This window comes from Miscanthus floridulus, chromosome 3, assembly GCF_019320115.1.
Source record: "Miscanthus floridulus cultivar M001 chromosome 3, ASM1932011v1, whole genome shotgun sequence".
Taxonomy (NCBI): domain Eukaryota; kingdom Viridiplantae; phylum Streptophyta; class Magnoliopsida; order Poales; family Poaceae; genus Miscanthus; species Miscanthus floridulus.
Genome location: NC_089582.1, coordinates 86,717,037 through 86,769,357, shown reverse-complemented (window position 1 = coordinate 86,769,357; position 52,321 = coordinate 86,717,037). Strand labels below are relative to the sequence as shown.

General features: G+C 47.5%; 1 protein-coding gene across 2 annotated transcripts; it reads right to left on the bottom strand.

Annotated features, from left to right (window-relative positions):
* Positions 1-10,860: 10,860 nt before the first annotated feature.
* On the bottom strand, positions 10,861-28,514 carry LOC136541858 (probable LRR receptor-like serine/threonine-protein kinase At1g07650). 2 transcript variants are annotated; one of them, XM_066534019.1, is made up of 11 exons: positions 28,102-28,514; positions 26,370-27,509; positions 17,327-18,577; positions 17,133-17,202; positions 15,037-15,132; positions 14,844-14,950; positions 14,246-14,309; positions 14,087-14,155; positions 13,753-13,984; positions 13,518-13,668; positions 10,861-11,359 (listed from the first exon to the last, which is right to left on the bottom strand). In XM_066534019.1, exons 1-11 carry the CDS (start codon positions 28,411-28,413, stop codon positions 11,021-11,023), a joined length of 3,831 nt encoding a protein of 1,276 aa, XP_066390116.1. In that variant the 5' UTR covers positions 28,414-28,514; the 3' UTR covers positions 10,861-11,020. The 2 variants fall into 2 exon arrangements, with proteins under 2 accessions (XP_066390116.1, XP_066390115.1); XM_066534018.1 differs by having other exon boundaries at positions 14,087-14,309.
* Positions 28,515-52,321: the final 23,807 nt, after the last annotated feature.

Genomic DNA, 52,321 nt, shown 5'->3' with positions numbered 1-52,321 from the left:
AGCCTAATAAAATTTCTACAACAACACTTAACAAAATGGTTAGACAATTATGAGGTGAGGCAAGTGTTGCGCTAGCCTACTCAAAAAGCAAGTCACCTACCACAATTCTAGTTTAGATAGTATCTATTCACACAATAGCTAAGATACTACTCTATGTTAGTGTGCTCTCAAAGGCTAACTAAAGAGCCACACCAACCAAGCAAGCAAGCTCTCACAATTAGGTACACTAAAGAGCTTGACAACTAATTTGCGGTAATGTAATGAGAGTGATCAAGAAGGTTATACCGCAGTGTAGTTGAAGGAACCAATCAATCACAATGATGAATAACAATAAAGACCAATCACCTTGGAATCAATGATGAACACAATGATTTTTACCGAGGTTCACTTGCTTGCCAGCAAGCTAGTCCTCGTTGTGGCGATACACTCACTTGGAGGTTCACGCGCTAATTGGCTTCACACACCAAACCCTCAATAGGGTGCCGCACAACCAACACAAGATGAGGATCACACAAGCCACGAGCAATCCACTAGAGTACCTTTTGGCTCTCCACTGGAGAAAGGTCAAGAACCCCTCACAATCACCACGATCAGAGCCAAAGACAATCACCAACCTTCGCTCGACGATCTTCGCTGCTCCAAGCCATCTAGGTGGTGGCAACCACCAAGAGTAACAAGTGAAATCCACAGCAAAACATGAACACAAAGTGCCTCCAGATGCAATCACTCAAGCAATGCACTTGGATTCACTCCCAATCTCACAAAGTTGATGAATCAATGATAGAGATGAGAGGGAGGGCTTTGGCTAAGCTCACAAGGTTGCTATGTCAATGTAAATGGCCAAAGGTGTGAGCTTCAACCAGCCATGGGGCTTAAATAGATGCTCTCATGAAATAGAGCTGTTGTACCCCTTTACTTGGCACAACATGGGCTGGCCGGACGCTCCGGTCATGTTGACCGGACGCTCGACCTTAGCGTCTGGTCGCCCGACGACAGCCACATGTCCCGACTTCAACGGTCACTTGAGTTGACCAGACACTACGCACAATACTGACCGGATGCTGAGCCACCAGCATCTGGTCATTTCCAGTAAGGTTCTAGAAACGCCTTTTGTCCAACAGACGTGTCTGGTCAATCATGACCGGACCCTGCCTGTGTCCGGTCAGAAACCCTAGCTACTGAGCACTGTCCGACAATAGGACCGGACACACTTCACCAGCATCTGGTCAGTTCATGACCCAGCGTCCGGTCGATTGACCGACACTGGCGTCTATGCTGCCACACTTGACCGAACGCGCCGGTCTTTCTGAGACCAGCGTCCGGTCACTTAGTGACCAGCAAGACTAACTCCTTTTCACCTCTAACTACTTCATCCTTGCTCAAATGTGCCAACCACCAAGTGTGTCACCTTGTGCACATGTGTTAGCATATTTTCACAAACATTTTCAAGGGTGTTAGCATTCCACTAGATCCTAAATACATATGCAATGAGTTAGAGCATCTAGTGGTACTTTGATAACCGCATTTCGATATGAGTTTCACCCCTTTTAATAGTATGACTATCAAACCTAAATGTGATCACACTCTCTAAGTGTCTTGATCACCAAAATAAAATAGCTCCTATGGTTTATACCTTTGCCTTGAGCTTTTTGTTTTTCTCTTTCTTCTTTCCAAGTCCAAGCACTTGATCATCATCATGGCATCATCATCATGTTATGATCTTCATTTGCTTCATCACTTGGAGTGTGCTACCTATCTCATGATCACTTGATAAACTAGGTTAGCACTTAGGGTTTCATCAATTCACTAAAACCAAACGAGAGCTTTCAACGCCCCCGCGCTCGGCCACGACTACGGCGTGACTCCGCCGCCTAAGCATGGCCACAGTACTAGAGGAGAGCGGCGCGAAGACGTGGGCCACGGCCCTTGCGCTAGAGGAGTGGAGGAGATGGCATCGAGTTCTCACCTGCATTCACTGCTGCAACCGATCCACACTCATCTCGCACTGCTCTCATCCACTTGATCTAGCCACTGGACTTGAAGGAAATTAATCCACGACATCCATGACGAACCGATGATGGTTGCTCCTCACCTTACCGATGCTCCTGGCATCCCGTTCCCTCCCCTCCCCGCGCATGTCTCCAGCTGCTAGTTGATACATGCAGGCAATGAAGGGCGTGCCACACTATGAGATACGTCTCCTGCTACCCACCTCTGTCTATTCAAAGCACATATGCACAACAAGTGTTCGATTATTTGCCTCTATGAGATGATTGTTGAGTTTGAACCTAAAATATGTGTGCAGATAGATGACTGCTATTCTGTTAGTCACCTACCAATAGACTATTGCCGTGACGGCACTTGATGCCATCTACGAGGACCTGGATGACTTTTGCCATGGTCTACTGAATCCATGCCGCTGTCTGGTCCACCTCCAGTGCTCATACTGCTGCATTACATTAAGATTATTTAAAATTTGGAAATTTAGAATGGGACAAACTATTGGTTTGTAGGCTTTGATATATGCTACCATTGTTTTGTTTGTGGGATGGCAGACTAAATTTTCTTTGGACAAAGGCATATGAATGTACATACGTAAAACATTCTGCAATTTGGTTGCTCAGGAACATATTTACAGTAGCATGTTAGGGCTATAGTCTATGGAAATGCAGATTATTTAGCTATTGTTACGTTATCGGGCCATATGACATGGAAAATACATGTGTAGGTAACTAGGTTCTTTGTTTTGTTTTTGCCCTTGAGATGGGATCAAGGATAAAAAAGGCGACGCCTCCTCCCCGCCTAGGCGCACCTAATCGCTGGGTGATGGGGTCCCGCCTGGCCTATGGGGGTAGGCAGACCCCTAGGCGCTCCCATCCCCGCCGGACGAGCTCCTCCCACTGGGCGCTCGCATCCCCGCCGAACGCCCTCCTCCCCACCGGGCGCCCGCCTCCCCGTTGGGCGTGCTCCTCCCTGTCGGACGCCCGCCTCCCCGTCGGGCGCGCTCCTCCTCGCCGGACGCCCGCCTCCCGATCGGGCGCGCTCCTCCCCGCCGGACGCCCCTCCCGTCGGGCGCTCCCCTCCCCACCGAACGTGCTCCTCCAGCCGGACGCGCCCCTCCCGCCGGTCAGTCCCCTCCCCGCCGGTCTCCTCCCTAAGTGGCAGCAGCCAGCAGGTCAGTCTGTCCTCCCCTGCTCCTCTCCTCTGTTTTCTTTGAACTTTGAAGTGGTCTGAATGACTGAATCTAAAGCCTCTGAATGACTAAATCTGAAGCCTGCTCCTCTCCTCTGTTATTTGACTGAATCCTTTGATGGCTGCATGTATGTATCTATGATTGCCTGAATGTATAGCTGATTGACTGAATGACTAATGGACTGAATGTATAGCTTAGCTAGTTAGCTGATTGGCTGAATGCATAGCTCAGCTAGTTAGCTGTCACTTACTTGTTAGTTTACACGCTGAATGCAAAATTAGGAAAACGCCTTGAAACGCCTAGGCTAGCCTAGGCTCGCTTAGGCTCTAGGCCGTGGGTCGTCGCCTAGAAACCGCCTAGCGCCTTCTTGAACATTGGATGGGATTGGACCATCCTTTGTCAATTCAAAATAAAAAAACAAAAGAGACCGTCTTGATTTATACAAAGCCTGAGCTCTCCAAATATTTAGTAAAGATTTGATTATTGAGGTATCTGATGGCTTTGCAGTTCATTTGAATTCAACGTCCTTTCTTAGCAGAAGGCCAATGACAAATAAGCATTTCTCAAACAAATATGCTTTGTTTATGATAGGTGAGAACTTGCACACAGACAACCTTTTTTGACTGAATGTTTCTCGGAGTTATTTCTATTTTGCTTTTCATAAACCAAATTTCTGATGAAAGGAAATATTCATATACTCACACTGCTTTTTCTAGATCTATATTATTGATTACTTTATGACAAATCTTATGAACTTCATTCCATTATGTCTTATGCTTAGACACTTTTGGCTTTTTAAAAGCTCAAGAGCACAAGCGCCTAAATTCAGAGTTGACAAATGCTTGTGCAGGCCCTATTGTTTTGTTGCATGCTGTCAGTAGTCGAGCGCAATGTTTCCCTCCAGGCCACAGTTTCTTTTCTTTGGATTTCAGAAAATAGCAAAAACAAGCCTCCTACTATCTCAGGTTGCCTCTACAGCTTAAATGCCAACTCCATAATACTTTGTTACATTTCTTCTTAACTCTTAAGGCTGATGAGGCCTATGTACAGACAACACTGCACCCACTAAACTCAGTAATAAAATTTCTCATGAAAACATTGATATTTGTTCATCAAACATAAGGGTTACCTTACAGATCTAATGATATTGGAAAAACAACTGTAGGATTTGTACCCTTACATAAAAAATTTGATCAGTTAACAACTTAACATCTAAAGCTGTTGAACCCTGGCAGGGGACACAACTGAATTAGCTCACGAACATGACCTGGTTATCCAAGTTGAGGTCCAAGAAAACTGCTATATTGGACAAATGCATTTATCAGAAAACAACGGAACATGACTTTTTCAGACAGTATCTACTGTGAACAAAAGTACCCGTATGCATCTCTTGCTTTTATTTCTACCAGTCTTATCATTGTGATCTCCACACTAAGCATGTCTTTTTCTTTCCTTTTGAATTTTAAATTATCCCTGCTATATTGAGTGTTTACCAATCACTCGAGACGGGTCAACAACTAGCCGTAAATCATCGTAGTGACGGATTAGTATTTGGAATTTGAAATTCTAGAGCATGGTGAATTTTTTTTACTTATTCAGACGCACTCCCGTTCCTGCTTTATAAACACCGACAGTAAACCTCCCCTTTGTGTCAGCACCATAACACGAAATGAGACCCTAGCTCTAAATGAGACCTCTGCTTATGTAGTAGTTTCCTGTGTTTTAGTTGCTCCCTGTGCTCCATGTTTTAAATGTCTTCCCTATCTAAATTTGACCAGATGTGTATACTGAAAAATACAATTTTCAAGGATACTAAATAGGCTCCATTGTTCAGTTCTTTTTTAGTATACATTATTTACATGATTGTACTTAGCTCCCATGTTTTGCCATACTCTGATAGCTTCTTCTATAGAAGTCAACAGCAACTTCTACTAGGGTTAAGATACTAGATCAGGAGGGACACTATAGTGGTTGCATGCATATGCTGGTGGTGGCATGCGACGGAAGGCTGGAAGTTCCAGTTTGTGCCGAAGCAACCTCAACTCTCCAAACATTTGAGGTCTGCATATGCTTAAGTGTGACATGCTTGAGCAAGCATCATTTTGTTATAAACTAACCTTCAACTGTTTGAGATATGGGTTGCAGATATGAGATGCATATAGAACTGCTGTTACCATTTGCTGCAGATCTATTATCCAAATATACTTCCCATTATCTTGTACAAATATATTTTTCCAGACAATTAAAAATTCTATATTGCCTCTTTTTGTGAGGACTGTTGTTGAAAATTAAGACTCGATGACAAATTTTGAGTCTGGCTCTGCCACATCATTATATCCTGTGGTACAATCTGTGTACATCAACCTTCAATATGGCCAGATTCACAAATGTGCATTTGCATCTTTGAAAGTATAGTCATCAAAATTTTCATCATTAGCTTATGCTCTTCCATGTGCTTGCACGGATACGCTTTCTGCAGCAGCATCACTAACACTGGACAAGAATTGCTACAGGGTTCTCTGAAACATTTCTTATATAATTCAGGTTCTCACCTTAGCAGATAAGATTAATGTGCATTTGAGCCTTCTGAAAAAACTATATGTAACTCTTGATTCTTATCGTCCTCACGTATCTCCCTGTCTCTAATGATTCACGTGATTATTATTGTATGAGTGTTTAAGTCTGCTTGCACCCATGTACTAAGCCATATCCAGTGTATAACACTCAGAAATTGTGAACATTTAAGCATGGTTCCTTTTCTCCGGCCAATTGATGATTTGTTAAAGACATACTTAATCAGTGTAGCATGGTCGTCCGTTGTCTCCACAATAACACTGCTTCTGCTACCTCATGGTATTTCTTGGTTTCATATAACTAGCAAAAAAAACGCCACCGTGCTAACATCTGTGCAAAATACTCCCCTGTCCTAAAATATACCGCTTTCGCTTCCCGAGAAACAACTTTGATACAATATATATTAAAAAATATTAATATTTATGGTACATAATTGGTATCATTAGAAAGATCTTTGAATCTAGTTTTTTAATAAATTTATTTGGAGATATAAATATTGCATGCATTTTTTACAAATCGAGTCAAACTTGCGGCACGAAAACCAAAAGCGACAGATAATTTGGGACGAAGAGAGTATGAACCTATGTTGTACAGGAAGATTAATACCTATTTCATAACAATCCCTTGAGAGGCAAACATAAATTAAACACCGGCCCAATCCACTATATGCATGTTGGCGCGGCAACGCCGCGCCCCTTTTTCTAGTATTTGATATAAGAGGTGGCTGATGAGAGTCAATTCCCTCATTTGTTTAATCATCTCTTCACGTGTATACATATTGCTACCTATGTGAATACACAGTGCGGCACTTTGTGCCATGTGATTCAACGGTACTTCGTGACTTACCCACACAGCAAGAATTCACAACAGCACGTGCCTTCTGGCATATGTACTACTACTACCTTCGCATTCTCGGCCTAGTTGACGGTTCCTTCTGCAAGCACTACATCGCCATGCACGTGAACCTCTCCACGCCCTCAAATATCTCCTAACGCCTTATAACATTTCTAGCAGTACTATGTAAAACACATCATATACTTCTCTATTTAAGTAGCCATCCATTTTTATACTACCCATATTTCGTCGTTTTCTCCATCACCGGTACCTAAAATAAACCTCCCAAATCAGAATGACACGTGAAACCCATATTTTGATGGTGCTTTAACTCCTACTTTTACCATCAACAGTCGTGCATAAAATCAACTCAAACCAACAACCACATAGAGATAGAACTTTAAACTAATAAAATCCACAAAGTGTTGATGATTATTTGTATGCAGGTAAATTATCATGAAAACATAAAGATCACTTGAGCAAAATGATGAAGAAATCCAAAGTTGATCATTCAATGACCCCATAGGTGCACCACTGCTTTTACATTAGGGGCTTGTAGTCCTGTGAGATCCTCCAACGTGTGGAGAGGCCGCCGAGTGTGTACTCAAGGGAATGTGTGACCCGGGGCATTTTTATCGAAAACACGATAGTGAAAACGATAGGGAGTGGTCCAGGAGATGGCCATCACGAAGACCCACTTGCTCGTGGGGAAGGACTATTGACTATCCATGGCGTTACCTCACCAAGAGCTTGGCTGTCACGTGAGCATCCTTGCAAGGGGCTCCAATGAGGATTAGGGGAAGCATGAGCTTCTCGATACCTTTGAAAAAAATCACCATCGTCAACGGAAGTTCGCATCTCTAACTCATTTAAGTTTCCGCATTTACGTTGCTTACCTAGTTTGTGTGCTTACTTTTCTAGTTTATCTTGCTAGGTGTGCTTACCTTTTTTGTGTTAGAAATAGCAACACTTAGCAAAACGTTATTTGCACTTTTAGATAGAATTCATGCATATGTTTTGTTATGTAGAAAATGGAGGCCAAGTTTAGTTTTTAGAGAATCTCGATAGTTCCCAAAATAATAATAGGTAAATCAATGTGTTTTTCAAGTGGCTAAAAAATGTTCGGAGCTCATTTGTTGGGTTCCTTCAGCATTTTCTAAAATATCGCTGCTAAATTATAGAAGATAATTTTGTATCAGGAATTTTGAACGATTTATTATCACCGTAATCATTTTTATACTTTCTCTCTCTTGTATATTTGTATTGAGAACCCTATCCAGCTCTTTATTCTTTCCACGTCCTTCCACCTCTGGATTGGCGAGAGGTGGATCGATAGGCGCGCGATATTTTCGCGTGATTGAATCGTTTTCCCCAAGTGTGGAAAGATTGCGAGTGGGTTTTGGAGAGCAATTTTTTTAGTCTTGCCAAAAATCTAGATTGGGAATGAATTTTGGAAACTCTTGGATATGCTCTTAGAATGCCTAATTCAAACCCCCGTCCCCCACCCTCCCCTTTATATGTTACGGTCCCAACATATAAAACAAGATCTGGCGCGGAGCCGGAGGAGCCTGGGAAAGGTAGCTTCGCTGGCTCCGCCTGTTTCATAGGCAAAAACAGAAGGAGCCGGAGCCCAGTTTGCTAGTGTTAAGTAGCATACAGTAGCGCACAATACACTTGGAGCCAGAGCCGTCCAGGCAGGAGGAGCTCTATCAACAACAACCTAGTTTGTTATGGACTCCGGTGGGCCTCAACCTAGGAGACACCGGCTCGTAGGCCGCACTCAATTTGGTGCGCACTGCCTGGGGTCCCGCTCGTGGTGGAGCGAGCGACCGCAAAACAGAAGCACCATTAAAAACGCAGAAGGTAACGCGCGTGGGGTCGCACTCGTGGTGGAGCGAGCGACCGCACGCGGCCTGGCCTGCGCAACATACATGGGGCCCTCGCGAGCCTGCCGCACGCGGCCTGCGCGCATGCGGCCTGTGTTTTTTTTATTCTTTATAATTTTATTTAGTTTTTGTTTTATGTGAGTTTTTAGTTTTCTTTTCACATTTTATAGTTTTCTTTTATTTTTTTATTTCTTTCCGTTTTCATTGTTTTTTCTTTAGTTTTCATTTTCTATCTATCAATTTCAGTTTAATTTTCTTGTTGTCAATTTTAGTTTTGTTCCAATGTTTCTGTTTTTATTTTTTTTATTGTGTCTTCTTTAGTTTACAGTATGCATTTGCCATTAATAGTTCAATTTTCTGGTTGTTAATTTCAGTTTTATTTTCCGGTTTTAGTTTCAGTTTTTTTTATTTTCATTTTTGTATACTTTAGTTTTTAGTTGTGTCGATTTTCTGGTCGTCAATTTCAGTTTTAGTATCTGGTAATTTCAGTTTCAGTATTATGTTTCTATTTTTTGTTTTTATGTTTCAGTTTTTTATTTTTCATTGTGTCTACTTTAGTTTTCAGTTTGTATTTATCAATTTCAATTCAATTTTCTGGTTTCATTTTCAGTTTGTGGTAGCTACTTCAGTTTTTCTTTCAGGTTCGAATGCCTTCCTAAATCCTTCATATTACCTGTTTTTCAATATTTCCTGCTTCTAAATATTTCATTTTTTGTTTCATTGTTTATTTTAGTTTTGGTTTAATGAGTTATGAGTTCCATTGTTTCATTTTCCCTTTCAGGTTCGAATGCATTCATAAATTCTACATATTAGTTGTATAATAACTTACCCTCATAAGTTGATAGCTTATGCAATGCTTCCTCTAATAATTTGTCTCTCACAGGTGCACCTTGTTTTATTTTGAGCCGCTACTCTTGCTTTTCTAATAAATGTCCCTCCAATTGGCAGCTTATGCAATATTTGTTCTGATAATTTGCCCCTAGGTTGCAGCTTCTCTTGTTTTGTGTCGCTACCCTTGTTTTTTTTAATAAATGCCCCTAGATGATAGCAAGTCATGTTTACTGGCTTTTGTAATGTGTTTATAATAACTTGTCCCTAGTTGGCAGCTTACGCAATGCTTATTTTAATAATTTGCACCTTCAGGTTGCAAACTATCTTGTTTTGGGCCGCTATTCTCCTTAAGGGTTAGTATTTTTATGTAAAATTACATAACAATTTTATTATATTCCCATGGTAACAATCGATGTGCATGCTATGTAACAACTTCAGTATATTTTTCAATAACAACTTTAGTATTACATGGTGGTAACTCATTTGATAAATCTTCTAGAACATATTTGCACATATATTGTTAGTAAAATAAAATTCTTCGAAATATGTGGAATCTAATTTTGTTCGTCTCGTCACGTACAACTGTAGGAATTGAAAACAGAAACACCTTAAGGCCGCATTTAGTTCCGGCCAAAGCTGACGCCGCCGGAAAGGCAGATGCACTGTAGCGCACTGTAGCATTTCGTTTATATTTGGTAATAATTGTCCAAACATTGACTAATTAGGCTCAAAACGTTCGTCTCGCAAAGTACAATTAAACTGTGCAATTAATTTTTGATTTCGTCTACATTTAGTACTTCATGCGTGTACCATAAATTTGATGTGACGGAGAATCTTCTTTTTGCATAGCGCCAAATTTAGGAAATTGGAGGAACTAAACATGGCCTAAAAAATGTTTGATTTTTGGAAAGCGTGCAAGGGAAGGCTGGAGCATCAGCGCATCATCATCATCATCCTGCGCTGGGGCTGGGGCTGGGGCTGCGCGCGGGGCTGGGGTAATCATCGCGTAATCAGCAATTCAAATAAAATAGTCTTGTCCTAACGCTATATGATGACTGCGCAGAGGCTGCGCGCGGGCCTAGGGTCGTGCACTTCCGTTCTACGCGACCCGTGGCGCCATAGCCTTGTCCCTTTAAAAAATAATAAATCCTAAAAGTTCCCATAATAAATCAGAAACATCTTTCATTTAATTTGATAAACTCTAATCATCATCAACGGTCTCCATTGTCCGCGAACACTCCAATTAACTAAGCTAGACTAAGTTTTTGTCATATGACCAACTCAGTTTAACCTAATTAATCCGACGTACCGTCCCTGGAATTGCACCGTGATTTAATTTCGTAGACTAAGAATCAGCAACAGTATCCATTATCCAAGGACCCTTCAATTAACTATGCTAAGCCCAGTTTTGGTCCTGACATTCTCAGATCCCACCGTCCCCAGAATTGTACCATCCGCTCTATCCATAATTTAAAAATCTTATGCCCGGAGAAGGCAACGAAGGTTATCAGAGAACAGGAAGTCCGACTTGGCTTAGTCAAATTTGGTAGTCTAACAACCATTTTTCCCCTGAGTAATACAGAATGCTCCGTTGAGACATGTTGGATATAATATACACACTTGTTATCATCTATTCATCTCTTGGTGTTCGCTACAACATTCAACACACACACACACATAGCAAAAATTAGAAATTCTTAAATCAGAGATGACTCTGTCTGGCTTCTGAAGATGTTAATATTTCGGTCGTGGCAAAGGATTTTGTTGTGGAAGATTGTGCACCGGCTGGTCTATGCGGCTCAAAGTTTAATTTGAGGTAGTCAGACATCATGGCTGATCTTGTCACCTTGTCCACGGAGACTGCTGTCTCCCCGGTCAGCATCTTGACAATGTTGCTCATGTTGGGACGCTGCTTCGCCATCTCTTGAGTACATAGTAGACCAACCTTCAAGAATCGGCATGCCTCCTCAACATCCAAGTCCTCCCCTATATTTATATCTATGATCTCCTCCAGATTTCCTTGCTCATAGGATCTCCACGTCTGCAAGTTCAGTAACACCTAGCTAGCTAATGATATTCATATCACAATAGCAAAGCTATTTTTAGTTCAATTCTACTGCGAAAATCCCTTTACTCTATGGGGTTTTCTACAAATAAACTCAAAATTCTCGAGTAGGATTTTCTCCAAAACTTTAGAGGTGTGCACGAATTTTAAGTTCTTCGAGGAATTTTCTTGAAGTTACTGTTTTCTTCTAGCCTCCATTTAAAAAATAAAATAAAATAAACATGAGACCAAACTAAGAGAGTCTAGGTGGTATTTTATTAAAAAAATGGACACCTAAATTCTGAGTTAAGATGGAGTTAAGGAAGAGTCCAACCTAGATGTTTGGGTGTCATTCCCACCCAATGAACTTTTTTTTGACTTTATCTTCCACGGGCTTCATCTCCATTAGAAGTTGATGGGCCATACTATGAAGCTATGGGAGAGAGTTATCGAGCATCGCTTGAGAGCAATAACACGGGTCTCTATGAACCAATTTGGTTTCATGCCCGGAAGGTCAACCATGGAAGTCATTTTCTTAATAAGACAAGTTATGGAGCGGTATAGGGAGAAGGACCTACACATGGTTTTTATCGACTTGGAGAAGGCTTATGATAAAATACCAAGAAATATTACGTGGTGAGCTTTAGACAAACATAAAGTCCCAACAAAATATGTCGGGCTCATTAAGGACATGTACAACAATGATGTGACTATTGTTCGAACAAGTGATGGAGACACGGATGACTTCCCGATTAGGATATGACTACATCAAGGGTCAGCTTTGAGCCCTTATCTGTTTGCCTTAGTGATGGATGAGGTCACAAGGGACATACAAGGGGACATCCCTTGGTGTATGCTTTTCGCGGACGATGTAGTGCTAGTTGATGAAAGTCGGACAGGAGTGAATCAGAAACTGGAGTTATGACGGGAGACTTTGGAGTCCAAAGGTTTTAGACCCAGTAGAACTAAAACTGAGTATATGAGATGTGACTTCGGCACTACTACTCAGGAGGAGGAAGATATTAGTTTGAAAGGTCAAGTAGTGCCTAGGAATGATACCTTTCGATATTTATGATCAATGCTACAGAGAGACGAGGATATTGATGAAGATGTTAGCCATAGAATCAAAGCAGGGTGGATGAAGTGGCGCCAAACATCTGGTGTCCTATGTGACAAAAGGGTACCACAGAAGCTAAAAGACAAGTTTTATAGGACGGCGATTAGACCTGCTATGTTGTATGGTGCAGAATGTTGGCCTACGAAGAGACGACATGTTCAACAAATAAGTGTCGCGGAAATGCGTATGTTGCGTTGGATTTGCGGTCATACAAGAAGGGATCGAGTTCGGAACGATGATATATGTGATAGATTAGGGGTAGCACCAATTGAAGAAAAGCTTATCCAACACCGGTTGAGATAGTTTGAACATGTCCAACGGAGACCTCTAGAGGCACTGGTGCGTAGTGGAATCTTAAGCCAAGAAGTAACGTGAAGAGAGGCAGAGAAAGAACGAAGTTGACTTGGGTAGAGGCAATAAAAGGAGACTTGAAATGATGGAATATACCCAAAGACTTAGTCTTAGATAGGAGTGCTTGGAAAACAGCTATTCACGTGCCTGAACCTTGATTGCTTCTGCTGGGTTTCAACTCTAGCCTACCCCAACTTATTTAGGACTTAAAGGCTTTGTTGTTGTTGTTGTAGTAGTAGTATCTTCCACGGGCCAAATTCCTGGGTCAGGCCCAATCCCCATGTGGGCCAGCTCATTTAGCTTTGAGGTACAAAGATTTGCAATCTGAACAGGATGTTTATGAATGACAAAATAACTGAGTATATACCACTTCCTCTATTCCAAATTACAAGTCGTTTTGACATTTTTAGATACATGGTTTTTACTAGGTATCTAGTCATAGCTTATAACTAAGCACATAGCAAATCTATGTATCTAGAAAAGCCATAATTAGCATTACTAGAGTAGGCAGTACCATAGTTAAATTCTATATACCTAGCACAGTTCAGAACATGAGAATTTTTTTCTTATACCTGCTAGAATCAATATATGTCGTGTGGAAATCCTTTAACGTTTCAGTGTTTAACTTAAGATTGGAAAGGTACCGAAACCAAGAAATCTCAGGGTACTAAGTATGACAAAGCTTACCGTATCAACCAGATATTGGTCTTCCTGGTCCAATCTAATATTGAGATTACATCTGCCACTAACAATCTCCAATAGCACAACGCCAAAACTATAGACATCCGACTTCCTTGTCGCTTGTCCCCTGATCGCATATTCAGGAGCCAAATATCCTCTAGCAAGAACAAAGAACCGGGATAAGAACTAAACATATACTCTTTGCAAGAAACTCCAAACTCCAGAACAAGATTATGCTTACAGTGTTCTTGCAGCTTGAGTACCAATATGAATAGGATGTATGATCTTAGCCAACCCAAAATCAGAAATTTTTGGGGTGAGATCCTTGTCAAGAAGAATATTGCTTGCCTTTATGTCCCAGTGGACTATGTGGGGACGGATTCCTTCGTGAAGGTATTCAAGCCCACGAGCAACGCCTAACGCAATTTTAACGCGAGCTCTCCAATTGAATTTGATGCTGCTAGGCCTTGATCCTGCAATACCATGCGAGTATTAAAAGTATGCTACGGGCCACATATATTGATATTAAAAGGATGGCTTGATAATGGGAAGACATAAAGTAGAAAAGCATGCACCTAACAGTGTATCTGCAAGGCTGCCGTTCTCAATATAATTGTATACGAGTACAACGAACATATGAGACCCTGCTTGAGCACAGTATCCAACTAAGGTCATTAGGTTTTCATGCCTAATATCAGCAATCGCTCTAAGTTCATGTAGAAACTCTTGGATACCCAGTCTAGTTGCATCAGCTTTAAGAACCTTTACTGCGACATGTATTCCATTTTCAAGCTTTCCCTGATCAAATAGAACAAATTTTAAGCAAGAGAGTTCAGTATATGTGAGTATCATGTGCATGTGCTCCCACAGGGTTAGGCACTCATTTGGCTCCTGTCACGAGGGAACATCTCCAGAAAAGGTCAAAATATTCCATCTGAATTTATGATGTGGCTATAATGCGCATGTACTTGTAAGTTTAAATCCAAACTCAATCTGAACATCAAATAATATGAAAAAAGTGAAACCAGCATGAAACAGTAATGAATGACCCCTTACTCTTATTATCCAGAATCCATTACTATAAACATGTTGATTTCGCTTTTTTGTTACTCAATGTGCAGATCAAGGTTCAGTTTTTAAACTTCACAGAGAGGTTGATGCTTATCATATGGCAAATTATAAAAGTTCAGAGGGAATTTTCAAGCTCTTCTCGAGGTGCTTGGGTACAATGGGAGCACCTAACCTGGTGGGGGCACATGATTTTTTTTTTTTTTTTTGAGGAAAAGATCTGACAAGATTACAACTGTTGAAGTGATCAACAATGCAAATTACCATATATATGGTACTGAAACGGCCTTCACTGATCTTATTTGCCGCACTAAAGTTATTTGTAGCTTTTTTCATCTCACTGTAGGAAAAAACTTTCACCTTGTTTCCTCCTGGGATAACCAGAAAACAAATGCAAGTGTTACAAGAGGAGCACTTTACACAGAGAAGAAGATTATGCCACTGAGATAATGCTCACCTTCACCTTCAGTATTTTGTTCCAAGCCTTTGTTAGACATAAAACAACTAGACATTTTTGAAAATCGAATAGTGGAAGACCCAAAAAACGGGACTCCTGAAAAATAAAAAGAGGAGCATCAATAGAGTGTTTATTCAGATAGGTCACCAACATGTAATTAGTCAGACTGAATGTAACAGCCTCATATTTACAGTCATACCCATTATTGTGTAACACACGCACACACACACATGCTCTGTGGGTAGAATATAGGCTATCATGCGTAAGCCCAACAATGATATAAATGATGAATTATAAAAATGCAGTGACACTGTTATGGCAAGTGGAGCCGGCCTAGGGGCCCACGCGGTACTGTACCACGCGTGAACAGTCATCTCTATAAAAGAGAGAACCCGGTATTGATTGTAACCAAGCAAGGAGAACCTAAGAAGTAGTCTACGAACGAAAGGGTTCTTCCTGCGACCCCAGTCAATCCATATCATATTGGTATCAGAGACCACTGCCGAGGCATCGACATCCATGGCCGGCCTCAACATCGATCTTGTGGCGATGGACGCCAAGCTCGACTGCATCCTTGCGCAACTCTCCACCATGAACAAGCGGTTGAATTCACATGACGAGCGCATTGCGCGCTTGGAGAAATTCCAGCAAGAGAAGACAGGGGGGCAGCAGCGACGCCCGCCGCCGCCACGGTCACCTTCAGCCGCCCCCTCGTCCCCGTGAAGGCCTTGGAGGGCGACATGGCTGTCGACGCTCAGGCCAACGCAAACGTCAACCAGGTAGCCACTCCGGCGGGTGGTGCTGTCCAACGCTATGTGTTAGAACAACTCCAAGAGTCCTCCAACAGCTTTTTTAGTTAGAACAACTCCAAGAGTCCTCCAACAGCTTTTTTAGTTAGAACAACTCCAAGAGTCTCTTTATACCTTTCATAATGGATAGGAATAAATATTTTGGTGACAAAAAAAAAACCTCCAATATCTTCTTTAATTATATCACTAAATATAGTCATCCTCTATTCCGGATTTCTTGGTAGATCTCTAGAGTGCGTATAAGATATAGAGAAGCTTTTGGAGGGTGGAAAGATATAGAGAGCGATTTTTATTTAAAAGGCTCTCCAAATGATGATTTAGAGAGCGAGTTTAAGAAAGACTCATGGAGATGCTCTTAGATCTCTAAATATAGTCATCCTCTTTTCCTAATTTCTGTCTAGCCAAAGATAGAGAGCAGGGCTAGATCTCTAGAGTGCACACAATGTATAGAGAAGCTTTTGCAGGGTGAAAAAATATGGAGAGCTATTTTTATTCAAATGGCTGTCTATATGATGATTTAAAGAGTGAGTTTAAGAAAGACTCTTGGAGATGCTCTTAGCCAGCTATAATTTAACAAGAATTAGCACTAGTGCATCCAAACAGAGGCTAAGAGCAACTCCAAGAGACTCTTTATATTCTTCCGTATTGATAGGAATAGAGATTTTGATGGAAAAGAAGTCCTCCAACAACTTTTGCAGTTAGATCTCCAAATATTTTCATCCAATATTCCAAGTTTCTCACTAGCCAAAGATAGAGAGTAGGGATGGCTCACCAAAGTGTGCACAAGCTACAGAGAAGCTGTTGGAGGCTGAAAAGATATAGAGAGCGATTTTATTCAAATAGCTCTCCAAATAATGATTTAGAAAGTGAGTTTAAGAAAGACTATTGAGATGCTCTAATAGGCAGGCTAATTTTTTGCTAAGCCTCTTAACTAGTTGTTAACCAACTAGCTGACCATCCTCAGCTAATTTGGACTAATTTTTAGCCCCAGCTGATCCAAACAGGCCTTTAATCTCTCTCATTTGCCCCTCTTACAAAATGACAAATCATTTGTCACTAACTCCCTCGTAATGGCAACAGGTTTGGAACTGTTGGAGGGAGGATTTAGCTGCCTCTTAGATTAAGGGCTTGAGTAGAGTCTGTTGGACATGGTTTTTCTGTCCACTCCTCAGATATAGGGGGGGTGGGTTTAGGGGCCTGCTGGAGATGCAATTATTAATACTCATTTAGAAAATATAGAAATCAGAATGTGAGTGTATATATCAATGATGAAGTATGTTTTCGTACCAGTACGGGCAGTGCGATGCTTAGGAACATTACCACCACTTGTAGGTGCAGATGAATCCCCAATGACTTTCTGAAAAAAGTTATGTTAGAAATCTGAGTATTTTATTTTAGTTCAAGGGAATCATAATAGAAAAAACACGTTGCATCTTTTTATTTTGAAATCCAAGTAGACACATATACTTAGGTAGAATTACCTCGGTGGAACATTCAGAGTTCCCAGCTTGTTGCCATTGTTGATTTGCCATTGCCTCCCCAGTTTGGTCATGTACAGACACATTCATCTCGTTGGTGATCTCTACTTCATCATGATTAGGACAGACTTGGTTGTCGTTAATTAAGCGTTGAATATGTTGCTCACAGGATTGTAGACATTCAGGATGTAGTTTAGGGAAGTTTACAGTCCACCCAGGCATGGCATAGACCTTGCGACATCTGTCCACATTAAGATTTTCCAGATTATTATTTGGTAGCATTCCAAGGTCCATGTGAAGATTCACACACCCTGAAAGGTCTAGCATCCGTAAGAATGCAATGTCACTGAATGATTGAGGGAGATTCTGAATTCTGCTGCACCCTGAAAGTACAAGGACCTCCAAATGAGCAAGCCTTCCGAGAGATGCAGGCATTTCTTCCAGCTCACAGCAATATGATACATTCAAGAACCGAAGAAAACAAAGCTCACCAAATGATTCTGGTAGCTTCTTGAGTCTGGTGCATTTCGACAGGATTAGATCCTCTAAATTTCTTAGCCTGACGAAGGATTCCGGCAATGTTTGAAGTTCTGTGCAACTTGATATATCCAAAAACCGAAGTTCTTGAAACCCACTGATTGATTCAAGTAGCTGGCAAGCTGCAGGACAGCGTGACAGGTTAAGATGCTGCAAACTCTTAATATCATCAAGCTTTGAGGGCAAGTGATGGAGTTCTCGACATTCTTGTAGGTTAAGATACGTTAGCTTCTTAAATGTTCCAACAAAATCAGGTAGCACCTGAATACATGTCCCTGAGAGATCCAGTGCTTCAAGGTTTTGTAGAAAACTCATTTGATCAGGTAGTGATTGAATAGCCGAGCTAGAAATATCAATGTACCTCAGATGGGTTAACTGGCAAATAGAACTAGGTAACTCCAGAAATGAGCATCTACTAAGGTCCAACACACGTAGATGCTTTAAAGCAGAGAATATTTTCTCAATAAGCTTTGCTCCACCGCAGTCCTTCAAACATATCGCCCTTACACTTGTGAGGAAACCTCTGCTAACTTTGGATTTGTCACTGCATCTAGTCAATAGTGCATATCGGGAAAAACGATTCCCTGGGCTGTCATTACGTGTCCTTCCACCATCCAGAATAAATAGATCTTGACTGGTAACGTATCTGGCAAACTCATGTACTAAATTGTGCATATTGAGGACTTTTGAGGCACTAGCCTGATTAATTCCAATATCCTGACAAAGGTAAAGCTTAATCATATATATGGAAGAAATTTACTACTAGTAAAAGCAACCATTGTACTCAGGGCCAGTGGAAGATCTAGAAATGTCAAGTGGGGATGCAAACTACAAGGCACAAATTACAAATAAGTCATTATCTTGTATAGTAGTCAATACTGTATATACATATTTCCTTATATGGTAAGTCTAACACAGGTAACATCAAAATTGAAATTGCAATACAAGCAAGCTCAAACAATTGGTACTAAGTCTAGTTCCAGAAGTCTCAAAATCCCAAATCATTCAAAAGAAAATGAAGCAACCGTACTAAGGAAAAAAAGGCTGGCTGCAAGGAGAGCATCAACTGCGCCATCATCCACACAGACACTGCCGAAAGCATGAAGAGCTAGTAACGAGGTGAGAGATGCCAATGCATCTGTGTGACCTGGTGATCCATTTGCCCTTTTGCAGACCCAACTCAAATTCTAGCTACAGCATCTGATTGCCATTTACCAGCAAAGCCAACACCACCACCAACCAACGAGTTGAGCCTACTGCTGCTGCTAGCTGCCTATAAAGAGGATTGCTCATCTTGGTCAAGTTCCTGCCAGATGGTGGCTTTAAGACTGTTATTACATATGTGTCGAATATTTTGTACGAGTTCGGTTACGTTAGGATTTGAGTTGTATTTGGCAGTTTAGGGTAGAGTTAGGGTCGGATTGTGTAACTCGGCCTCCTTACAAATATAAGAGGGCTCCTGTTGTAACTTGTAACCATGACGACATAGCAACAAGCTCGTAGGAGGGTGGACCCGAACTTGGCGGCGCCAGCTCGTGGGTATAGCGAGCTGGACCAGATCTGCTGCTCATGGTCAGAAAAACGGGAAAATCTCAAGGGTCACATGGTGACGGAGGAGCCCATTAACGTCTCGGAGGGTCACATAGGTTGTGTGTGTCATGGAGCATTATTGGACTCAAGGCCTGATTGTGTGATGTGAAGAGTTGGGCCCAATGTGTGACAAGGGAGATTGTTAGTTTTAGTTCAACATCCAAAATTGGTGGTGCGGGAGCACCACATATAAGCCGGGGACAACCCTCACCTATCAGCCTAGTCTTTTGGGTTAAGTTAGGCTTAGGGGCTTGGTATATTGTTGGCTCTGGTGGACCTAGGCCTAGGGCAGCTCATGGCTATAGCGAGGTAGGCCGGATCCGGTGCACACTCTAATAAGAACAAGCTTTACAATTCTAAAAGTCCCTTTGGCTTGGCACCTATGGCTCTGTTTGACTCCTAACTCCAAAGATGCCTCGAGACTTGTCTTGATGCCTATCGCTCATAACTCCATAACCTCCAAGCATGCATCGAGTGAGGTAAAGAAAGGCACTCAAGCTCTTTTCTCGAGGTTCGGTTGCTTGCCAGCAAAATAAGCACTACACAAGTGATAGAATGAATGAAATGCAAGTGTAGAGCTTATACCAAACCGGGCAAGAAAGATGACAATCAATTTTTCTCCCGAGGTTCAGTTGCTTACCGCAACTTATTCCCCGTTGTGGTGAGTCTTATGGTGAATGATTCGCGCACTAACTAGCATCACACGCTACACCCACAACTTGGGTGTAGCAAGAATCAATCTTACAAGTACTCCTTCTAGCCACGCGCAATTTACTAGAGTATCCCCTTTGCTCTCCGTGAGGCAGGATCAAGAACATCTTCGCAATCAACTTGATTGGGGGTGGAAACAATCACCAATTCCACTCACCAATCATCTAAACTCCAACCGTCTAGGTGGCGGTAACCACCAATAGTAACAAGAACGCCCAAACTTCACAATCACTAGTGCCACCAAGGATGCAATTCACAAACGCAATGCACTAGTGGAATCGATCTCTCTCAAAGTGTTTAGCAAGAGCACAAGAGCAAGAGAGAGTTGGAAGACTTTTCTCAGCTTATAAGGGATGAGCAAGGTTAAACAAGTGGCCAAGAGAACTCACAATCCCGAGGCTCCAACTATATATATAGGGCCCAAAAGAATAGAGTCGTTACCCCTTCATACCTCTTCAGCCGAGACGTGGCAGTCCCACCGCCAGGCACCCAACGGTCGACTGATAGCGCTACAACGGCTAGTTTCAAACCCTAGCATATAATCCGATGCTAATTAAGATTAGTCCGATGCTTAGGATTCGATAGTCAGCAGAGAGGTCCAAAATCTCACTTTGTACCATCGGATTAGTCCGATGATTAGCATCAGATTAAGCTTCAATCCGATGCACGGTCTGTTGCATTCGGCTGGTGCTAACAGTCCCACTGCGGGGACAACCGGTCCCACCGCCAGGATGGGTCAACGTGGTCAGCTGGTGAACATTGTCTATGTTTAATCCGATGCTCTACGCGTGCCAATCCGATGCCGATTTGAAAACTCCCGCACGAGCTACAGCTGCGTGGGCACCTTTGGCGGTCCCATCGCCAGGAGGGGCGATCCCACCGCCTGTCAGCTAGCTCCTCTACTCACGTTATCACATGCAGCGTTTACTCCGATGTGAACAGGGATAGTCCGGTGCTCCCAGTCCGATGGGTACCAAAATAGCCCATCAACTCCATTTTTCAAAGCCTTTCAAATGTGCTCAACTCCAACAAGTGTTCCAACAAAGGTTAGCATTTTTCAAGCATTTTGAAAAAAAATTCACTTGCACCTCACGACGTCACTAAGTGTTATGCATATGCAAATGAAGTCGCACCTAGTGGCACTAGACAGCCTGTGTCAACTTGAGAGCTCCCCTCTTAATAGTATAGTTATCTATCCTAAGCCCGATCACGCACTCTATTGCGTCTTGACCGGCAGAACAAAACATCCTAGCTTATACCTTTGCCTTCAATCCATAGGGTTTTGTTTTCCTCTTTTTTCTTTTCCAAATGATCAACACTTGATCAACTTGTGGCCACCTCTCATCTCCTCCATGAGTGCCATCTTGCTCAACCTTGATGTGGACATAACCTATCTCAACCACAACACTTAGGATAGAGGCTAGTCCGCTAGTTGCCACTCAATTATCAAAACCAAACATAGGCTTTTCACAAGCGCCGGCGGTGGGATCTGGCTGGCCTCATTGCCGCCTTGAACAAGATGACCCTCAAGGGCGGCCAACCCTGGGGTCCTCCACAATGACGCGACCGCCCACATGTCTTCCCCGGATGGTATATTGCTCATTCATCTACCTCCTTCGACTTCCTTCATCACAGTAGGCTTGGTAGCACCATCCCAATATCCTGTCATGGCACTTCTACATTGTCAGCAGCTGACATGTCCTTCCACCTTAGCAATGTCCTTGTTGTTGTTGAACTCGTTTGTAACTTGCTTTCTACTCATCAGCCCACATGTGATAATCATTGTTCTGTTGAGTTTGACGCTTTGGGGTTTTTTGTTAAGGACCTTCCAACGGGACACGTGATTCTTCGCTCAATAGTAGCGGGGATCTCTACACCATACCTTCGACACCACCCTACAGCTGTACTCTTGCCACTTCATCCTCCCTGTGGCACCACCACCTCGGTCATCGTGGTTCCTCCACCCTCACGACACTCCAGTAAATGTCGACCATCTCTTGCAATAAACACCTCCACTTCTGTTACTTCAGCGCCTTTTGATTTGCTGCATTATGATGTATGGACATCGCCTGTTCTTAGTACATGAGGATTTAAATATTATTTGTTGGTTGATGATTACACCCACTTTTGTTGGTCATTTCCCCTGCACCACAAATCTGATGTGCATCATCCATTGATAGGAACCGAGGTTCCTCCCCTGACCGAGCGTAGGTTGTAGCGGTGGGTGATCGGGGGTCGAGACTTAAACCGCGATGGACCACGGCGGGGCGCCGTGATCTCGCGGGTGGAGACTGGCGGCGTGCGTGAGGCAAGAGGAGAGGCGATTAGGGCACAGGATAATCTCCCAGCTCCCTAAAGGAAGCCGGAAACAATAATATGTTTCTGCTTAATTTCCTCAATAGAGTTTACAGGTATTTATATGTCTCTGAATAATAATAGAAAATAACTCTAATATTATGTAAAATATGATAAATATGGGCCTTGAGCCCCCTAACCCGCCGGCATCCTCTAGCCACTGCTAGGCCTTCGCCTGGAGTACTGGATGCCGGTCATAACATCTCTCCCCGCCTTCTCAAACAGCTCGTCCTCGAGCTGGAAGTCGGGGTAGAAGGAGCGGAACTCGTCGACGGACTCCCATGTCACATCCTCTTCTGGAAAACCATGCCACTGGATAAGCACCTGCCAGGTGTCACGGCGCCGCTGGACACGTAGCGCCTTAGCCGGGGCAGGAGTGTAACGGCCGTCGAAGGTCGACGCAAGGCTGGCCGGCGTTGCTGGAGGGTCACCGCGGTGGCGCTTGAGCAATCCCACGTGGAAGACATCATGAAGACGGGCACCCTCGGGCAGCTGTAGACGATATGCCACCGCTCCAAGACGCTCCAAGACGCGGAACGGCCCGGCATAGCGAGGACCGAGTTTGCCCTTGGCCCCTGGAGAGAGTGACTGGGCCGTGCGGTTGAGCAGCCGCAGCCACACCCAGTCGCCCACCTGGAACTCGACGTCGCGGTGGCCGGCATCATAATATTTTTTGGACAGCTGCTGAGCCTGCAAAAGACGTTGGCGCACCTCGGCGAGGATCTCATCACGGGACCGAAGAAGCGCATCCGCAGCCTCGGTCCGAGCTGTACCCGGCGAATAGGGCAGCAGCGGCGGAGGAAGGCGACCGTAGACGACCTCAAACGGTGTGGCGCGAAGAGCCGTGTGGAAGGAGGTGTTGTAGCAGTACTCCGCCCACGACAGCCAATCCACCCAAGCGCGGGGGCGATCCCCCGTCACACAACGGAGGTACATGGCGATGACCTTGTTCACCACTTCGGACTGGCCATCCGTTTGCGGATGGAAAGCTGTGCTCATGCGCAACTGGACGCCCACCATCTTGAAGATGTCTCGCCAAACGTGCCCGGTGAACACGGGGTCCCGGTCGCTGACGATGGACAGCGAAAACCCGTGAAGGCGAACGATGGCGAGGGCGATGGCGAGCTGATTGTCCACCATCAGAGCTGGCGGGTGAGCTTCCTCGCCGGTCAGCTCGCCCAACAGCAGGGGCAGCCAGACAGCCTGGCACGCCGCCGTGGCCGCTGCGACATACTTCGCTTCACATGTCGACAACACCACAATCTTTTGTTTCAGCGACTGCCAAGCAATGGGGGCTGCTCCAAGGAAGACGAGCACACCGGAGGTGCTCCGTCGACCATCAATGTCGCCCGACATGTCTGCATCGCTGAAGACAGTGAGCTCCGGCTCACCTTCCTCGGTCTTGGGGGGTGCCTCGCTGAAGACTGTGAGCCTCAGCCCACCTTTGCCGCCGCGCTTGGGGAAGATGATCGCTTGATCAAGCGACCTCTTGACGTAGCGCAGCAGCCTCTTCACTGCCGTCCAGTGGTCTTCACGCGGGTCCTCCATGAAACGGTTGACGTACCCAACCGCGAACGCAATGTCCGGACGGGTATGAGTGAGGTAGCGCAGCCCGCCAACGATGCTCCGGTAGCGCGTCGCGTCCACCTTCGCAGCAGTGCTGTGCTTGCTTAGCTTCAGCCGCTCCTCCATCGGAGTCGCGCACGGCTTGCACTCCGCCATGCCGCCGCGCTCTAGCAGCTTCTCCGCATAGGCTCGCTGGCCCAGGGAGATGCTCTCCTTCCCTTGCTTCACCTAGATGCCGAGGTAGTAGGAGAGCGCGTCAAGATCACTCATCTTGAACCGAGCTGCCATCTCGTGCTTGAACTGATCGATGTCCTCCGCACGTGCACCGGTGACAATCAAGTCATCCACGTACACGCCGACGACGAGCTCCTCCTTCCCCGTCGCCGCGTGTAGAGCGCGTGCTCTGTGGCATAGCGGGTGAACTCAGGCTCGCCCAAAGTGGCGTCGAGCTTGGCGTTCCACGCCCGAGGGGCCTGCCGCAGCCCGTAGAGCGCCTTGCGTAGCTTGAACACCTTGTGCTCAGCGCCCTTGACGGCGAAGCACGGAGCTTGCTTGACGAAGACCGTCTCCGCGAGCTCGCCGTTGAGGAACACAAACTTGACGTCAAGGTGGTGGACGCGCCAATCCTTCGCTGCTGCCATGGCCAACAGCAAGCGAACGGACTCCATTCGCGCCACCGGAGCAAAGACTTCCTCGAAGTCAATGCCCTCACGCTGCATGAAGCCGCGGGCAACAAGCCGAGCCTTGTACTTGACAATGGTGCCGCGCTCATCCTGCTTCACCTTGTAGACCCACTTCAGCCCAATTGGTCTGCAGCCCACCGGTGGCTCAACCAACTCCCAAGTCTGGTTGTCCTCGATGGCCTTCATCTCTTCCAACATCGCCCGGCGCCAATTGGCATCGCGTTCAGCCACTGCAAACGTTGGTGGCTCCTCTGCACTAACAAGGAGCAGCTCTGGGTCGTCGAGAAAACAACTGGCCAACCTAGGAGCTCCCCCTTCGCCGACGATGTTGTCCACCCACCTGAACCGGACCTCCTCGCCGTCGTGGAAGGCGTCCACGTACTCGTCGATGTTAGTGGGTGGAGAGGCGAACTCCAGTGGAGGTGTCCCCTGTCCTGCCGTCGCAGAGGACTGTGGTGGAGGTGAGTGCGCCGCTGCTGGTGGAGACTGCTCGCCCGCGCCCACCATGGCCGGACTTGGCTGCTCCTCCTCGGCCGCCACTGCTGCTAGCCCGTGCACAATCTACTCTCCAGCACCAGCAACCTGCTCTCCAGCATCTCCTCCTTGGATCACCAAGTGCTCGATGGCAAATGTGCCGTTGACTGTCATCAGCTCTAGCAGAAGCCAGCCAAGGCTTTCGCCCAGCACCACTCACTCACCCCCGCACAAAGGGCAGCAACACCATCCCACAGCAGCAGCTACTTCCATCAGCACTGCAACGTACAGTGCAGCCAATGGCCAACACACGCATCCAATGGTGTCGCACCCTGCAAGCCCCTAGCACCGCACATAGGAGGGAAGTCACCGCTCATCGCCACCTGCCGCAACACCAACCCCAAGTAGGGAGGTGCAGCGACCAGAGGCAAGCACACGAAAAGGCAAGTAAGACCGTGTCAAACCGGAACCGCCGTCGTGCCCCAAATTTCCATGGACGTCAGCAGCACGTCCCTCCACAGCCACGCCTGACAATGCCGCCACCGCAGCACACCCAGTGCTCGGATTGTGAAATAGGCTAGTACATCATTTCTCACTCCTCACTTTTTTTGTTTGGTTCGTGGAATTGAATGTGTTGATCCATCACCATCTTATTTCTCATAAGTTAATATTAGTGCAAGCATGAGAAATGGAGTCATTCACTCATTCCATGAAATTTTACGGGATAAACTCATGATGGATGAGGTGGTTTCACAAACAAACACCCCATTAGTGATCTACGCTTTTGGTCATGTCATTACTCTTGAAAAAAATTTGTCCATCCAAAGTTCAATAGAAGTATCACAGAGAAGTCATATGTATTTTATTAATATCAACGGCTCGTCCAAATTTGTTCAAGAACAGCATGGTACCAATCACAGTATGTGTATCCCTACGAATAATCTGTGCAAGATAATAGTATATCTTATTTGATTATCAGCTAAGCCCTACCTAATTAATCCAACCCATTAGGCTGAAACTAGTGGTTGCAATTAGGTGCTGATGCTAGTCAAATACTGAGCATAAGAAAAGGTCCTTTACATATTGAACAGTAAAGCTAAACAAATTCTAACAATGAATTAGTTACTTACTATGGATTTATCAGGTGCTTCAAGGAAGAACACAGAAAGCAGTTCCTGGATATACTTCCTCCCCTGAGCATAAACAGGCAATGATCCATGTGTTGATCCAAGGATGCCAAGTGCAGCCCACTGTGTAATCACATTTTCCATACGAATATCAGACCCTTTAGGAAACATCGATAAATAGCTGAGGCACGATTTCAATGCCGATGGCATTTTGTAATATATCCGTTTGACTGATGAGAACATGTTGATATGCAATGGAAACTGTTTCTCCAATTTCCACAGCTCTTCATTTTTGCAATCCCAATTCCATGTGTTCGTGCCTTTATCATGCATGAATGCACCAAGAGAATGAATAACTCCCGGTATACCTTCACACCTGTTCACAATCTGCTTCCCAATTCGTGTGAGGTATGAGTTATCTCCACCACCAAATACCCTTTGAGAAAATATTGTCCAACAATTTTCTTCAGATAAAGGGCCTAATTTGTAGGGATGAACAGTATTCATCAGATTTGCAACATTTTCACTACAAGTAGTCACTATAATCTTGGTATTCTGTGTGCTCTGCAGCATTCTCTTGAGATGAAGTAATTGCCCTTCATCTATGCTCCATAGGCCATCCAACACAATCAGACATCTTTTGTCATTAAGTACTTCTCGAAGACAATTCATTAGTATCTGAGGATTATACTCACCCTCATTATTAACTTGTGAGGTGCCTTCCTCTGTTCTGTTAACTTTTGAGATTATAGCACTAGCAATACTATTAAAATCATAACTCATGTTCAGATTGATCCATACACGAAGGTCAAAATTATATCGTTCATCTTGGTCACTGAAAATGAGCTGAGCAAGAGCTGTTTTCCCCAATCCCCCAAGACCAACTATAGGAATAATGGAAATTTTTTGTTCACTGTTACTCAAGAGCAAGACTCTTACATTTTCCTTATCCTTATTTCTTCCAATGATTGCATTTTCATCAAACACATTGTGATCACAAGATTGATCTGCATCTGCTCTGTGGTGCAGTAAGCTGAATATGGAGTCTTCTGATGCATGATCCAAACTTTTTCTGATCTCCTTCATTTTATTCATCATACGACGATGCAGAACTGAGTGGTTAGATGAGAAGGAAAATACTACCTGAAATTTGACCATCAAATGATCATTAAGTAGCTCGTGGTTTCAAAATCTCCTTAGGTATTGTGGTAGCTGCTAACGCTTTATCAAAAACATTAACATTTAACATCGTATAATCGAAATTGCAATTCAAGCTAACAGTTTTCTGATAACAAACAAGTTACTCCCTACAGTTCTATAGTTCATTTTGGAAAAAAAGGTTCAGGTCAAACTTTTAGAACTTTAACTACCAAAAGTTATAAAATATTCAGTTTGAAGAAACTATGACCGCAAGAATAGATTTGTCTTAAAAAAAATTCTAATAAAATGGTATATTTGTTGATTTTTTTTCTTATATATAAATAGATGGGAAGGTCAAAAAAATCTATCCAACAAGGATTCTTTAAAAAATCAATAAACATAGAGGTGAAGGTGGCCTAATTATTGAATACACACGATTGAGTTGGCAAAATAGTAGCTTTAGATTTAATATTTCCAGACAAAATAACATGTAGACAGTCACTGAAGAGCGAAAAAAGCTCTGATAATCATGGATATTTCTTGAGATCGAAATTAAGGCCACCAAATATGTGCCTAAAATCCCCATACTACGCACCTGTGACCAGAGATCTGAAGCCTCAGCTAACTTCCAACCCATGCTGCTCCTTTGCGCCCTGAAGCCGCCATTTTCAAGCTCGTCAAGAATATCTTCCACATCGTAGATATTGTGTTTGATCTTGCTCAAGCAGGGCTCTCTGCTCCCGTCAAATGGTTGTTTCTCCACACTAGTCAGGATGCCTTGCAATCTGTAGAGAGCTCTTGTCATACGCGATAGATCTGTCAGTATGCTGGAGGGAAGCCTGATTCGTTGGCCGTCGGAGGCAAGCCTCCTTTGGAGTCGATCTATGTCAGCGCTAGCAGTGGCCATGGCTGGATTGTCTTCAGCGTCCACAGAACGGGGCTGGAATTGTGGCGCTGGGGGGGGCGCAATCTTCGGGGGCAGAACACCGCGGGTGTCATGGTTGCTGCTCCGGGGGTATATTCCTTCGAGTAAAATACAGCACAGATCCATTACGTTTTAAGACGGCGTCACTTAGGCCCATTAACTTTAAAATTATATTTTTTTTCATAACCATTTACATAGTTCGTCCATATCCCTTTATTTGATCTTTGGATCTGACGTGGCATGTATAGTCATCAGCTTTGAGACTGGCGAGCGAGCGCGTGTTCGCAGGCTCGTTGCACGTACGGCTCGTAGGCCAACGCGGAGCAGGCAAGTCCGTACGGATGCTGGTCGTGGCGAGCCCCAAGGACATGGTCACGTGGAGTTCGGGACCATATTGATGTACGACCGCCTGAAAGCTCTAGTTTGGTTTTGGTAAATTGATGAAACTCTAAGTGTTAATCTAGTTTATCAAATGATCATGAGATAGGTATCATACTCTAAGTGTTGAAGCAAATGAAGATCATAACATGATGATGGTGATGCCATGATGATGATCAAGTGCTTGGACTTGAAATAAAGAAAGAGAACAACAAAAAACTCAAGGCAAAGATATAAATGGTAGGAGCTATTTTGTTTTGGTGATCGAGACACTTAGTGAGTGTGATCACATTTAGGTTCGATAGCCGTACTATTAAGAGGGGTGAAACTTATATCGAAATACGGTTATCAAAGTGCCACTAAATGCTCTAACTCATTGCATATGTATTTAGGATCTAGTGGAGTGCTAACACCTTTGAAAAATGTTTGTGAAAATATGCTAACACATGTGCACAAGATGACACACTTGGTGGTTGGCACATTTGAGCAAGGGTTAGGAACTTCACTAGCGGAGTGTCCGCCCGTATAGTGCGGACAGTCCGACAGTGCCACCGGTGCCCTAGACAGAAAAGACGGAGTTCACTATAAGTGACCGGACGCTGGTCTCGGTAGGACCGGCGCGTCCGATCAAGTGGAGCATGAAGACGTTGGCGTCGGTGTCTGACCGGACGCTGGGTCACTTAGTGACCAGACGCTGGAGGGTTGCGTCCGGTCCTACTGACGTGACAGCGCACAGGGGAGTCACCGTGTGACCGGACGCTGGGTGTGTCCGGTCGAGCATGACCGGACGCATCCGGCCGTGAAAATCGTTTCTGGATGCTTACTAAAAACGACCGGACGCTAAGGTCCAGCGTCCGGTCACTTCGCAGCAGCGTGTCCGGTCATCATTTGACCGTTGGGATCAGGCGCTCAATATTTGAACAGAGGGGACACGTGGCATGCATCGCACGATCGGACGCTGGGGTCCTACGTCCAGTTGATATGACCGGAGCGTTCGGTCACCCCATGTTGTGCCCAGTGAAGGGATACAATGGCTCTATTTTATGGGAGCTTCTATTTAAGCCCCATGGTCGGCTCTAGCTCACTCTCTTGGCCATTTGCATTGACATAGCAACCTTATGAGCTTAGGCCTCATCTACTTCCATCTCATCTAGTAGTGATGATCTCACTTGTGATACCTTACTAATGGTTGAGAATGAGAACTTTAAGAAGGAGATCAATAAGATCACTCACACCTTGGCTAAGGCCTATGGTGGTGAGGACTGCTTGTTTATGTGCTTGGATAGCCAAAGAGCTTCTCTCTACAAGAGAGATTAGGCTATAACCCTAAAAAGGCAAGGCAGTCTTTGCTCCTCATAAGACTAGTTTTGTGAAGAACAATGGTCGGTTTTGTACTAGTTGCAAGCAAGTTGGTCATGTAGAGCATGAATGCAAGAATAAGAGCAAAAATGCTAAAGTATCCTTCATTAAGCTTGATTCCTTCTATGTGCTTACTAAGGATACAAATAGTGTGAAGGCTAAATTCATTGGTAAACCATAGATGGGCTCAAAGAAGAAAGCCATTTGGGTACCAAAGAGCTTAGTAACTAAGCTTCAAGGACCCAAGCAAGTTTGAATACCTAAAAGAATTGATCTTCTTTTGTAGGTAAATTACAAAGCCAGAGAAAGACATTGTGTTCTTGATAGTGGATGCACTCAACACATGACCGGTGATGCAAGAATATTTAACTCAATCAGCACCAATGGCAATGATGGTTATGATAGTATCACATTTAGTGACAATAGAAATAGCAAGGTCAAAGGGCTTGGTAAGATTTCAATATCCAATGACATGAACATTTCCAATGTGTTGCTAGTAAAGAGCTTGAACTTTAATTTGCTATCCGTAGCTCAATTATGTGATCTTGGATTCAAATGCATATTTGGGATAGATGATGTAGAGATCATAAGTGTAGATGGCTCTAATTTGATCTTCAAAGGCTTTACATATGAGAATCTATACTTGGTTGATTTCAATGCTAGTGAAGCTAAACTATCTACATATTTGTTCACTTAGTCTAGCATGGGTTAGTTATGGCATAGAAGGCTTGGTCATGTTGGAATGAAACAATTGAATAGATTGGTTAAGCATGACTTGGTTAAAGGCTTGAAAGATGTGGTGTTTGAAAAGGATAAGCTTTGTAGCTCTTGTCAAGCCGGCAAACAAGTTAGAAACACCCATCCTAAGAAAAGCATGGTGAGCACTAGTAAAGCATTTGGGTTATTGCACATGGATTTGTTTGGGCCAATTTAGTATACTAGCATTGGTGGTAACAAATATGGCTTTGTGATAGTGGATGATTATACTAGATACACATGGGTATTCTTTCTAGTGGATAAAAGTTATGTGTGTGCAACATTCAAATTATTTATCAAGGGCATTCACAATGAGTTTGAAATAACCATAAAGAGAGTTAGAAGTGACAATGGTAGTGAGTTCAAGAATACTAGAATTGATGAGTTGTGTGTTGAATTTAGAATTAGACATCAATTCTCGGCCAAGTACACTCCACAATCAAATGGTCTTGTTGAGAGGAAGAATAGAACACTCATTGATATGGCAAGGTCTATGCTTAGTGAGTACAATATGAGTCAATCTTTTTGGGCCGAAGCTATCAACATGGTTTGCTATTGTAGCAACCGTCTCTATTGTCACCCATTAAAAGAGAAGACACCATATGAGCTCTTGAATGGTAGAAAGCCTAATATTGCATATTTTTGAGTCTTTGGTTGCAAAATATATATCTTGAAGAAAGGCACTAGATTGGGCAAGTTTGATAAAAAATGTGATGAAGGATTCCTACTTGGTTATTCCACTACAAGCAAAGCATATAGAGTTTAAAATTTGGATAGTGGTACTCTTGAGGAAGTTCATGATGTTGAATTTGATGAAACCAAGGATTCACAAGTAGAGAATGAGAACTTGGAAGATGTTAGAGACATTCAACTTTTAAATGCCATGAAGAATATGGATGTTGGTGAATTAAGGCCTAGGCAAATGAATGATGATGAAGATGATCAAGTGCAAGTGCTCTCTAACTCAAATGTGCAAGATGATACAAATCAAGCTAGTACAAGTGGCTCTCAGATAATGAACAAGATCAAGTGGCTAGTACATCATCTCAACCCAATTGTCGGTGCTTCGTATAAGCACCGGCAAGTGAATTTATAGTAATGCGCGTTAGGCTCGGATGCTGCGCTAAAGGACACAGAATTTATACTGGTTCGGGCGGAACGTCCCTACGTCCAGTTTGTTGCTGCTTGTGTTATTAGCACCGTGAACGGTCTGTAGTAAGGGATACAAACTGCTGAGAGAGGGACTGGTCCCAAGTCTCTGATCGAAGGATTGAAAGGTAGTCAAGAGCTTCGTAGCTGCTTGAATGTGTGTATGAGTGCGTACTATTGTTTTTCCGTCCCTTTGATGGAGGATGCGCATCCCCTTTTATAGATGAAGGGGCTGGCTTTACAAAGGTGAGGACTCCAGGATGCGTATTCTACTTAGTCTTGTGGCTTACGTCTATCCGATCAGGTCCTTCATCCTGATGAGTGCGAAGGAAGATAAGTGCTTACGATATTGTCGATGTCTCTGTAGGATGTCTGATTAGTCATAGCATGCTGCCCCCAGGGTATGGGTTGTAGTATAGTGGTTTTGACTTAGGAGCCTCCCCCCAGCCTTGCTCCACACGCCTTCTAGTTCCCATGATTCTTGTTGGGAGAAATCGGGGTCGGGGTCCGGTGTAGCGCCGTGGCCAAGGCTCTCTGACTGGGGGGACCTGAGGGGTCGGGAAGAGGGCCCCCCACTCCCTCGGGTCCATAGCGCGGTGACGGAGTATCCGTCGTTCGTGGAGATAGCAAATCCGTTCTTAGAGCGTAGCGGTTGTCATATATCTTCGTTGGGTTCCGTGTCCCAGGGCTGAAGGTGGCGCCTACAACTCTACAGAGTGAGGTGCACGCACCTGTAATACCTTTTGGGCTCTGCAGCGCCCGGAAGGGTCTAAAGCATCAGTCCTGTCGTTCCCTAGCAGTTCTTTTCCTGTCATGGCGTAGGGTATGGTCGTTGGAGCCATGGTTGACCCGAACGTCTTGTCTCGTCCTGTACCCATCATTATGAGGGATAGATATCAATCAGGGCGAGGCTCGTCCTGGGCCATCGGGTGAGACGGAGGCCAATCCCTATCTCTTGGGCGAGACTAACCCTATCCCTCCGGGGTCGGGCGAGGCGGAATCTATCCCTTAGCCTTCGGGCGAGACCGAGCCCGCCCTATAGGCGTTGGGCGAGACGAAGATTAGCCTTGAGCCTTTGGGGCGAGGCAGGGTTATCCCACAAAGGCGTCGGGTGAGGCTGACCCCACCCCTCCGGGATCGGGCGAGACGGAACTCATCCCTCAGCCCTCGGGCGAGACCGAGCCCGTCCTCAAGGCGTCGGGCGAGACGGAGTTTATCCCTCGGCCCTCGGGCGAGACCGAGCCCGTCCCGAAGGTGTTGGGCGAGGCGGAACCGAACTCCTGTCACTCGAACAAGGGATGACGTGGTGCCCTTATGCGTCCAGAAGTTTTTTACATTTGGTGGTTATTGGTTTCACCTCCTGGGGTACCCTGGTATTAGGTCCCCGACAGTAGCCCCCGAGACTCCAGGTGATTCGGGTAGAACCGCCTGGAGGGTTTGCCGGAGGGTGCGCGCGAGCGCACCCGATGGGTGTAGCCCCCGAGCCCCCGGGTGACTCAAGTAGAGTCGCCCGGGGGTTTGTATCGGCCCCTTCGCGGGTAAGGCTGATGGACTTAGTTTTACATCAACTGGGTGTTTCTGCCCTTGATGGCGGATCGTTCGTGGATTCCTTCTTAGTTGGGCCGGCCGGTGAGTCTCTGGGCCCTAGGTGGGCCAAAGAGAAAAGAACATGCCTTTGTGGCTTGCGCTTCCCTGGTGGGTAGGGAGTCCGGATTTGTTTGGGGAAGGCGAACCGTCTGCCGAGATTTTTGGGGTGAGAGGATAGGGACCACGGACGCGTGTCCCGCGATGTGACGCGGAGGCGCGCGTGGCAGGCCCAGAGATCGAGGCGGACGGTTGCCCTTCTCGTGTCCATCGCCCCTTATAAAATCGCGGGGTTCGCCCCCAGGGTCCCGTATTTCGCTCCCCTTCCTTTGCGTTCTGAGACATCCGCCGCCAATCTTCCCAGCCCCTCACGCCCGCATCGCCACCGTCGACCGGCCTGCGTTCGTGTTCCAGCCGCCGTTAAGCTCGCGCCTGCCCTTCCCCCCTACTGCCTCAATGGAGTTGTGGGGCAGATCAAGCATCTCTTCCCGGCGTCTGGAGGGCCTCGTCCGCCATGGCCTTTTCCGCCCACAATTCGCCGTCCAGGAGTGGTTGCTTCCTGGCGACGAGGGTGAGCCGGTGCCGCCTGAAGGGTATGTCGTCTCTTTTGCCCTCTTCCACGAGCGAGGATTCGGGGTACCCGCGCATAGATTCCTACGGGGGCTATTAGATTACTATGAGGTAGAGCTGCAGCATCTAACTCCCAATGGGATATAGCATATGGCAGCGTTTGTTGCCCTGTGCGAGGGTTTCCTGGGGATCGATCCCCATTTTGATCTGTGGCGGTATTTCTTTAGCGTTAGTCTGTCGAAGAGGAAGATTGGGGGGAAAGAAGTAGACGCGCCGATGGGGTGTGCCAGCATTCACCTGCGCCATACCTAGTCAAAGGGGTACCCATACATGCGTCTGGCCACATCCAACAAGGGATGGCATTCGCAGTGGTTTTATGTTAGGGATGATGCGAGTGCCCCCCTACCGAAGTACACCGGACGTCTTATTGTGGATGCTCCGACGTCATGGGGCTGGGGCGTCCAGGCTAAAGACAAGAAGCACATCTCCGACCTTCTCTCCACCCTCCATGCCCTGAAGGGTCGGGGTGTAAAGGGGTCGGGGATTATCGGTGCCTACCACGCAAGGAGGGTGGCGCCACTGATGGCGCGTGTGCTTCCCCTGCATCGGATGATGCCAGGGATATCGTTCGAGGGGACGGTGCTCGTTGACGAGGCGCTCCCTTATTCAGAAGTGGCGCAGCGTGTCAAGGAGGCGATGGAGCCGACAAAGGATTCTGCCGGCATGGTCCTTGACATCGTGTATCCGGTGCCCAGGCATCCCCCAATGCGGCCGGAGCCTGGGTTCTTCGAATTCGTAAGCCCTCTTCTCCTGCACTCCTTTCTTTCTCCTGAATCTCCCTTTTTTAATACTTGCTTTTGTGATGTTGGGGCTAGCCGAGGGGGCTAGTCTTCAAGGATAGTCCGGCTCCACTGCCGAAGGACAGGGCTGTGGCGGCGGCGAATCGACTCGCGGCCGAGCGGGACAAGAAAGCAAAGGAGGAGATGAAGAAGGTGAAACGGCTGAAGTAGGAGGCACGGGACCGGGGAGAGGACGTGAGCAGTGAGGATGACGACGATGATGATGATGACGACGACGACGACGAGGTAGCCATCGACGTGGATTGGGGCATCCTAGCGGATGAGGAAACGCTGACAAGTGGCCACCCACCCGTGCAGGGGCCCTTCGCTTTTCACGCAGAGGGAAGTGAATCAATGAGGTCAGTGGAGGCCGGCGAGTCCACCACTTCGCACGGCGCGCCAGCCGAGGATCGGTGGATGGGGGACGCCGGGCTTGCTGTCGCCGACCCTGAGGCGATTGTGGAGGGGGGTGGTACTAGAGCCGCGCCTGGCTTTGGTGCCGCGCCTCGTGATGTGATGGAGGGGAGCAGCTCCGGTGCTGCGCCCCGCGAGACGAGGGAGGGGGACGGCTCCGGAGCCGCGCCCGACAAGACGATGGGGGGGAGTGACTCCGGCGCCGCGCCCGACGAGACGAACCCCCCTGCCCCGGAGCAGGGGGCAGGCATGAAACGGTCCCGCCCAGACGAGTCAGGGCAGGGGTCTGGGGATCCGTCCCCAAAACGCTTCCGCCGGCCGAGGACGTCAACGTAAGCTCTTGACTCCTCTGTTTTCTTCTCTTTGTCATTTTTATTTTGACTTAACGGTTATTACCTTTGTGTAGGTTCTTGCGGACGGGTCACCCCCTGGGGCTGGCACCCAAGAAGAGTCTCGCCCTTCAAGCGGGACAGACGGTGTCGCCTGGAGTTACCCCTGTTTCGGGCAAGGGTGGTGCCGACGTTGGGGCCGCGTTGGCCGAACCGACGGCGTCCATGGTGGCTCCCACGCCCGCGGAGGCTACTGAGCGAGCGGCTTCTTCCGTGGCGGGCGTGGAAGAGCCGGCCGAGGATCGTATGCCACCGGTGATTGTGACTGCGCCGAGCCAAGATCAGCCAGGCGCGGTCGTGGTGGCACCCGAGGGCGTGGTGCAACCCGCGCCGCCAGGTGCCCATGTGGATCCGCCCGTGGCGCCCGAAGCGGTCCAGACGGAGGAGGGTCCAGCCGGAGGGTCCTTGAGTGCTGCGGTGGTGCCGCACAGGGTCAGGAGGGAGCCGCCACCAGCCCCTTTGTCGAGAGGAAGCCGCTCCCCTGCGCGGGGGGAGCCGCCGCTCCAGTGGATGGCTGCTCAGGACCCGACGTCGGCTCTTTTCTCGCTCGATGATCATTCCAAGAGTATGGAGCGAGAGGGTCTTGACATCGGGATTTTGACCATGCTGAACACCCTGGACCAGGCCAGAGGAGCCCTCCGTGAGATCGTTATCCCTACCTCTCAGGTATTTTCTGGACTTTCTTTTTTCTTTCTTCGTGTGTTTGTGGGTTCTCGCATTTCTAATATCAGTCTTCTTCTTCAGATTCTTGTTGCTCGTAGCCGGAAAAAATCCCAATTCCTCCACGAGCAGAAGGCGGAGCGGGATCACCTCTCCGAGGAGGCCCGACTACGAGCAAACATGGCCGCCCAGCTTGCCATCGTCCAGGTGCGGGAGGCCCAGGCACGTCAGGATGCGGAGGAGGTGCACGGGATGTTCGAGGACCTGTCGGCGAGGTCTAAGCTGGATGGAGAGGAGATTGCCAAACTCCAAAAAGAGCGAGACGGGCTGCTGTAGAGGAATGCCGCGGCCAATGAGAAGGCCGGTGAAATCCTGAAGGAGCTAGAGATGGAGCGGGACCTCCAGCAGAAGGCCGAGAGTAGGGCCACAGCCCTCCAGTAGAAGGTGGACGAGGACGTCGAGGTGGTCTGCTCTCTCCGGGCGGAGCTTGATGACGCGGTGAAAGGAAAGTTGAGTGCCGAGACCGTCGCCGCCAAGCTAGAGAAAGAGGCTGCCTATACGCGCAGGGCCCTTCAGGCAGAGAGCGATGAGCATGATCTTCTACAAGCTGCGGTCGGGGTGGTCCTTAATGCCCTGAATGTGACGGAGCCTGTGGAGACCAGCCCACTCGCGGCTCGTGTCGGAGGTATCACGGCTCGGGTGGGCCAACTTGAGGAGAGTGCCTTTCACGCCGGGATTACCCAGGCCTTCACCGTCGCCCACGCCCATTATGAGAAGGAAATAAACCTGAGGGTGATGAGCGAAGGCTTTCCGTCCACCTACGAGGATGAAGAGCTGGAGGAAATGGAGAAGATGGTCGCTCCCCTTGCGAAGAACCTGGCAGACAGTCTGAAAGAAATGGTTCTCCCTTCGCGGGAGTAATTAGTCGAACAATTTTGAGAATAGCTTATATGTAATATGTGGACAAGTGTCGGTATTTTTCGAGTCTGGACGCCTTTCGTGCTTTTGCGTCTTAATTTCGTTTTGTTTGATTTTTTGCGATTTGATTTTTTACGGTCTTACCAATATGTTCCCCTATGTTCCCCTGAATTATGCCGTTGATTATAATGTGAGGAGATTGAGGAGGTAGCCGTACCTTAACAGCCCCCGAGTAAGGTCCGACCCCCGCACCTGCCTGGGGTCGGGTGTTACTGGAGACCGGAATCGTGGTTTTGGTGACAATGGATGTCCTCGCAATAATCCCTGCCCTGCCTTCCAACAGAAATCCCAACTAGGGACTCTATGGGCTCGGCAAGGTGGGGCCTTTGCCCCTGCATTGTTTGGCCTGAGCCCTCGAGCCTTGTTAGGGTCTGATGGGGGTCGACCGTTATTTGCGTGTTACCCTGTCCTCGGTTTTCGCAATCGGAGGGGCTGAGTGAACGACACTTGCCTCGACGGCTTGAGTACCATGCTCAACGAGCTCGCTAACGGGTACGTTCGTGTGGAATCCAGGTCCATCATTTGCTGATGGGATCGGCAGAGCCCTCTGGTGGCACTCCACAACTTCTTAACCCGCCTCCCGGCAGATGCCTGAGTCGTTCGATAAGCTCAGGGGGCCCAATGGCCTCTCCTCGATGGAGATTCTGTGGGTTTGGCTCAAGGTTAGAATCGAACGAGAGAAGGTCGAGACGTCCCGGTTCGCTTCTGAGCGGGATCGGGCAAGGCCGCTGGGGCTCGTCTTGGTTATCTCTCCCTGGCCCTGTTCGGCGTGAGGCGGCCTCGAGCCCTTCGCGGGCCGACCTTCGAACCTCAGCCTGTGGTTGCCTATATCGGATAAGGCGACAGCCGTTTCGTGATGCGACACGAATCATTGGGATGCAATTTTTTGCATATGAAATGTTTCGAATGCAAGATTTAATTGAAAATAAAAGCGGTAACGTTACCTTGGTGGTATGAGTGGCGGAAAAGCTCCTTCCAGATGGGTTCGAGCCCTGACGTTTGTGACGAGGTTGGAAAAACCTGCGTAAGAATTGCTATTCTTTGTTTTTGTGTCTCGGTGACGATCCGAGCTGTTCGATTAACTTGGGCAACCTGACAGCTGTAGGCGGATCCCTCCGATCCCTTCTTTAGGAAAGGCGGACGTCGAAACTAGAGACGCGAGAGGCGTTTGAGCGTGATTTTTCTGGTGAACAGAAACATCGTAGCTCCCGGGGCGTAGAGTTTGCTAGTTCGTCCAGTTTTACTCAAAGCTTTGTGCCTATATATCGCGCCCTTAGTTTCAAGCGTACGGAGGGGTCAGGTGAAGAGGATGTCTGGATTGGTAGTCATCCTCGACAGCCCCCGAGTGATATTCGCGCCCCTGCTTTTTGACGGGGTCGGAATCTTGCGAACAAATTTTAACGCACAAAATGTGAAAGCTGAGAGGCTTATCTTTCTTTGGTCGTTCGTTCGTCGTGTCTTCTGGGCCGAACGGTCGACCCAGGAGATCTGAAGGGTCCCGTCATCGAGTCGTCCGTGGTCCTGCATGGGGAGGCGAAAAAGTTGTCTGCCTATGTGGGCGCCTTAATTGCCGCGTCCGGAGCGGGTCAGTGGCGGGCCGTACCCAGGCAGTGTTCAGTTTGACCAAAGAGGGACGCTTCGTAGACCGGGGTTCGTCCCATCACCTCTGGCGCGTCCCTTCAGATATCAATTAGCATTGATTGCGTATTTAAAAAGGGGAAGGGAGAGGGTTTTTCGTCCGACCTTTCGCCTTTCCTTAGTTACTGCGCCTCCTCTTTAAATAGGGAGGGGGAGAGGAGTTCTCATCCCACCTCCCCTTCTGCCTCCGAGCCGCTATCTCTCCTTCTTCTTCCTTTTCGCCAAATGCATCCGTGCGTCGCGGTGGTTCCTGAGTGAGGAAGAGTAATGCCAGAGAGAGAGATAGAGAACTTACAACCTTGCTCGTGAGTCTGGTGCGTGATGTCGAGCCGGAGGTTATCCAACGTAGATGAGATGGTACGCGCGGCCCTTGGTGAGGAGTCGCTGCTGCTGAAGGAGAAAAGGCGTCGGTGGGCGTCGTATGTCGTTGACTGCGCCGTCGTTCGCTGCGCTCCTCCCTTGGCGGGAGGCGTTTCCTGCCCCTACGCCGTTGTCAGGGTTATGGCTGGGGATGATGGCGTAGTCCCCAGACGCCATGACGGTGGCGTTGCTGCTGGGGTTGCGGTTGACGACGATGGCGTAGTCCCTGGACGCTCCGGCGGAGGCGTCATAGATGGTGGTGCCTTCGAGGATCCAGCGAAGATGTCGCCGATGGAGAGCGTGGTACGGCGCCCGCAGTAGACGAGCTGGCCCGTGTACATGCCCTCGACGTCGCCGATGGAGAGCGTGGCACGGCGGCCGCAGTGGACGAACTGGCCCGTGTACATGCCCTCGACGTTGCCGATGGAGAGCGTGGCACGGCGGCCGCAGTGGACGAACTGGCCCGTGTACATGCCCTCGACGTCGCCGATGGAGAGCGTGGCGCGGCGATCGTAGTAGCACTTGTGGTAGAGCTGAGCCGAGACTGTAATGAAATAACATTGTGGGGAAGCCCCCGAGTAAACAGTCTTTGGAGTATATTGTTCCTTTTTTGTAATGACATCGCTTTGTAAGTGGTGAATTCGTGCAAAAAATGAACAAAATTACATCCTTTGACTTGTGGCAAGTCATTTTAGCGCTTTCCAACTCTTCTCATGGTCTAAGTCATAGGAAGCTAGGAACGTGGGCAAACTAATTCTGATTGAACTGGTGAGCAAAGAGGTTGCAGCCGCTGGGGCGTGGGTGTCTCGTAGTCCTACCAGTTGTATTCAGAATTGGTTCCCAAGGTCTTAGCCCTCGAGACTCATTTACGAGGCGAATGGAAAACTTATAGAATGTTTGTAAGTATAACACAGGGATTTTTTGCAATCGCGATACTTGTATTACACATAACATATGTCACGATCACATGCCAGCCCCCGAGTGAGGTCTGACCCCTCGCGATTTGTAGGGGTCGGGGATCACTAAGGATCGGGGTTCTGTTAAGACAAAAACTGATAAAGAAAAGTGTAAGATTATTTTAAGGATAGAAACGACGTAGCTGCTCAATGTTCCAGGTGTTGGTGAAGACCTCTCCTTTGATGGTTTTCAACCGGTAGGCGCCTGGGCGAAGTATTTCCGCGACGATGTAGGGCCCTTCCCAGGGCGGGGAGAGTTTGTGGCGATCCTTGTTGCTCTGCACAAGGCGGAGGACGAGGTCTCCGACGTTGAAGGCTCGACCCCGCACCCGTCGACTGTGGTACCGCCGTAACACTTGTTGGTACTTGGCTGAACGGAGGAGGGCGATGTCGCGGGCCTCATCCAGCTGGTCCATGGCGTCTTGGTGAGATGCCTCGGCTCCCTGTTCATCATATGCTCTGATTCTTGGCGCTCCATAGTCGAGGTCCATCGGGAGAACGGCCTCGGAGCCGTAGATCATGAAAAAGGGTGTGTAGCCGGTGGCCCGGCTAGGAGTCGTCCTTAGGCTCCAGAGCATAGCCGGGAGCTCAGCGAGCCAATGTGCGCCAAATTTGTTCAACCGGTTGAAAATTCTAGGTTTGAGGCCTTGAAGGAGCATGCCGTTTGCGCGCTCGACCTGTCCGTTCGTCCGGGGGTGCGCGACGGCTGCCCAATCGATTCGAATGTGTTGTTCGTCATAGAAACGAACAAATTTCCTACCGATGAACTGCGTGCCGTTGTCTGTGATGATGGAGTTCGGTACTCCAAAGCGATGGATGATGTCGAGAAAGAACAGCACAGCTTGCTCGAATTTGATTGTGGATATTGGCCAAGCTTCAATCCATTTTGTGAACTTGTCTATGGTGACAAGCAGGTGGGTAAAGCCTCCAGGTGCTTTTTTAAGTGGCCCAACCAGGTCAAGCCCCCAGACCGCGAAGGGCCACGTGATGGGGATCATCTGGAGAGCCTGGGCGGGGAGGTGTGTTTATCGAGCGTAGTATTGGCACCCTTCGCAGGTGCGTACAATTTGCTCAGCATCGGCTACTGCGGTGGGCCAATAGAAACCCTGTCGGAATGCCTTCCCAACCAAGGTTCTTGGTGCGGCATGGTGTCCGCATGCCCCTCTGTGGATGTCGCTCAGTAGGAGTTTTCCCTGTTCATCAGGGATGCAAAGTTGCAGAATTCCAATGTGACTTCGTTTGTAGAGTTCGCCCTCTACAAGAACGAAGGATTTGGCGCGTCGTGCGAGCCACCGGGCTTCTGTTTTGTCGGTTGGTAGAACGTCGTGGAGGAGATAGTCAATGTAAAGCGTTCTCCAGTCAGTGGGAGGATCGGACTCCATTGCTGGGTCTTCTTCAAGCTCCATGACCTCGGGGTCGGGAGGAACAGTTGGTGGATTGGCCTTGGGGGTCAGACTAGAAGGGCCATCGTCGGCCTGTTCCGACCCCGCGTAGCGTACCGAGGGCTTGTGTTGATCACTGGCAAAGACGCCTGTTGGAACCGGCTCTCGGCTGGATGCCGCTTTTGCGAGTGTGTCGGCCGCTTCGTTGAGGCGCCTGGGGATATGATTGAGTTCGAGGCCATCGAATTTGTCCTCCAGACATCGGACCTCTTGACAGTATGCCTCCATCTTGGTATCGTGGTAGCCCGACTCTTTCATGACCTGGTTGACGACCAGCTGAGAGTCGCCCCTGACGTCAAGGCGTCGGATGCCCAGCTTGATGGCGATTCGTAGGCCATTGATGAGCGCTTCGTATTCTGCAGTATTGTTTGATGAGGGAAAATGAAGTCGAACCATGTACCTCATGTGGACCCCGAGGGGGGATACAAAGACTAGTCCTGCTCCGGCGCCCTTCTTCATCAGCGATCCGTCGAAGTACATTATCCAGTACTCTTGATCGACGGTTGCTGGTGGCATCTAGACCTCGGTCCACTCCGCGATGAAGTCAGTCAGTGCCTGAGATTTGATCGCCGCTCGGGGGACATAAGAGATGCCCTGATCCATCAGCTCGAGCGCCCACTTTGCGGTTCTTCCCATAGCGTCATGGCTACGAACGACCTCGCTGAGGGAGAACGACGTCACTACTGTCATAGGGTGTGACTCGAAGTAGTGGCGTAGCTTCCTTTTGGTGATGAGGACGGTGTAGAGGAGTTTCTGGATCTGGGAGTAGCGGGTTTTGGAGTCAGATAACACCTCGCTGATGAAATATACAGGGCGTTGTACCTTGAAGGCGTGCCCCTCTTCTTCTCGCTCTACTATTAAGGCGGAGCTAACCACTTGGGTGGTGGCCGAGATATATAATAGGAGAGATTCTCCATCGCATGGAGGAACTAGGACCGACGGCTTAGTTAAAAATCATTTAACCATGTCAAGTGCTTCCTGAGCCTCGGCTGTCCACTCGAAGCGGTCAGTTTTCTTCAGGAGTCGATAAAGGGGGAGTCCTCGTTCGCCGAGGCGTGAAATGAATCGACTGAGAGCGGCAAGGCACCCGGTGATCCGCTGAACCCCCTTTATGTTTTGGATTGGGCCCATCCTCGTGATGGCTGATATCTTCTCTGGGTTGGCTTCGATGCCACGCTCGGAGACGATAAAGCCGAGCAGCATGCCCCTCGGGACCCCGAAAACACATTTTTTGGGATTGAGCTTGATGCCGTTCGCCCAGAGTTTCGCAAAGGTACGTTCAAGGTCGGCGACAAGGTGGTCAGCCCGCTTGGATTTGACTACGATGTCGTCGACATAGGCCTCAACGGTTCACCCGATGAGATCTCCGAAGCAACTAAGCATACATCGCTGGTACGTTGCCCTAGCATTCTTCAAACCAAACGACATTGAAACGTAGCAAAATGATCCGAAGGGCGTGATAAAAGATGTCACGAGCTGGTCGGACTCTCTCATCGCGATCTGATGGTAGCCTGAGTATGCGTCCAGGAAACAGAGGGTTTCGCACCCCGAGGTGGAGTCGACTATTTGGTCTATTCGCGGCAAAGGAAATGGATCCTTTGGACACGCTTTGTTGAGGCCAGTATAATCAACACACATTCTCCATTTCCTGCTCTTTTTCCGAACAAGTACAGGGTTTGCTAACCACTCTGGGTGGTATACTTCCTTGATGAATCCTACGGCCAGTAGTTTGGCTATCTCCTCGCCGATGGCCCTGCGTTTCTCCTCGTCGAAGCGGCGCAGGCGTTGTTTCACCGGCTTGGAGCCCGGGAGGATTTGGAGAGTATGCTCGGCGACCTCCCTCGGGATGCCCGGCATATCCGAGGGTTTCCACGCAAAGATGTCCTTGTTGGCGCGGAGGAAGTCGACGAGCGCGCTTTCCTATGCGGAGGAGAGCGCGGTCCCGATTTGAACTTTTTTGCCCTCGGAGCTACTGGGATCCAAGAGCACGTCCCTAGAGCCCTCTGCCGATTCGAACGATCCGGATGACTTCTTTGCGTCGGGTGTCCCTTCAATGACCTCCTCCCTGTGGGTGGCGAGCTCTTCGGATGCAATGACCGCGGATGCATGTCCGCAGCATTCGACCTCGCACTTGTAAGCGCGCTGGAAGGAGGTGCCGATGGTGATGACCCCACGGGGGCCCAGCATCTTCAGTTTCAGGTACGTGTAATTAGGTACGGCCATGAACTTCGCGTAACTTGGTCGCCCCAGAATGGCGTGGAAGGTCCCCGGGAACCCCACTACATCGAAGGTGAGGGTCTCAGTCCGGTAATTGGATTGATCCCCAAAAGTGACGGGCAGGTCAATCTGTCCTAGCGGCACAGCTTGCCTTCCTGGCATGACGCCATGGAAAGGTGCTCGGACGGGGCGGAGGCGCGTTCGGTCGACGCCCATCTCGTCGAGCGTCTTGGCATACATGATGTTGAGGCCGCTGCCCCCATCCATCAGTACCTTGGTGAGCCACTTTGGACCGATGATTGGGTCGATGATAAGCGGATACCTTCCCGGGTGTGGGATGGTATCCGGATGGTCGGTCTGGTCGAAGGTTATGGCGGATTCCGACCACCGGAGATAAGCTGGCATAGCAGGCCCAGCGGTATAGACCTCTCGACGTGCGACTTTCTAGCGGCGCCTAGAGTCGTAGGCCATTGATCCTCCGAAGATCATGAGGGCACCGGTCGGAGTTGGGAAGGTGTCGTCCTTCTCCTCCGTGTCGCTAGTGGTGGGAACAGGCTCCTTCCCCTACTCCTCCTTGTTCAGACCCCCGGCCAAGTATTTGCGCATAAGGCCGCATTCCTTGTATAGGTGCTTAGCCGGGAAGGCGTGGTTTGGGCATGGCCCCTCGAGCATTTTCTCGAAGTGGTTCGGAGTGCCCTCCACGGGCTTCCGGCCACCTTTGCGGTCGGCAGCGGCCGCGAGTGAGTTGTCGCGCCGTTGCTTCTTATTTTTCCCTTTGGCGGGACGGTTGGAGGCGCCTTCGCTGGCGTCCTCATCCCGCCTTGTTTTTCCGTCGGTGCGATCAAAGATGGCCCCGACTGCCTCTTCTCCAGAGGCGTGACTAGTGGCGATGTCCAGGAGTTCCTTGGTAGTTCGCGGGCCCCTGCGTCCTAGCTTGTGGACCAGGGATTCGCAGGTCGTTCCGGACAGAAAGGCTCCTATTACGTCGGCGTCGGCGACATTTGGGAGCTCATTGCACTGTCGGGAAAAGCGCCAGATGTACCCGCGGAGGGTTTCATCGGCTTTCTGATGGTAGTTCTTGAGGTCCCATGGGTTTCCAGGGCGTTTGTACGTGCCCTGGAAATTATCCACGAAGATCTCAGTCAGATCCGCCCAACTCTGAATAGCATTGGACGGTAGGTGCTCCAGCCATGCTCGTGCTGAGTCGGCCAGGAACAGCGGGAGATTGCGAATAATGAAATTATCATCACTCGCACCATCGGCCTGACATGCAAGTCGATAGTCTTCGAGCCAAAGCCCGGGATTTGTTTCGCCAGAATATTTAGGAATGTTCGTAGGCGGTCGATACCTTAGAGGGAACGCAGCGTTGAGGATGTGCCGGCCAAAGGCCTGAGGGCCTAGTAGGACGGGGCTCGGGCTTTGGTCCTCGTTGCTGTCGTAGCGCCCGCCACGTCGGGGATGATAGCCGCGGCGCGCTACTTCTCCCTTGTCGCCGTGGGCACGTCTCCGAGCGTCGATGATGCTACGTATGTCGCGGCCACGGCCGAGGCGTTGATGTACAGGGACAACGGAGGGCTGCCCGCCGGCTGGCGGTGTTTGGTGTACGGATGCATCCTTGGTGGGACGCACTGAAGGTGCGCGTTGGCTGGTGTCGGGTTCGCGTCGTTGAGACAATGAACTTTCCGCCTGCTGTGCGGCTGCGCGCTCGAGCAACGTGCGAATCTCCCGATAAGCGCATCGATCCTCGGACGTCGCGGCCTCCGGGAGACCATGCAGCAAGGTGGTCGCTGCGGCGATGTTCTGGCTGGCTCGAGCAAAGTGAGGAAAGGCCCCATCGTCGGTGAGGATCCTTTGATGTACGGTGCGGGCTGTGGCGCGCGCGCGCCCCCCGTCTTTGCGGCGTTCAATCTCGCGATTGATGTCCGCGTATTCCCGTGCGAGCCCTTGCCCAGCCTCATCGATCTCTTGCTGACGAGCCCTTAGCTGCTCCATCCTCAGGTGAGATGGGGCTGTCCCCTCTTCCCCGGATCTACTCTCAGGATTGTTTGTAGGGGTGGCCTCTTCCCTGGAGGCGCTTTCGATGTGACCCTCGGGGGTCTGAGTCATGTAGCATTCTCAGGAAGGGTGGTGGCTCCCCCTGCTGGAATCCGAGCTAGAGAGTGATACAGGCTCCTCGTTGAGGAGCTCGTAGAGGGTCTCCGTATCCCGCTCAATCGCCCCCATGAACTCGATGTCCGTGGGTGGTTGAACCACACGTAGCGCCAGAAGACGGCCAGCGGTTGCCGCAATGTTGCGGAGACCGAACGGAAACGCTGTCGGGGCGTTCCATACGGACCCCTCCGGACATATGGTGGGGTTGTGAGAGGCCTTTTTGGGTGACGGGACTCTCCGGGAGTTGCCTGGTGGACCCTCGAGCCTGAGACGACTGAGGTTGATGGAAGGGGGAGGTCCAGCGGCTGAGTCAATTAGTGCCAGCTCTCCTTCTAGTGTGATGATGAAATCCAGGTCGCCGAAACGCACATGTGCGCCCGGGGCCCAGGTGATTGCGTGGGTGGTCATCCGAGACCTGATTTGGAACGCGCAAATCCCCTACCTGGCACGCCAACTGTCGGTGCTTCGTACAAGCACCGGCAAGTGAATTTATAGTAATGCGCGTTAGGCTCGGATGGTGCGCTAAAGGACACAGAATTTATACTGGTTCGGACGGAACGTCCCTACGTCCAGTTTGTTGCTGCTTGTGTTATTAGCACCATGAACGGTCTGTAGTAAGGGATACAAACTGCTGAGAGAGGGACTGGTCCCAAGTCTCTGATCGAAGGATTGGAAGGTAGTCAAGAGCTTCGTAGCTGCTTGAATGTGTGTATGAGTGCGTACTATTGTTTTTCCATCCCTTTGATGGAGGATGCGCATCCCCTTTTATAGATGAAGGGGCTGGCTTTACAAAGGTGAGGACTCCAGGATGCGTATTCTACTTAGTCTTGTGGCTTACGTCTATCCGATCAGGTCCTTCATCCTGATGAGTGCGAAGGAAGATAAGTGCTTACGATATTGTCGATGTCTCTGTAGGATGTCTGATTAGTCACAGCATGCTGCCCCTAGGGTATGGGTTGTAGTACAGTGGTTTTGACTTAGGAGCCTCCCCCCAGCCTTGCTCCACATGCCTTCTGGTTCCCATGATTCTTGTTGGGAGAAATCGGGGTCGGGGTCTGGTGTAGCGCCGTGGCCAAGGCTCTCTGACTGGGGAGACCTGAGGGGTCAGGAAGAGGGCCCCCCGCTCCCTCGGGTCCACAGCGCGGTGATGGAGTATCCGTTGTTCATGGAGATAGCAAATCCATTCTTGGAGCGTAGCGGTTGTCGTATATCTTCGTTGGGTTCCGTGTCCTAGGGCTGAAGGCGGCGCCTACAACTCTACAGAGTGAGGTGCACGCACCTATAATACCTTTTGGGCTCTGCGGCGCCCGGAAGGGTCTAAAGCATCAGTCCTGTCGTTCCCTGGCAGTTCTTTTCCTGTCAGGGCGTAGGGTATGGTCGTTGGAGCCATGGTTGACCCGAACGTCTTGTCTCGTCCTGTACCCATCGTTATGAGGGATAGATATCGATCAGGGCGAGGCTCGTCCTGGGCCGTCGGGTGAGACAGAGGCCAATCCCTATCTCTTGGGCGAGACTAACCCTATCCCTCCGGGGTCGGGCGAGGCGGAATCTATCCCTTAGCCTTCGGGCGAGACTGAGCCCACCCTATAGGCGTTGGGCGAGACGGAGATTAGCCTTGAGCCTTTGGGGTGAGGCAGGGTTATCCCACAAAGGCGTCGGGTGAGGCTGACCCCACCCCTCCGGGATCGGGCGAGACGAAACTCATCCCTCAGCCCTCGGGCGAGACCGAGCCCGTCCTCAAGGCGTCGGGCGAGACGGAGTTTATCCCTCGGCCCTCGGGCGAGACCGAGCCCGTCCCGAAGGTGTTGGGCGAGGCGGAACCGAACTCCTGTCACTCGAACAAGGGATGACGTGGTGCCCTTATGCGTCCAGAAGTTTTTTACATTTGGTGGTTATTGGTTTCACCTCCTAGGGTACCTTGGTATTAGGTCCCCGACACCAATGATTATGCAAGTGCAAGCAATCAAGTTCCAATCCTCCAACCAATCAATGTTGTAAGGGATCATCCATTGAACACTATCATTGATGATATTTTAAGAGGTGTACAAACAAGATCAAGATTGGCTTCATTTTGTGAGAACTTCTCATTTATGTCATACATTGAACCAAAGAAGATAGATGAAGCGTTGAAGGGTGTTGATTGGATGAATGCTATGCATGAAGAATTGAATAACTTCATAAGAAATCAAGCATGGGAATTAGTAGAGAGACCAAAGAGACACAATATGATTAGAACCAAATAGTCTTTAGAAACAAGTAAGATCAATATAGGATAGTAGTAAGGAACAAAGCAAGATTGGTAGCACAAGTCTATACATAAGTTGAAAGTCTTGACTTTAGAGAAACATATGCCCCGGTTGCTAGATTAGAAGCAATTAGGATCTTGCTAGCCTTTGCTTGTGCCCACAACATCAAGCTCTATCAAATGGATGTTAAGAGTGCATTTCTCAATGGTTACATCAATAAAGAAGTATATGTTGAGCAACCTCCTGATTTTAAAGATGACAAGAAGCCTGACCATGGTATAAGTTGAAGAAGGCATTGTATGGCTTGAAGCAAGCACCTAGAGTATGGTATGAGAGATTGAGGGACTTCCTACTCTCTAAAGGGTTCATGATGGGCAAGGTTGACACCACTCTTTTTATCAAGAAGATTGGAAAAGATTTATTTATGTTGCAAATCTATGTTGATGACATCATATTTGGATCAACCAATCAAGACTTTTGTGATGAGTTTGGAAAGATGATAGCTAATGAGTTTGAGATGTCTATGATTGAAGAGTTGAGTTACTTCCTTGGTCTTCAAATCAAGCAATTGAAAAATGGTACTTTTATGAGTCAAGGCAAGTATATCAAGGATATGATCAAGAAGTTTGGCATGAGTGATAGTAAAGCCATTAGCACACTAATGTGAACAAATGGTAACTTGGATAGTGATGCAAGTGACAACATGGTGGATCAAAAATTGTATCGGTCTATGATTGGAAGCATACTCTATATGACCGCATCAAGGGTGGATGTCATGTTTAGTGTATGCATGTGTCCAAGATTTCAAGCCTCACCAAGAGAAAGTCATTTGAAGGCTAGAAAGAGAATATTGAGGTACTTAAAGCATACATCAAATGTTGGTTTGTGGTATCCTAAAGGAGCAAAATTTGAGCTAGTTGGGTACTCTGACTCGGATTATGCAAGATGCAAGGGTGAAAGGAAGAGCACCTCGGGCATATGTTAATTGTTGGGAAGATCACTTGTCTCATGGTCATCAAAGAAGCAAAATAGTGTTGCATTATCAACCGCCGAAGCCGAATACATATCCGCCGGTAGTTGTTGTGCACAAGTACTTTAGATGAAGGCCACTTTAAATGACTTTGGAATCAAGTTCAAGAAAGTCCCATTGCTATGTGACAATGAGAGTGCAATCAAGTTGACTAACAATCCAATTAAATATGCAAGAACAAAGCACATTGATGTCCGCCACCATTTCATAAGAGATTATCAACAAAAAGGGGACATTTGCATTAAGAGTGTAGGCACCGAAGATAAACTTACCGATATATTCACCAAGCCATTGGATGAGAAAAGATTTTGCAAGCTAAGAAATGAGTTGAACATATTGGATTTCTCAAATATGTGTTGATGCATCCCCTACTCATATGACATGCCTCTCCTTCGAGCAATCCAAGGTAAAAGTTGATTGCCATGGCATACATCCTTGCTAAGGATATGTTTAGTGCATCTAGACATCTTTTATATTTAATAGGCTTATTCATGAAAATCAAATGAATTTGATGATTATATGGTTGTACTATTGCTTCTATGCTTATTTTGATCTAGTGGTAGCATATGACATGTTTGTGGGCTTGTAAACCTAGTGTTTGATCTAGAAAATGAGCTCTAAATGTTTAACTCAACATGGTATAAGATAACCCTTATTTAGAGGTGTGAAGAAGCTTGTCCTTGGATCCAATCGAGTTAAATATCTTTGGTAAATATTCTAGTTTGAACTAAACTTGGGAATATGATCCTCACCCTATTGATTGACATTAATAATCTCAACCTATTTATATTTTGAATCTTTGTGGTCATTGATAACAAAGGGGGAGAAAAACAAAGATATGGGAGAAAAATAAAACAAAGATATTAGTGTACTAAGATAATGAAAAGACAACAAAGGGGGAGAATTTGATATAGGGGGAGAGATATGACAAAGGAAAGTGATTAATTAAAATTTTGAGCACACAAGTAGGGGGAGCAAGCTCATGAACTTATATGGTGCATTTGAATGTGCATTTCATATATTTGCTTGCATGGCATAAGTTTTAAATTTCAATATCCATGCTTGTGTGGTGTATGTTAGTTGTAGGTTTAAATGATGTAATGAAAATCTAGCTTGCATAATTTTATCTAATGATTTTATTTCCAAGTGTTTCCAAGGGGTATCGAGCTAACCATGGTGCTAAGGATAGTATATTGGTGCACTCCAATTGGTATCATGCTTCAAAAGTCTATCTTTTATACCTTAGCATCATTTGGTAGACATTGTCTCCTACAATTTCCTATCTAAGCATATGTGCAAGCTACAATCCAAACTCTTAGCACATATGTAGGGGGAGCAATTGCTACCATTTAGAGTTCATGAAACTTGTCCACATCCTTTTACACATAGTAAATATGCTTGGACAAGCAACATGGATTTAATTGAATTTCAATTCATATCTTTGTAAAAGGGGTGTCATCAATTACTAAAAAGGGGGAGATTGAAAGCTCTAGTTTGGTTTTGGTGAATTGATGAAACCCTAAGTGCTAAACTAGTTTATCAAATGATCATGAGATAGGTAGCATACTCCAAGTGTTGAAGCAAATGAAGATCATGACATGATGATGGTGATACCATGGTGATGATCAAGTGCTTGGACTTGAAAAGAAGAAAGAGAAAAACAAAAGGCTCAAGGTAAAGTTATAAATGGTAGGAGCTATTTTGTTTTGGTGATTGAGACACTTAGTGAGTATGCTCACATTTAGGTTCGATAGCCATACTATTAAGAGGGGTGAAATTCGTATTGAAATGCGGTTATCAAAGTACCACTAGATGCTCTAACTCATTGCATATGCATTTAGGATCTAGTGGAGTGCTAACACCGTTGAAAATGTTTGTGAAAATATGCTAATACATGTGCACAAGGTGATACACTTGGTGGTTGGCACATTTGAGCAAGGGTTAGGAACTTCACTGGCGCCCTAGATAGAAAAGATGGAGGTCACTGTAAGTGACCGAACGCTGGTCTCGGCAGGACCGGCGTGTCCGGTCAAGTGGAGCATGAAGACGCTGGCGTCGGTCTCTGACCGGACACTATGTCACTTAGTGACTGGACGCTGGAGGGTTGCGTTTGGTCTTGCTGACATGGCAGCGCATAGAGGAGTCGCCGTGTGACTGGACGCTGGGTGTGTCCGGTAGAGCCCAGTCATGAAAAATCATTTCTGGATGCTTACTGGAAACGACCGGATGCTGAGGTCTAGTGTCCGATCACTTCACAGCAGCACATCCGGTCATCACTTGACCATTGGGATCTGGCGCTCAATATTTGAAGAGAGGGGACACGTGGCGTGCATCGCACGACCGGACGCTGGGGTCCTGCATCCGGTCGATATGACCGGAGCATCCGGTAACCCCGTGTTGTGCCTAGTGAAGGGGTATAACGGCTCTATTTCGTGGGGGCTTCTATTTAGACCCTATGGCCGTCTCTAGCTCATTCTCTTGGCCATTTGCATTGATATAGCAACCTTGTGAGCTTAGCCAAAGCACTCCCACTCATCTCCATCATTGATTCATCATCTTTGTGAGATTAGGAGAGAATCCAAGTGCATTGATTGAGTGTTTGCATCTAGAGGCACTTGGTGTCTGTGTTTCACTGCGGGATTTGCTTGTTACTCTTGGTGGTTGCCGCCACCTAGACGGCTTGGAGCAGCGAGGATCATCGAGTGGAGGTTGGTGATTGTCTCCAGCTCCGATCGTGGTGATTGTGAGGGGTTCTTGACCTTTCCCCAGTGGAG

Bases quoted from the DNA above. Each gene is read 5' to 3' on its own strand.
- LOC136541858 (XM_066534018.1), bottom strand. From the start codon at position 28,413: ATGGCCACTGCTAGCGCTGACATAGATCGACTCCAAAGGAGGCTTGCC. The intron at 15,133-17,132 runs GTACGAAAACAT...TTTATTTTTCAG, and splicing joins GCATCGCACTGCCCGTACTG to GAGTCCCGTTTTTTGGGTCT. The intron at 14,310-14,843 runs GTAATTTGCATT...CTATTTGATCAG, and splicing joins GTTTCAGTACCATATATATG to GGAAAGCTTGAAAATGGAAT.